The 72089-nt window shown below is 40.4% G+C and overlaps 1 long non-coding RNA gene across 2 annotated transcripts; it reads left to right on the plus strand.

The window, feature by feature from the left end:
- Positions 1-2530: 2530 nt before the first annotated feature.
- On the plus strand, positions 2531-27385 carry LOC109553261 (uncharacterized). 2 transcript variants are annotated; one of them, XR_002180004.2, is made up of 3 exons: positions 2531-3124; positions 24061-24404; positions 25840-27385. It is a non-coding gene; the product is annotated as an uncharacterized lncRNA (long non-coding RNA). The 2 variants fall into 2 exon arrangements; XR_011564429.1 differs by having other exon boundaries at positions 2533-3124; positions 24061-24152; positions 24267-27385.
- Positions 27386-72089: the final 44704 nt, after the last annotated feature.

Consider the following 72089-nt stretch of genomic DNA (forward strand, 5'->3'; position numbering starts at 1 on the left):
TTAGTCCTTCTCAGGATCATGAGAATGATAACAGGGCCTGGAGCTCCCTTTCATTTTTCCTCTGTTCCACTGTGTCCACAGGGAAGGTTACACAGGGAAGGTCATTGCTTCTGCTGTGGTCCCAGCCTCGCCTCTGGCCATTTATGTTACTCAGCTCCAGGTGGCCAGTCTGGACTTTACCCAAGGCCCACTGTCTGCACAGGCTTCCCTGGTGGCTCAGTGGTAAAGAATCCACCTGCCAATGCAGGAGACTCGGGTTCAATCCCTGGGTCAGGAAGATCCACTGGAGAAGGAAATGGCAGCCCACTCCAGTATTCTAGCCTGAAAAGACCCCCATGGAGAGAGGAGCCTGGTAGTCTACCGTCCCTGGGGTTGCAGAAGAGTTGGACGTGACTTAGTGACTAAACAACAGCAACAGTCTGCAGCTCCTACAGGTTGCAGGCAGCAGACATAACCTTAGAGGAGGGTTTCTTAGCCTCAACACCATTGCCATTTGGGGCCAGATAATTCTTTGTTTTGACGGGGGCTGTCCTTGTGTGTTGTAGGATGTCTGCCGTCATCACTGGCCTCTACCCATTACACTCTGCTAGCACCTCGAATTATAACAATAAGAATGTCTTCACACATTTCTGAGTGTCCTCTGGAGGGACACGAATGGCTTGCCTTATCTGAGAACCTCGGCTTTAAAGGTTTCTGCCTTTAATACACAGACCTTGGGAATTCAGCTCTCAGTCTAGATTGCACACTTACTAAGACCGTAAAGGACAATTGAAGATGAGAAAAGATTCTAATGCAGAAAACATTTCAGCTGATGACAAGATGGAGCTGTTCTTAGAACCCAAAAGGCCACCCCTTTGAGTCTTTAAAGGGGTCCTCTCCAGCTGATCACAGGGCAGCCTGCTTGCCCAGCTTGAGGACTGCTTTGTCACAGGGCTCCCCACCACCCACAAGTATGTTTGAGCGTTTCTTTGTTTCTGACAGACTAGTCTCGGTGGGGTCAGGAACTGAGAAAACTCCCTAGGTTGTGTCATAAATCTTCCCCGGCCCCCCAGGCTCTGATTCATTTGAGGGAAGTTGACCATCTGAATATGCTCCCTTCTGGGGAAACTCTACACTCTACCCATGCATGTGGGCTTGTTCCGTGTCCTTAACAGAAACTTACTTCAGAACATAAAAGCACAAAACTACACATCAAGCAGCGAGTGGGCAGCTTTTTCCTATCTCTTCCTTCTGAATGATATAAATAAGTGGTAACTGTTTAAAAAATTTGTGACATTTTCCAAAATTTTTCCCAATAGAGCAGTTAAATTACATGGTGACCAAGGTCTGTATGGGACGAAGGATGGGACTTTGAGAAGAGAGATTTCATGTCAGTAGATGGAAGACGATTCTGATGTTTGGAGTCACTCAAGGTGCAGTTGGAGGCAATGTTTCAAATCCCTTTGGATACTTCAACCAGAAGCTGAAAAGTATTGTCAAGGAAAACCCGTGATTGTTCAAATGATCCTTTGGATATATGACTCTGTGAAAGATAATGCAAACATCACAGAGTCCAACAAGTCAAAATTTCAAGACCTTACCCTCAAAAATGCCCTACTTTTTTGATTCAGCTGAGTAGCAGATGCTACTTGAATGATATTCAGATTCATTAACAAGTATGAAGAGACTGATTAGTGCCTTATTCTGTTGTGTGTGTGTGTGTGTGTGTGTGTGAGTGAGAGAGAGAGAGAGAATGAAGTACATTCATCAGGGGTAATTAACCAGTTTGGAATCATGATTAATTTAAAAAAATATTAGCATAACTATGAAAGTTGCTCAGTTGTGTCAGACTCTTGGCACCCCCATGGACAATACAGTCCATGGAATTCTCCAGGCTGGAATACTGGAGTGGGTAGCCAATTCCCTTCTCCAGGGGATCTTCCCAACCCAGGGATCTAACCTAGTTCGCCCACATTGCAGGCGGATTCTTTACCAGCTGAGCCACCAGGGAAGCTAGAATTACCACAGTGAGCTTATGGAAATTGACAGATCACAAAAATCCATGGCTATACAAAAAGAAGGATGTGCTTTAGTTTGGAGAACAGTAAAGCACACTTAATATTTTTCACCGACTGCCCTCTCCTCCAGGAAGGCTCCTGCACCCCACCAGTCAGGCCTCTGAGGATAGCATCCCTTCCGTCTGCCAGCAGGCTGCCAAGAGAGAGCAAAAGAAGAACTGAGTCACTAAGTCGTGCCTGACTCTTGCGACCCTATGGACTGTAGCCCGCTAGGCTCTTCTGTCCATGGGATTCTCCAGGCTAGAATAGTGGAGTGGGTTGCCATTCCCTTCTCCATGAGAGAGCAAAGGTGAGCCCTTAAGTCGCCTGCTTAGTGCGCACATCTCTTGCTTTAAATCCATAAGGAGGCTGTGAGGGTGAAAGATTCGAGTAAAGGAGAGGGGAAGTTGTGGTGGCGGGGTGCAGGCAGCTCAGAGCTTATAATGAAGGAGGGATAGGTATAGAAGACGAGGAAAGACAGCAGTAGGATTTCATTTATATTTGGTTTAGTTCTTAAGTTAATAGCCAAGAGGTAGAAGCGTTTACTACATTATTTTTCCAGCTTTTCCTGCTGCCTCACCTCGGGCTCCCCTTTGTTCAGCTCTAAGCCCAGGAATGAGCTTGGCTTACTGGAGCTCTATCTGCAAATCTTGGCAACAATGCACCATGGAAATCAGCCATAAAATGTTACTTTCTCTCCTTGCCCTGGGAGTCCTGTGAGTGGGTGGTTGGAAGTCACAAAGAGTGGCTGCATGAATGGTCTCCTCCCTATAAAATGCTATTGATACTTGTTTTCTGGACTAGTGGGAAACAACGTGTTTTTTTGGTTTTGTTGATGTCTCAGCCTGTAGAATATTTATATATTGAAATGTTAGATTTAGAAAGAGTGAATCTCCCTCCCGAAATAACTGCTCGCAAGATGACTGGCAAGAAGCACAGAAACTTCCCACAACAGATTAATAATCAGAAATTTGAAAGCCTTGAGAGGAAAAACGAAGATGCAGAATCATTTTTGTGTCCTTCTTTTTATCTACACTAGACCTTGGAACTCTTCATTTTGCCACTGATTGACAGCACCTAACAAAGAGGTAAGATTGCGCTTATACATAGTTCTGAGAACCCAGTTGAATGGTTCGGGCTCCAAACTCCACCTGTGTGCCTGAGTTATGGAATTCTTTGCAATGGATTTCTGCCTCAACAAACAACTGGATAATTGCTAAATGTCTCTAGATTTTTGGCTCATAAACAAACATGAATTTACTGTATTGGATTAACTAAAGTCAGAGGAAATAGTTAGCAGACAGTTGGCTTAAAAGGTGCTGTGGATAAAAAGACTGATTTGCAAGGTCTCTGGACTAAAGAAAATTTTTTCTCCCTGTGCTCATAAAAGTGAGGTTGGTCCTGAGGAAATATAAATTTGCCTAATAATTATCAAGAGCAAACTTGCATTAGCTTAGCCTGCAGTGACTGGAAGATTTTATATTTCAGGTAAGGGCTGCACCTCCTGTGAAGTCTGAACTTCTGGCAAAGGCCTGGAACCCTTCCCAGACATCACCAGAAACTCTGGTCATTCATTCAAAATACGTTACTGGATAGCCATACATTTTTGACTCTGATTTTTAAATTTTCAGCAGAGCTTGTGAGGTGTTTTGAAAATTCTCAGATATGATTGTTCTGAATGATTTTGCTCTTTTCTAAATAAAGAAAAGTTATCCTCAAAAAATGAAATCTAAATTTGGTAACTAAGGTGGGAATTCAAGCTACTTTTGGCCTGGGTTTACCGTGAGGTAATATGATCCATTGTTTCAGCCAGGATGCAGTAGACGAAACTAGATATTCTCTTGACCCAATTAGTTTCAAATTACTAGGGAGCAAGAATTGTATTACTGCATTTTTCATATATTTTTATTTCCCCCCAACTTTGTGACTGAGACCTAGAAGGTGTTCAGTAAATATGTCATAAATTAATTTCATCATGGCTCTAAAGGAAATTCTTAAGAGGCTTTCTAAAAATATTTTTAAAAATTTTAAGGATTGGTGTCAATAGTGGAATAAATTTAAGGCTGTACAAACTTCTATAAAACTTTTATGTACATTGTCTGTACATATAAAACAAACTTTCTAATTTCACTTATCTGCTAAGCTGGTCTTCATTTTTTGGTCACATCTTCTATAATGTATTTTAATAACAGAAACAAACACATTCTTTGGTATATTTAATCAGCTCCTTGGGAATCAGCAGCTCAAAACTGAATTCAAACTTGAGTCCTGTCACTCGCTAGTTGTAGAAACTTGGCCATGTTACTTACCCTTCCCAAATCTCAGTTTTCTCATTTGTAAAAAGGTGATATTAAATACTCTTTGGAATTAAGTTAAAGGAGGTAAATATATATATATTTATAAAAATCATCAAATACAGGTCTCAACATTTAGTAATAACCATATGAATCTTAGTTCCTTATCTTCAGTTCAGTTCGGTTCAGTCGCTCAGTCGTGTCCGACTCTTTGTGACCCCATGAACCACAGCACGCCAGGCCTCCCTTCCATCACCAACTCCTGGAGTTCACCCAAACCCATGTCTATCGAGTTGGTGATGCCATCCAACCATCTCATCCTCTGTTGTCCCCTTCTCCTCCTGCCCTCAATCTTTCCCAGCATCAGGGTCTTTTCCAATGAGTCAGCTCTTTGCATCAGGTGGCCAAAGTACTGGAGTTTCAGCTTCAACATCAGTCCTTCCAATGAACACCCAGGGCTGATCTCCTTTAGGATGGACTGATTGGATCTCCTTGCAGTCCAAGGGACTCTCAAGAGTCTTCTCCAATACCACAGTTCAAAAGCATCAATTCTTCGGTGCTTAGCTTGGGCAGACAGACTGAAACTAAAATCAGAGACAAATAGCCAATCTGATCACACGGACCACAGCCTTGTCTAATTCAGTGAAACTAAGCCATGCCGTGTGGGGCCACCCAAGATGACCAGGTCATGGTGGAGAGGTCTGACAGAATGTGGTCCACTGGAGAAGGGAATGGCAAACCACTTCAGTATTCTTGCCTTGAGAACCCCATGAACAGTATGAAAAGGCAAAAAGATAGGACACTGAAGGATGAACTCCCCAGTTCGGTAGGTGTCCAATATGCTACTGGAGATCAGTGGAGAAATAACTCCAGAAGGAATGAAGGGATGGAGCCAAAGCTCCTTATCTTACTTCATATCAAAATGCATTTTATAGACATGCTATTTTATTTCTGTGAAAACTGGTTATTAGAACAAATTCATCTCATCTCTTTATTATAACAGAACTAACTGTTCCTCCTTCTAACTGAAAGCAAAGTTACTATATGCAACTGAAAGTAATAAAGCTGTATTTGCCTTTCAAATAGCCATAATTTTGGCTTTTGTACGCATTTTAGTTTGGCCTCTATATGCCTAATATTTTCTGTGTAATTTCATGTCATTTGCTGCTACCATATTTTACTATGTAATTTATTCACCCCTAATTCTTCAGAATTGAGGAGGTTTTCTAAAATTAGAATGGAAACTCTCTGAGGTCTTCTGTTTGCTTGGTCAGTATCTTATTCATGAGCCGCTCCATGAAACATGACAGGATAATAATTCTGGCAGCAGCTGGCACCGCAGAGATAGAAGGCTGAGCTGAGCTCTGCAGTTTAAAATGTATATCCTGAGTTGTCAAGGTTGTTAGATTTAAAGTGTTTGACTTTGGAAAGAATTTGGACAGAATTTGATAGACAACTACTAACCCAGGCCTGGAACTCAATTCACCTCTGAAATGAGAAAGGTCCTGCTTCTTTTCTGGTCCCTCCCCCAGACCCTCTTCCTCAATCTCTTTGCTCCACATGGTCCAAGGAACAATCACTCCATGGACAGAAGGTGCATTGAGAATGTGTGCAGGGTGAGCTGACTCAGGAGAAATGCTCCCCCCCCTCAGTGGAGGGGTGCCTTCTATTGCATTTCAAGCTGGACTAGAAATCAATATGTCATTATAAACATATATGGTGCAGGGAGAGACAGGAAGTGGATACATACCCAGGATAAAGTAATTTGGAAGCATTAGTTACTTTGAAATGTGCCGCACACCGAGGAGACTTGAACATTTCACAGTGGATTTCTTTGCCTCAATCAATGTCCTTTTTTCCCTCACTTGAAGCAGTTTTATAGACAAGCATGGTTACTTGCTTGGGAAAAGTTCAAATTCCAGTAACATTTTCTGACTGCTTGTCTAGTACCCAACTTCTAATTGTGTACTTTTAACTGCAACCCGCATCATTTGCCTTGGGGAGAAACTTCTTGGTAAATTAAAAAAGGGGAAAAAAGGGAAATGTATGCTTCAGAGCATCCTGCAAGCAATGGTGTTTTGCACTCAATTGTTTTTCAGTAGCATAACTATCTGGAGAGTAAACCCTTTGATAATGTTCCTGTTTCTCCCTCAAAAAAAAAAATGCAAAAGTTAATATGACAAGCATGCAATGATACATTAAATTGAGAAAGGGGCCAGAGCAGGATTTATAAAATTCTCCTATAGCTTTTCATACTCCTCAGCCTTTTATAGATCTCCCTCAAAATATTTTTTCTCTTTCTATTAAACCCCTTTCAACCATCCCAACCCAACTCAACTCCCAAGCTTCCTTTTGGCACATAGCTATCTTGCTCCCTGTTCCCATGTAGAAAAGTCTTTTTTTTTCCTCTCCAAGATTTCTCCAATCTTTCATCTTCAAACCTGCCCCAAATTTAATGAACTGTGTTTTGAAAACTGCATGGCTATTCTGAACCTCTTTAAAAGTACTTTGGTGTATTTTCCAAAAATGAGGATACATTTATACTGATGTGGCTTCACCCTCTCCTTTGATTAAGGACTGGGGTTTAGTCTTTGTATGTGAATGGAGTCCAGCCAACTGGTCAATGTGGAGGTGGAATATACAATCCTGGCCTCATTAACATATTTCAACTAATTGATTGACCTGGTCTTAATCCAAGTTGGCTCCATTCTACATTCTAGTCCAAGTCCCACTTTTAATATATTTTTAAGGACTTAGTGGGTGATTATATTTAGGTACTTTATGGAAAATATATACTAAGAAGAAATGCAGATATTTGTTGAAACTACTTTTAAATGATGTGCATTAAGAATGCTTGTTGAAACACTGCCAACCTAAGGTTGCCAGTCCTTTGGCCCGAATAGTGAAACAAACATTAAAAACATGAATCTATGTAGTAAAGTTTAGCTTGAGCTCATACTTTCCAACCCTTTATCCTTGTTAGTTGGTACAGTTGCTTGCTATCTCAATTCTGTCAAATATGAGAAAGAGACTTTGGTTATCCAGATAGATCTAATACTAAATGCAAAATTTAAGACATGTTATGTTATTTTGTTTGCCTATTTTTACCAACTTTATAAGTCCATATATTTTAAAGAATTTCACTGCTTAGCAAAATAATGTCAGAGACAAATACTGTGTAATATCACTTATATGTGAAATCTAAAAAATAAAACAAACTAGGGGATATAACAAAGAAACAAACAGACTGACGGATCCAGAAAACAAAGTAGTGTTTGCCAGTGGGGAGAAAGATGAGGAGAGGGGCAAGACAGGAGCAGGGCATTAGGAAGTAAAATCAATCCATGTGAAAGTCGCTCAGTTGTGTCAGACTTTTTGTGACCCCATGGACTATTTAGTCCATGGAATTCTCCAGGGCAGAATCCTGGAGTGGGTAGCCAGTTCCCTCCTCCAGGGGATCTTCCCAACCCAGGAATCAAACCCAGGTCTCCTGCATTGCAGGTGGATTCTTTGCCACCTGAGCCACCAGGGAAGTCCAAGAATACAGAAGTGGGTAACCTGTCCCTTCTCCAGCAGATTTTCCTGACCCAGGAATCAAACTGGGGTCTCCTGCATTGCAGGCAGATTCTACACCAGCTGAGCTACCAGGGAAGCCCCCAAGCAGTAAAATACTATGTCTAAAATAAGTTACAAGGAGATACTATACAGCACAGGGATTATAGCCAAAATTTTATAGTAACTATAAATGGAGTATAACCTTTAAAAATTGTGAGTCACTATGTCATACACCTGAAACTTATATGAATTATAAATCAACTCTACCTTAATAAAAATGAAAATGACTACTTAGCAAATTTCCAAAGATTGGTTTTTAACTTCAGTTTACTCTTGTATCTTTATACTCACTTATTCATTCATTCATTATTTATTGGATAATTGCAATGTGGATGAAAATAGGCTAAGAATTGTGTGAAGACCTAGTGTTTCCACTAGATTGAGATATATGCAAATAGCTGTAACAGAATATGAACCATCTCACCATAAAGGCATGGAGGACTGTGAATATTCATATATGAAAAAAGGAAGCTAGTTGAGCAAGGATGACTCCATGGAATGGACTGCCTTGCCCATAATGTAAAGAAAAAGAGTTGAGGCATACCCAAAAGGAAGGAAAAGGAGGGAAACTATGTGAATAAGTCAAAGAGCAGAAGTCTCTGGTATGAATGGGACCCACTGGTTTGGTTGCAGAATAGTACAGAGAGAAGTGATCGGAGATAAAACTAAAAATGAGCACATGATTAATGAGTCTTGAAAGTCAGGTGAGATTTTCTTTAGGTGGAAATAAAGAACAATTTAAAATTTTGAAATTATTGGCTTTATTTGCTTTTTTACCATGAAAATAATCTATATTGTGATCAAAACAAAACCTTGACGCTGTTAGCCTCAAAAAGGCTCTTTAATCAGTTGAGGTAAAAAGTAAAGAGGTTCTGAATGAAGTAGCACAGGAAGGAAGAACAAATTAAAACAGGGTGTAATTGAAATTGTGAAGACAGCGTAGACAGCTTTCAGAGGCATAGGGTTCAAAAATGAGACAAGCTTCATTTTGTGTGTAGCGCAGCACAGAGAAAAAACAGAAATATGTCGAAGAAAATTAGTTTAAATGCTCTCTCATTCACGTAATTCTCCAATAGAGGTCTGTTCTTGGATTATTCAAATGTATTAAATTGCTTTCAAGTCAAAGGCCATTGACTCTGAAGTCTGATTGCTTCCATATGAAAACTGACCATCCACTGGAGCAAGAGATGTCCACCTGGTCCCCAGGGCAAACTTTGATAAAGGTCAGAGGCACTCATGTTTTCAGCTTCACAGCAACGATCAGTGTTGGCTTGTGGGCTTTACAGAGTTGGGTATTTTATAAATCACATTTATCCATGAACTCTACACACAAGTCATGTACTTGATGACAGCCTCAGCCTTCAAGAGGCTGACAGGTGAGGAGAGACCCTCTCTCCTCCATTTCCTCCATTTTACTTGACTTCCTTGCTACCGAATCAGTCCCTAATCCTTTACAATCTGATTTTCATCCTCAGCCTTTAGCTAAAACACCCACTTTAAGTTATGTCAATATAGTCACTACATTGAGTAGCTTCTACTGGATTCTCATTCATGTCCCTCCAATCTGTGGTATTTGAAATTACTGATCACCTTCCTGGCCTCACATGTACTTTCTCCCTAACTCAGCACCATCTGCCAGCATTTTAAGTGCAGACAGACACAGAACAAGCACACACTTCTGTTTTTCGTTTACTCTTTCACTTATCTCTGTGGTATTTTACTAGCTTTTCTAATGAGTATTTTCCTCTCCCATTCTTTCTCTGGCCTTCCAGAAATCTAGTTTTCTGCTAGATTTTTTTCAGTCTTTTTGTCTCTTTTTAACTAGTCTTTTCTTTGTTGACTTCATCTACCCTTACATCCTTATGCCTAGCTTTATTGAGATACAATTGTCATATAACATTATGTAAGTTTTAGGTGTATAATATGGTGATTTGATACATGTATATATTGTAAAATTATTAATACCAGAATGTTAGTTAACAAATCTATCAATGCATATAATTACCCTGTTTTCGTTGCTGTTTTTGTGGTGAGAACAAAGAGCTAATCTTTGTGTTTAAGCTAATCTGTGTGTTTAAGAGCTAATCTCTTAGCAACTTCCAAGTATACAATACAGTATTGTTAACTGTAGTCACCAGATTCAATTATTAAACATCTTACACAAACAAAGGGACACTCAGAGTTCTTGGCAATAGTAAGTGATGGGTGAATGACTATGAGAGGGAAGATTGAGAGAATAGGCAAGACCAGACCCTGGGAGAACTGTTAGAGTGAAAATGTAGACTATATCCTGTAGGCAAAGGAGACCAGTTAGAACTGTTTCAGCAGAGTGGTGACAGCCTTACATTTGTTTCTTTTAGAAGGACCACACTGTAGCATAGTGGAGAATATTCAAAGCCAGGATGACGAATGGTTTCCAACTGACCGTTCATTGGCACTGTGTTGAGGAGGATTCTGAGGCTATACTCAGGCTAAGCTGGAAGACCGCCATAATTCTGTACCCAGGTATGGCTGTTATTCCAGGGAAAACTTCCACAAAAAAATGTCTTTTTATCATTGCATCACTTCCTATATATATATATATATATATATATATAAAAGTATCTGACTTCTCCATTCAATGTCTATGAAATGCAAGGTGTATTGAGGACTTACTGGAAGTGGAAGTCTGGGGAAGATTCAGCTTCCAAGAGAAATAAGATTTTTCTCCGTTGTTAAAAGTGACTGTGGCTGTCAAGGGCACCATGGTGGAGAAATGCGGGTGATGTGTTCTGTATTTGCCATCAAAGAGCTGGGGAGTGAAGCCCCACCAGTAGAACGATGGGAGAAGCAGTTAGGAGGCTGCTGCTGAAACCCAAAATGGAAATGATGAGGTTCTGCATTAAGTGTATGTCAGTGGTACTGGAGAGAAGAGGAGGGATTTGGATGGCATTAAGGATGTAGTTGAAATCACTGACAGAACCATGGGACCACAGTCATTTCATTGGCAGATGGGAGAAGAGCTCATTAGGGAGAAGGAGGGTTCTACCTAGAGACCCGAGGAAAAGAGACCGTGGTATCCCCAAAGGCCAAGTCCAGTTCAGGAAGAATTAAAAGCAAACAAACAACAACAACAACAAAAAGAAACCACATTGCGGAGAGGTGAGGTTGGAAGTGGCTGAAAGTTGTCCGTGGAATTTAGCTGCTAGGATGATTGACGCTGTAAAGAACGCTTTCAGTCTACAAGTGGGAGAGGAAGCCACGTTAAGTGTTTTATTTCCTCACCTCCCACTCACCCTCTTCAAGAAGCTAAGCTGTAAAAGCGTGGAAAGTGAAGACACAGCACACTTCAGGTCATATCCCCTTTTTGTGGTGTTTTTGAGGGGGGAAAGGTTTGAGCATGTTTCTAAAGCACAGAGGTTGGAGAATAGAAGGAGAAAAGTGCCTGAACTCGGAGAGAAGCGATAGAATCTTGGAAAGGGAACTTGGGGTGAAAAATGTTGCCTGTCACATCAGTAAACAACAGATGTGGTGGCCTTTACCATCAGTCACTGTGGCCACCTGCCCTGTACTTTGCACCCTGGGAGGATTCAGGATGGAGACAAGCAGGATGCTGGCCCTCGACAGTTAAGGTACACATCAAAGGAATGCTTTTAATGAGCTCAGATGCTCGAATCTTCCCATACATAGGAAAGTGCTAAATTCATTACCTTGACATGTCTGGTTTTTCTTTAACGAACAGTCGTTTTTTGATATTCCGACTACCTAGTTTTTGTCCCCAAACCTCCCATGTATCCTGACTCCTCCCTTGCCTTTTTGGAGCAATCCCACAGAGCTTTCTCAGAGGCTGCCTCCTGGGCTTAAGTCCTTAGCAAGTGCACTGAATAGAACACGATTCTCAACTTTAGGTGGTGTTTTTCCCCAGTTGACAAAGAAAGGAAATGGAAAAGTGGGTATGGATGCAGATTCACCTGTAGATGTTGGGGAGGGAAGCTGAGGGAAGTCATATATTGTCGATTCATCTTGTTTGGTCAACTGGGTTCATTTCCTGAGGCAGAGATGGGGCACAGGACGTCAGGACAATTATGGTATCTGTACCGAATGTTATGGTGAATTAGGGGCAGGTGACTAGCAACAAGTGAAAGATCATCTGAGAATTCGTGAAACTGAACTGTTGTTTTTCTCTTAGTATAAAAAGCCCTGTATCTGGCTGTTTGGGACAATGCTAGAAAGAGAAGTCTGGTTCTTGGGCTTATTGCCTCTGTGGGGATGGAGCTGGGATGAAAGCCGGGGCATTGGGTGAGCTGATTATTTCTCAATGAATCCCTGAAGCAAGTCTTGGGAAAGTAGTCCGTGATGTTGGTTCTTCCAGCTTTACATAATTCTTAGAGCTCATCTAACTATCCTACCAGATCCCTGTAGAGCCTCCTTAGGAGGTGTCCTCCACTGGCTGAGTGGCATCCAGTCTGTATGACCAGCTTGGACCTTCTACCTCATTCTGTGAGGCTATATTTTTTCCTAGGTGCCTCTGGACTAAAAGCTTCAATCCTTAGGTTGATCCTGTGCTCATTGACCATGCACATCTTTCCCCAGGAAAAAATCCATGAGTTTCCTCCTAAACTGATTAATAACAGTGAGCAACTCTCCCCCCAGGACAGGAAGCCTATAGGCTATTTCTAATAACTGACTCGGCATGGTCTGTTTTAGATGTGATGAGACAGCCTGCTTGACTCTATAAGCAGTCCAGCCACAGCTGTGGTTTACAGATACCAAACGGCAGGGTGGTACCAGTGATTGTAAAGTTTGTGTTTGATAGCCTTGAAAAGTCACACCTAGGAATGATGACTTTTTTTTCTCTTATGGAATGGGGCTGGTTGATTCTTTAAGGAATAAGTCCCAAAGGGTTGGCATTTTAATTGTACTCACATACACGCGCACACATATGTGTGTGTATGCTGCTGCTGCTGCTAAGTCACTTCAGTCGTGTCCGACTCTGTGTGACCCCATAGACCGCAGCCACCAGGCTCCCCCGTCCCTGGGATTCTCCAGGCAAGAACACTGGAGTGGGTTGCCATTTCCTTCTCCAATGCATGGAAGTGAAAAGTGAAAGTGAAGTCACTCAGTCATGTCCGACTCTTTATGACCCCGTGGACTGCAGCCCACCAGGCTCCTCCGTCCATAGGATTTTCCAGGCAAGAGTACTGGAGTGGGGTGCCATCACCTTCTCTGATGTGTGTGTATAAACTCATACAATACATAATTAAAATTTTGGAAAACTTGTTAGCTCTTGTCTTCAGAGGTAAGGGAGCCAGATTTAGGCTGATGAGAGGGTGGTCTAAGCCACATCAATACTGTCAGCCTCACAGGGGTCACTGCCTATTGACGACCATGGATGGATTATGTTGCTAAATTTGATTTGATGAAGACTTGATTCAGTGTAGATCCACATGCTGTTATCAATGATTATGAAATTCCAAATATCCTGAAAATCAAAAGTGGTTTTGTAAATACGGGCAAATTCATTTGTTGGCCAAACTTGACTTTAGTAGATGTGATTTTATCAAGTTTTGATTTTCTCACCTAATGTGTTCTCCTGCAGAGATACTAGTTTTGTGGTTACAGGACGCTCTATTCCCATACCCTGATCACCGACTTCCACATTATATGTGCGTGTGTGCTCAGTCTCTGAGTCATGTCTGACTATTTGAGACCTCGTGGACTGTAGTCCACCAGGCTCACTGTCCAAGGGATTTCCCAAGCAAGAATACTGGAGTGGGTTGCCCTTTTCTTCTCCTGGGGATCTTCCCGATCCATCGATCGAACCCAAGTCTACTGTGTCTTCCTGAATTGGAAGGTGGACTCTTTTCCACCGTGCCGCTTGGGAAGCCCTCCGTGTTATATGTACTGTGTAACTTATGAAATCTGAACAATTCTGGATAGTAACATACTTTCATCCCCAAGGATTTCAGATCAGGTATTGAGAGGCAATGCTTATGTCTATCCTGTCATAATGTGACTGCTATTGCCCACATATTTAGTGACATTTTGATGGTCTTTTCATCTTTATTTCCTGTAACTCAGTGATTTGCAAAAGTTGCACATCAGAATCACCTAGAGAACTTAAAAGACTACTGAAGTCCGTCTCCTACCCTGAGACATTCTGATTTAATTAAGGTGGGGTATGACCTTGATGTCGGCATTAAAAACTGTTCAGGTGATTCCAATGTGCAGTGAAGTTTGGCACCTAGTGCTGAGTTATTTCTGAGGACATGAATGTCAGTGGAGCAAGGCCTGGACATCCTATGATGCTTCGTGACACTTGAGTTAAATTGGACTGAGTAGACACAATTTGTATTAGAGCTCCAGCAGATGTTTTGCTGCGTGATGGGTTTTGTTTTTGTTTAGTGGTTCAGATAATAAAGAATTCACCTGCAATGCAGGAGATCTGAATCTGATCCCTGGGTTGGGAAGATCCCCTGGAGAAGGGAATGGCTACCCACTCCAGTATTCTTGCCTGGAGAATCCCATGGACAGAGGAACCTGGTGGGCTACAGTCCATGGGTTGCAAAGAGTTGGAGACGACTGAGTGACTGACACTTTTACTTTCTTTGGTACTGGAGTCACAACATCATCATGTTATATCACTGCAGCACGAAGACCCATGGTTTTCCAACCTCAGTATACACTGGATACTAGTTGTTTGAAAAAACCAGCATGATAGAGTTACTTACACAGAGCCTCCAAATAATCTTCTGACAGACAACTGATATTTAATTATGTAACAACAGATTTTTGTCCTCAAAATTAAATGATCGTTATGAAAGGACCATGTTTTAAAAAATGTTTCCCCATTAGTGTCCTGGCTATTTACCAATAAAGAATATATTCTTTTCTAATATATCCTAAGGCCAACTGCCCTCATTCTGGGTTGTGAGCCCTTACAAATAAGAAAAAAGAAATAAATGGAAGAATTCCAGAAAACATGGGGGTTAGTTGGATTTCCAGTTGGTTCTTAGGTATTTCTCTGACTTATTCACTTGTACAAATTTAATGATTTTAGAGTTATTAAGTTATGTTACCTATGCCAACTTGATAAGGATAAGGGTAGATTTATTTGATTAAAAGAAGTGTCTAGAACAGATTGGGCTTCATGAATGAAAGGAACTACATTTGCAGAGTTAAAAATAGGAATATAAAAGCACACAGATTTTACATTGTGAGAACGGAGAACATTTTAAATGGTTTTCAACTGATGCGGAAGGCAAATTCTCCTCGTTGGTGATTGAGTTATAATGTCACAAATTCACTTTCGTCTAGGGAAAATATGTTTTTATTGTTAAAGAAGGCAAATGAATTAATGATAAGCTTTGTCAGCAGGGAGCCTGTGGCAGTCATTTTCCCCCCGAGGGAAAAATGACTAAAAAGTGTACATTTAGTATTTGTCACAACTTCAAAGAAAACAACTAGCTTTCACCACTGACTATGCTAGTTCTGTTACCGAGAGCTTCAAAACCAGAATTTGTTTTTATAGGCAGGTGCTGTTTTTCTCAGTATTCTACATTGCTAGCCATCCAAATAGCAATTAAGACCCAGCCAGCTTCAGAACTTGTGAAGCCAAAAGTGAGAATCGCTCCTTTAGTAAGTCAGTGTTCTCCAAGAGGTGTTTTTTAAAAAAACTTGTTTTGCTTACCTGGAAACTGGAATTCTGACTGCCATTGTCAATTGGAGGCAACCAAGGATAGAGAAAATCTTCTACTGACTAAGAAGGATCTTTTATTGCGGATATCATTATAAGTGGACAAGGATTATTTAAGAATGACCTGTTCATCCTGTGGAGTGAACTATTAATTATAAAGTAAACTAAAGGCTAAACATAAATTTACAGCTGCGAATGGTATGCTTGTGTTTCCAGTGTTAGTATCCAATCCTGCCTCACTTAGAGAGAAATGGAATTTATGCTCTGGGATTATTTGGACACTCCTTTGTTTTATTTATGTATGTTTATAATTTTTAAAGATGAAGTATAGTTGATTTACAATGCTGTGTTAATTTCTTCTGTACAGCAATGTGATTCCGTTGTACATACATCGACATTCTTTTTGAGACTCCTTTCCTTTATGGCTTATGCCAGAATACTGAATCTAGTTCCCTGGGCTATGCTGTGGGACCCTGTTGTTTTTGAGCCTCCTTTGTTTTAAATCATCCTCACCTCCTTGGGCTCTCTGCTGGTTCTCCTCTGTGCCCTAAACTTGCCTGTGCTGAAATAATCTTTTTCTTGTATGGAGGGTTCTGGACCATTTTCACAGAGGTCTTTCTCTGCAGTTACTCCTAATGCACACAACATCAACTACTTCTGTATCTATAGCTACTGCTGTTTCTAAAGATCCAGGCAATGCTGATAGCTGAAGCTTTTTCCTCTGTGTGCCCAATCTGCTATCCTGGGGATGACTTCTTTCTCTCCATTGTGTGCTATGCTTCTAAGGGCTTGTCCATCATGCCCCCCCCCCCCCCCGACCCCATCTGCCATGGTCTGGACTACAATGGCCTGCAAACATTTTTACTTCTCACATTACTGAGGGAGACGTTTGAGGCGGGGGTAGGGGGAAGATTGGAAGCTGCTTGTCTCTGTTGAATATTTTTTGATAATGCTGTCTTACTGTCCACAGTATAGCACTCTCAAATATAATCCCACCCTCCATGTTTCTCCACGCTGGCACATGACAAACCCAGTAGAATCAAATCTTAGCAGTTCAGGACTTGAGATTTGTTGAAATAAAAATTTCACTCTGCCTCTGAGTGAAGAAGAATAGTACAGAGAACAGATGCTGAAGGTGGAAAAACCTCAGTATCCAGGTGTGATTATGCAGTGGTGGTGATGCACTCCCACTGCTCTTCGTTCAGGAAATCTTGATAACGTCTTTTTCCGGACCAGTTCCTGGGAGTTAAAGGTGACCACGATTCTCTCCCTGTGTCTCCCTCAGAGTTCCATACTCAAATTTGATCACAGCTCACACTGCAGTGGCATATGCTTTCTTGTGGCTCAGTGGTGAAGAATCCGCCTGCTGATGCAGGAGACGAAGGAGTCTCGGGTTCAGTCCCTGGGCTGGGATGATCCCCTGGGGGAGCAAATGGAACCCGCTCTGGTATTCTTGCCTGGAAAATCTCATGAACAGAGGAGCCTTGTGGGCTATAGTCCATGGCGTCTCAAAGAGTTGGACGTGACCGAGCGACTGAGCACACCCGAAAGCATGCATTCTTGTGTTCAGTTCAGTTCAGTCCAGTCGCTCAGTCGTCTCCAACTCTTTGCGGACTCCATGGACTGCAGCATACCAGGTTTCCCTGTCTATCACCAACTCCCGGAGCTTGCTCAAACTCATGTCCTTCGAGTCAGTGATGCCATCCAACCATCTCATCCTCTGCCATCCCCTTCTCCTCCTGCCTTCAATCTTTCCCAGCATCAGGGTCTTTTTCCAAGGAATCAGTTCTTTGCATCAGGTGGCCAAAGTATTGGAGTTTTAGCTTCAGCACCAGTCCTTCCAATGAATATTCAGGACTGATTTCCTTTAGGAATGACTGGTTTGATCTCCTTGCAGTCCAAGGGACTCTCAAGAATCTTCTCCAACACCACAGTTCAAGAGCATCAATTCTTCCGTGCTCAGCTTTCTTTATCATCCAACTGTCACATCCATACATGACTACTGGAAAAACCATAACTTTAAGTAGATGGACCTTTGTTGGTAAAGTAATGTCTCTGCTTTTGAATATGCTATCTAGATTGGTCATGACTTTTCTTCCAAGGAGTAAGCATATTTTAATTTCATGGCAGCAGCCACCATCTGCAGTGATTTTGGAGCCCCCCAAAATAAAGTCTTTCATTGTTTCCATTGTTTCCCCATCTATTTGCAATGAAGTGATGGGACTGGATACCATGATCTTAGTTTTCTGAATGTTGAGTTTTAAGCCAGCTTTTTCACTCTCCTCTTTCACTGTCATCAAGAGACTCTTTAGTTCTTCGCTTTCTGTCATAAGGGTGGTGTCAACTACGAATCTGAGGTTATTGATATTTCTCCTGGCAATCTTGATTGCAGCTTGTGCTTCATCCAGCCTGGCATTTGGCATGATGTACTCTGCATATAAGCTAAATAAGCAGGATGACAATATACCGCCTTGACGTAGTCATATAGCCTTCCTGTGTAGTCATATCAAATTCTCTTCTCTGGAGAGTTTCATAATCAAGGGTGTCTATCACTTGGCCATGGTGCAGCTTCCTAGAACCTAAAATCCCCATATATTTAATGGGGTTACCATTTCCAAAATATTGGGCCCCAGGTCCCAGGAAAACAATGACACCAAATCATTCATCCAAGGGAAATTGGTTTCCTCTGTTACTTTGGGAGCCATTTTTAATAAGAAAGAAATCTGACCAGGCAGGCAGTTTGGCAGTACGCTTTGTCTTAAAAGTAATCAACGGAAATAGAGAAAACATGGAAACATTGTATAAACCCCAAGGCGGTGCATGGTGGTCACATAATAGATGCTGAATTAAACTGGTGAATGGAAACCTGAGTGGAGCTGTGTTCACTGCAGAGAGCTCTCACATAGAAAGCAGAGCAGGTTAATTGATAATAAGTATTTCCTTCTAGATGTTCTTAATCTTATTGAGCTGATCATATTGAGCTGTTTACTCACACCCTCCTGAACATTTAAACCTCTCTGGCTAGATTATATAGTTGTAAGACCAGACCCATGAATGGTCAGTGTTATTACTGTTTGTTTGTAGCAGTATTTCACTCCATGTCTCACCAGACTGTGGAAACATCCAAGAGAGATCTTGGCAATAGAGCTAGAAATTGGTAATAAAAGATAGGAATGCTGGTGTCCAGGCTCATTATAACCCGAGATCTCACTGCAGGCTCTCCTCAGAGCTGGGGGAAATGTATGTGTGAAATAGACTTTGCAGTGGTGTCTATTTGATTCTAATTCTTGTCAGCTATGTAATAATGCCCTCCATTCTGAACGTTGTACAATAAAAGGCAGGAAAAATGAAAATTGAGGTTTTTATTTTACCTTGAGTTTTGTGTAATCTTAACAGTGGTAACTCTAAAACAAAGCATGTCCTTGGGATTTAATGACTAGATAGGCTTAATAGAGGATGAATAGACCAGATAATGATAAATACACCAGAATTGTAATGGATTAAATATTATCCTATAAAATTAGGAAATATCAAGCATTGATGTTCAGAACTGTATGTCTGACAGGAAGCTGATTCAACACATTAACTAATACATTACTGAAAACCCTATAGCAGGATGGGGATTACCAGGATTGTGGTGGAGTCAGAATACCTTATTAATTAATCCCTATTAATAGAGCAGCACAGATCTTAACCAGGAATGCCTTTTCCACCTCATCTCTTTCTACTATTCTACTCCACCAGAAGTTAAACAAAAGTTCTTTAAAAAGTTCAAACTTCTTTCATCAATCAGGAGGTCAGAAGCACAGAATCCCTGTTCCCTGCTCCTCTGTTAGTTTTCTAGGGTTGTTGTAACAAAATACTGCAGCCTACCTGCTTCAACAGCCTAGCATTTTTTCTCCCCCATCCTGGAGGTCAGAAGTCTGAGGTCAAGGTAACATCAGTCGGGCTGCTGTCTTCTGGGGGCTGTGATGGGAATCTGCTCCATTCCTCCTTCCAGCTTCCGGTGATTTTCTGGGAATCTTTGGAGTTCCTTGCCTTGAAGACACATTACCCTGACCTCTGCCTTCTGTTGACTTGGTCTTTTCTCTGTGTCTGTCTCTGTCCACACTGATCATTTTTATAAGGACACCAGTCATATTGGGTTCAGACCCCACTAATGACCTAATTTAACATTACTTGTAAAAGCCCTATTTTTTAAAATGTAAGATCACATTCTGAGATACTAGGCTTAGAATTTCAACACATTTTACTGGTTGGAACAAAGTTTAACCCATAACACCATGATTCCACCAATCTGGGTCTCCTATCTGATCTGACTGATGTTAGGTCATAGGCAGAGTATCAGTGTAAATCGCTAGATCCTCTGGATTTCTGGGGAAACAGGGATTTGGTGACAGTATATGCTTTCTCCTTTGCTCTCATCAGGTAAGACCATCCCCAGAAGATGTGGTGTCCAGGACAAAGCAGTAGCTGATGTCTTTCCTAGATGGTGCTTATACATGTATGTGGGCATATACAACAACACACACACACTCATCTAAGGAATCTGTGTAAAAACAAATATTGAAAGCAAACTTTAAAAAGAAATAGAAAGAAGCAGTGACTTACTACACATTCTGTAGAGTAGTCAGTTGCCACTCATCAACTGGGGGATCCGTTCCAAGACCCCACTGAATTTCTGAAACTGTGGACAGTACTGAACCCTATATATACTATGTTTCCTCTATACAGGTATGTATACTGTACATCCCTGTGATAAAGTTTAATGTATAAATCAATCACAGTAAGAGATTAACAACAGTAAGAATAAGAGAGCAGTTATAACGATATACTATAATAAACATTGTGTGAATGTGATCTCTTTCTTAAAATATCTTATGGTACAAAGTTAATGTATTTTCCATCCTCATTAAGCACTTACAAACACTGTGTCCACAACTTTTGCAGTTTGAGATGCAGCAGCAATACTATCCCTCTATAGTTTTGGGAATAGCAAAACTATTCCCTCTTCACAATTTCATGGATAGAAGATTTGTTCCTACCATAGAGCTTGGTAACAGCATTGTTTTTCTTTATCAAGTCAAGAACTTACAACTTCTTTTTGGCATATCTGCATTGCCAGCATCACTATTCTTGCACTTTGGGGCCATTTGTGATGTACAATAAGGGTTCCTTGAATCCAGCACTGTGATACTGCAATAGTCGATCCAGATCTGATAACCAGGTACTAAGCGAGTATTGAGCGGGACAAAGGGATAAGTCATGTCCTGGGTGGGACAAAGTGAGATGGCGTGAGATTTCTTCACTCTACTCAGAATGGCATGCCATTCAAAACTCATGGATTTTTTTTTTTTTTTTAATTTCTGGAACTTTCCACCTGATGTCTTTGGACTACAGTTGGTGGTGGGGAAAAGGAAATCAGGGAAAAGGGGGAACTACTGTATAAAAAAGAAAAATTCCTTGTCAGGAGGGCCTAGTTATTATATAAGTTGTATGTATACAGGCAGGTCTCATTTTATTGTGCTTTGCAGATTTTTTTTTTTTTTTTTTTTTTACAAATTGAAGGCTTGTGGGTATTTTGCAATAGCATTTGCTTATTTAGTGTCACTGTGTCACATTATATTTCCAACCTTTTTGTTATTATGTTGGTCATGATGACCTGTGATCAGTGATCTTTGATGTTACTATGATGACTCACAGAAAGCTCAGATGATTGGTTAGCATAGTTTAACAATAAAATATTTTAAAATTAAGGTATGCACATTGTTTTCTTTTGAACTGTGGTGTTGGAGAAGACTCTTGAGAGTCCCTTGGACTGCAAGGAGATCCAACCAGTCCATCCTAAAGGAGATCAGTCCTGGGTGTTCATTGGTAGGACTGATGTTAAAGTTGAAACTCCAATATTTTGGCCACCTGATGCGAAGAGCTGACTCATTGGAAAAGACTGCGATGCTGGGAAAGATTGAGGGCAGGAGAAAGGGACAACAGAGGATGAGATGGTTGGATGGCATCACCGACTCAATGGACATGGGTTTGGGTGGACTCCGGGAGTTGGTGATGGAAGGGAGGCCTGGCGTGCTGCGATTCATGGGGTCACAAAGAGTCAGACATGAATGAGCAACTGAACTAACTGACATTGTTTTCTGGACATAATGCTATTGTACACTTAATAGACGACAGTACAGTGTATTTTATGTACACTGAGAAACCGAAACAGTTGTGTGAATCGATTTATTGCCATATTTACTTTATGTCTGTGGCTTGGAGCCAAACCCATGATACTTCCAAGGTCTGCTTATAGCTGAAAGCCTGTGTCTTTTTGTACCCAAGCTGGTAGATTCATCTTCTTCTCCTCCATGGACTGTCTAGCCCTCATGACTTAGCCCAAGGTGCATCTTGAGAAAACCTCCAGTTTATTGGACCCACAAGGTAATTACTTGTGGTTATGATACGCTTCTTCAAGTTGACAATTTGGGGCAAAGTGCATCAATGCCTACAGCTCTGATGCAGTGATTAGAAAGGTGGGAAGAACAGCAGAGCAAACACTCAGTTATTTTTGCTGATTTGGTTTTCTTTCAAGTTCCAATAGAACAAATCTTTAAGGATACCAAAAATCTACTAATAAGCCGCCTATGTACCAATGGCAAGGAGTGTAATATGCATGGAAATTAAGTTTTTCCTGAGGTGGAAATTACATTTTCAAAGAAGAGCTGGTAATCCTTTATAAGGAATGATCCATGAGCTATGTTTTCAAAAGGTATGTTCCTTGAGATAGTTTTGCCCACGTTGTACACACAGAGGGAAGAAGCTTTTGAAGGTGTATCTTTGCCGTCATCGCTCTGTCTTGTAACAAGCCCTGCAGTCCTTGCCAGTAGGTGGGCTTCCTCTGCGTGGTACCTGCTTCGGCTTAGCAACATCCTCATCTCTTACAAGGATGCTGTTGAAAATGGCTGAACCTGAGGAGACACCTGGTGGAGACAGGAAGCATTCTTCTCTCATACTTTACACTTATTTCTTCTTTTCCAGTAATATTTCAGGTGATATGAGCTCAAGGTAATGTCACAGAATCTTTGAATTTTCTTCTTCGCAGTCTAGAGATGTGAAGCAAGTGTATAAGCAGTAAAAAAGATGCTACATGAATTTAATCTCCTTATAGTATAGCTTAGATTTTTATTTATTCACTCACCTGCTTATTCATAGGTGCATTAGGGAAGCAGAGGTCTTGGTCCTATGGGAAGCTCTTATATTGAACTATGGAGGCAGAACATACAGTCATCAATAGCAAGGATTAAAGATGTAATTGCAGGGGACTGAGACCACATGTAAATACAAAGTGCAGGTAAGCAGAGAAGAGGTGACTAGGAAAGGCCTCATAAATGGATGCAGGAGTAGAATTGGGGTGTTAAACAGGTAAATTTGACAACAAGGTCCAACTGTGTAGCACAGAAAACTATACTCAGTATCCTGTGATAAACCACAATGGTAAAGAATATGGAAAACAATATATATTATATATATTGCATATTTTATATATATAATATATATATGGGTGTGTGTGTGTGAAACACTTTGTTGTATAGCAGAGATGAACACATTGTAAATTGGCCACATTTCAGTAACATCTTTTAAGAAGTAGAAGATTTGGTTGAGCAGAGAGGGAGAAGTTGCCATTAGGCTGAGGGTGTATTTCTCTAAAGATAAGATGCATGAGTGGCAAGTGGGAAGGACTCTGACTTGTCTGTAGCAGAGAACATGTTAGGAAATAATGAGAGAGAAATCAGACTAGCTTGGCAAGGCATAGCTTACTCAAAGATAGTTTCTTAGCCTCATAAATGAAAAACCTTCTAGCCTCACATGGTATATGCAGTAGGCGATCTGACATAATGGAATGTCAGTGGTTTGGAGTCAAGACCTTTTGAGGCTGAGACGTAGAATTGGCATACCACTGCTTCCCTTTTGTTCGGTTGGCAAGTAATAAAGACAAAGTCAGACTCAAGGGGTGTAAATAATCTCCACTCCTTTAAAAAAAAAAAAATCTTTTGGCTACTCTACTTGCTCTGCTTGGCATGTGGGATCTTAGTTCCCCAACCAGGGATCAACCCTGCATTCCCTGCATTGGAAGCACAGAGTCTTAACCACCAGACCACTAGGGAAGTCCCATTCTCTACTCTGTTAGAGCAACATAAAGTCATGTATCAAAGTGGATTGCTACATGAGATGGTGTGAGAAATGTAGCTAATAATGCAGTGTACCACAAGTAATTCCGTTAAATTCCCAGCCGTACTGTCCTCATCTCTAAAGTAGAGTGGCAGTGCCTGTCCCTTCACCGCAAGCTAAATACAATAATTCATATATGTATAAATTTTTATTCAGCAGTAAAGCATGATGTGACGTAAAGGACAATTATTTTGCACCTGCTTCTATTCTTTCCCTTTAGCGAGAACAGGAAATCCTTGGAGCAGCCACCTTCCCCAGCCTCCAGTGGCATCCTCTTACTCTGGCCTGAGCTCTGTGTAGAACGTCTTCCCAGTAAGTGCTTCCCGAAGAAATGTGGGATGAAAGATTCTGCAGTGACTTTGGATGCATCCAGAAGAATGATTGGAAAAATGAAAGTCTTGCAAGTTGCTGATGCTTTCTTCCTAGATGTTCAGGTGATGCAGCAGATACGTTATCCATCAGAAAAGCTCTCTTGAACGCTTCTCTCCCTGGAGCGACAGTGTTCTTCCGCTGCCCACCTCCACACATTCTCGTCCCTTCTCCTTTATGCCAAAGCGGCAACAGGTATGACTGTGGGCTTGGGTTCCCGGTGTGGACAAGAGGAAGCGGACAAACTAGGACTGACGTTGAATGTTCCTCTTTTTAGCGTTAAGCTCTAGTTAAAAGCGAGTTAACCTCCCAGACACATTCAGAATGTTGTTCAGAGTTATTCATGCACATGTTCAGAGTTATTAATTCATTCAAAACATATTGACTCTCGAGGGCAAAAAGTATAGAACTCAGCATTATTTAGGATATAAGATAATATGTTACTTTCACATTTGAGCAGCTTCAACTCCAGGGCATGAAAGATCTTTCTTAGGAAAGCAGGTTAGGAGATGTCAGTGGTGTTTAGTCATCTGGATTAATTCAAGAGGGGAGGATGAGTTTTCCTGACTGTCTGCAGCAAGGCGTAAGTTCATAAATGACTGAGTTTAATCAAGGTTGGCTTTGAAAGGAACTTGGGCTGTTCTAGATAACAATTGGCTATTTCAGTGGGGACAGTAGTGAAGGGAACCGAGTTTCACATATCTGTGCTGTGAATTCCAGTTCCTAACTTCACAGCTAATTCTCCGATTCTGGGGGCAGAGATTTACACTGGGAGAGCCATGAATGTTAATATAATCTGAGATTTCAAAGATGAAAGATGTGACTAAGCTTATTCAGAATTGAAGTCTGTTCAAAACCCAGGCCGCATGGAAAAGTTAAGGCACTGAGAATAAAGAAGAAACAGCAACCAGAAAGAGTCACATTTTGCCCCTTTCCATGATTCTTTTCCACTCCTAGTGACCGAATCTGAAGGCATTTCCACATGAAGTTAAGCTTCAGAATGTGTTTGGTGTAAAATTGAGCTAAATTCCTTTAAAGGCAGAGGCACTATGCAGGGTGCTCAAGTGTCTTGATTGGATTAAAATACAAACTTCTGGAAACGAATCTATTTGGAATCCTTCATATGTATGTGATTTTTCTCTCTCCCAAATTCCCTTTTTTTCTTCACAAGGCAATGCCTTGCAGCTCCTTTTTCCAAGATAGAAAAAAAAATCAGTGATTACCGACAATGGTCCAGCACCCAAAACAACTCAGAAATAGCAAGTCAGTCTGTGTGTGTGACAGAAGAGGACAGTGTATGTGGTGATAGAAGGAGCTACCGTTTCGGGCTTCCTCAGGGCGGTTACGGGGTGTATGTGGTGATAGAAGGAGCTACCGTTTTGGGCTTCCTCGGGGCAGTTATGGGGTGTATGTGGTGATAGAAGGAGCTACCATTTCGGGCTTCCTCGGGGCGGTTACGGGGTGTATGTGGTGATAGAAGGAGCTACCGTTTCGGGCTTCCTCGGGGCGGTCACGGGGATCAGTGCAGACAGCACTATTGGAAAAGCTGAGGCACCAGTTTCACCAAGAATTATGAAGACCCTGGAACTTGTCTTCAGTTGACTTGCCTCCACTTACTCTTTTTGGCCAGATACGATATCTCCCTCATCTTTAGTCACTGCGTGGATCTCCTTGACTCTTACTACAGCATGGGGCAGGATCAGCCATCTGAGAGAAGAGGCAGTCACAGCAGGTGCCTGACGTGGAGTTCTTCCAGTATGGGTGGCAAGAAGCTTTCGTTTTATAGCAAACAGCAAAAAATAAAAGTCTAGACTTAGAAGTCAAACGGCTGTGTTTTATTATTTTAACTATCTTGAGATATGCTTGATAGACAAAAAGTTGTATGTATTTGATGTATACAACTCATTGAGTTTGGGGATAAATATGCATGCATGAAATTATCATTACAGTCTATGCCATAAACATATTCATCACCTTCAAAAGTATCCTTCCACCTTTAATAAATTCTTATTTGTGCATGTGTGAGAAGAACACTTAATATAAGATTTACCTTCTTAGCAAACTTTTAAGTATTCAATATGGTACTATTAACTGTAGTATCTGTGCTGTATAGTAGGTCTCTAGGATTAGTTCACCTTGCATAATTGAAACTCTGTAGCTGTGATTTATCTCTCCAGGGGATAGTGGAGGACAGAGGATCCTGGCGTGCTGCAGTCCATGGGGTTGCAAAGACAAAGTCATGCACTAAGACATGACTTAGTGACTGAACAACATCAACAAGCTGTGATTTATAATCCAGGCTTCCTAGCGTGGCCTTAGGCCAGTGAGATTGTCAGTTCTTGAGGTAAAATTCTCCTGGTTATGTAACAAGTGTCTTATGAATTGACATCAAAGAATAACAATGTGTCATTTTAACCACATCAGGCGTGTGGTTACATACAGGTATACATTGGAGAATGTTCTAGGTCTGGTGGAGATTAGAGGATCACTGAGGATAAGATACCTAAGGAAAATTAGGAGGAATTCTCTGGCAAATCCAGGAAAAGCTGCAGGAAGAGTAACCTACGACGGCTATGGGGAGAGGAAAGGAGAGGTGACTTTGCAAAAAAAAAAAAAAAGGAGAAATTATGGTTTCCCAGGGTCTTTAAGGTGGGCTGCCGTCTCTGGGGTCCCACAGAGTCGGACACGACTGAAGTGACTTAGCAGCAGCAGTGTCTTTAATATGAGGGAAATGAGAAAAACATGGGAGACAAAGGTAACGGAAGACGGGGAAATGGTGGCACATAAGGCAGACCTGCGGACATGGAGTTGGGGGAGGGAGAGCGTGCAGTGAACTGGGAGAGTGGCGCTGGTGTACACACACTACCATGTGTGAGACAGCCAGCTAGTGGGGAGCTTCTGGTATAGCGCAGGGAGCCCAGCCTGGCACTCTGTGATGGCCTAGATGAGCAGGATGCATGTGATACATGTATACATATCCATGATTCATGTTGTTGTACCGCGGAAACCAACATAACGTTGTAATTATACTCCAATTAAAAAATAAAAAAATAATAAATAAATAAATAAAAATTCCTTCCTAATAAAAAAACAATAATTCCATACCACTGTGGATGTATTTTCCATCATTACTGAAGTATTTTCCAAACAGATACACCCTGGGGTCATAAATTGGCTAAAACCCTAGATAGACCCAGTGAAGTATATCCTGGAGACTTTTGTTCTACTTCATCTTCCCTGACTCTTCTGAAGTCAGTTGCATTTTCACGTGGCTTTCTTTTTGTGCTCCCACCATGGCTGCCAGCAACTTTGGACTGCCACGCCTCCTCACTTACATGAGCCTTTCACCTAAGTATTCTCGGTGAAGGCCTCCAGGTTCATCTTAAGGACATAGGCCTAGATCACATGCCCAGTCCTGAACCAATCACTGGACCACGTGGGTGAAGGCTTTGAATAGCTTCAGGTAGGTGTGTTTTTCTCATATGCATCAACTGATGGGAGAACTGGTTTCCATGTGATCATGTGGATCAACAAAGGGGAAGCTTTAGGGAAGCTGGGAAGGGTTATGGATGCCAGGGAAGCAACAAGAAATTGCCTGTCGAAATATGATTAATTTACAAACTAGTTGAGTTACAAGCATGCAAGCTTTGGTGACCATCAGAACATCTACTCTATACTTTTCCCCTTGTTTTCCCTGAATACGGGATCAGATGGCAATTTATCCCACGCTGGGTTGAGGAGAAGGTAAAGAGGCAGCCTGGTCAGCCAGTCTGACCCCTCATTTCTGCTCTGTACACCCTGGCTGATTCTCAATAATCTGGATATTGAACTTAGAAATACTATCCTTGTCTTCATCTCTGTGTTCACAGTGCTTGGCACCAAATAGACCGTCATTCAACAAATGTTTGCAAAATGGAGATGACTGTCTGGCTGTACTAGACACACCGACTCTGATGTTTGCATTTAATTTTCCTGTCTCCTAGATCATTCTCACCTGGATAACTAAAGCCCTGCCCAGACACTCTGTGCCTAGACTCCCCTATCTACCGAATCTCACATAAGCCCTGGTTCCTGCTTCCGGGTCTCCCCACTTCTCTTTCCGGCTGTGGCCACCACATCAGTGCTGCCTGTATCAGGGTTCCTCCATGAGCATCCTAGGACTGCTGACTCTAGGAGTGGACACAGTGCAGAGGGTGGATCAATTGCGTTTCTGGAGAGGGATTGCAGAAAGCAGAAATGTTTGATTTAAAGAATCTTGACCTGTAGTTGGAAATCGCTGACCAGAAAAATTAACGAGATACAATGAAAAGTAAAAATAAGAAGTGTGTGGTGTAAGTCTGGACACTTCTCCCATCTAACTTCTAAATTCTATCCTCAGTGTTAGGGATGGCTTCTAGGAAAGCATTAAACATTTGCTCAATGAAATAGATGGGGTTATTAAATTGGTGGTTTAATTCAACAAAAGCAAGGTTGACCAGGTGCAAGCGGTTAGTTAAGACACAGAGCGTGAATGTTCCACTCAGAAAACAGGTCCAGACACTGGTCTCCAGAGACCGTATACAATGGGGGTAAACTCCAGGAAGGAATCTGAAGGAGCAGAGATGTGCAGATTGGATTTTGAGGTGGAACTTGGGACAAAAGATAGAAGAAACTGTGATAGAGTATGACCATAGAAATATCAAGATATCTTACATATTCCTTAGATATCAGTTTTTCCAGAACAGAGTGTCAAAACCAAAGAAACAAACTACTTCTTTCATCAGTGAGGTTTAGAAATGAGAGCCCTGGGTACCCTGTGAGGACGGTCTCCACTCATTTCAGAGAGGTTTGGGGTTGGATGCTCATTGCAGATGACTAGGGTGGGTCAGACTAGAATGGCTCGAATCACACTTTTATTTCAGCCCAGTCACCCATTCAGACAGTAACCATGACCCCCAGGGACTCAGCAGGGTGCTTTTCTGGACTGCACGGTGTTCCTGGTGCTGCCTTCACCCACTGCCCCCTCCCACTGCCCCTTCCCTGGATTGTTTTGTGTGCCACAAATCAGAGAACTGAGTTCTACATCCTGAGTCGGTCAGGATGCTACAGCTGTTTCCCATTCTCCTTCCAAATTCTCCCTCTTTTTCAGCCTGTAGGCAAAGGCCAAAGGGCAACATCAAAAGCAGCAACATCTCTGCTGTCTGATCGCTTCTTAGTCTCTGGCTTTTCTTGGACTTTTTACAACAGTTTGCATCCCGCCTCATTGCTTCTTTAGAATTTTGTTCAGGGAGCTGCTCTGCATTTGGAAGGAGCGTGGTACTTGGAACACACAGGGATTGAAACCACATCCGAAGGCACTGGCAGGCAGAGTCCTCATTTTTCAGTCCATTCCAAAAGCCTCTGCATTTCCTACTGACTCAGATGTTTATTTACCAACCCCCCATCCCACGTTTCCATATTTCCTCACAACTCTGCTCTACTGTCCCACCATTCGTGGTTCCGGATCTTCTTTTGGGGGGTCTCTTTTCTGAGGCATGTACCTCCTCCATTACCATCACGGTCACCCACATTATTGTCTAGATAAGAATGACCAAATCCAGGGAGATTAAGTGATTTTCTAGGGTTACACGACTAGTAAGTGGTAGAGTCTGATGAAGCCTCTTAATGCTAATTGTTCATACAAAACAAAAGGACAGTTATTGTTACAATAATCACTTAAATCCAGCACATATTGGTTACTTCAAGCAATACTCAAAATAACTTTCAAATCCACAGCTTGGCACTGTGCAGGAGACTGGTAGATATTTGTCACAATGATACAAAACAAGAGAGGGTTGATGATCTATTATCCTGAGCATTTGCCTTTCAGGGAAATTGTCACGAAGTCAGAAAATTACATAAACATTATGAGAATGTGACTCAAAGTATTTCCCCTTAAACTTAATAATGAAGCAATCAATTAGGCATCTCTGGATCCTCATTTGTTTTCTTGCTTCAAGGACAAAGTGAATAATACATCTTCAGGGAAATGTTCTCCATTAGGCCTGATTGACAAAAGTTTCCCAGTTAATGAGCTGGTCCCAGTATAAACATGTTCCGACATAAAGAAATGAATGTTAGTGAAAGGAGAGTCTCCTTGCCTGACCATTTTAACTATATGACAAATGTTAACAAAATGTTTTCGGATCCCGAGTTTAGTACTTGGAAGTTCAGACCCTCCTAATTTTTATTCCAGGAATGATAGTCACCTGCGAACTTGTAAGCTATCTTATTGGAGAGATCAGAAAGTGACCTCTTCAAACTGAATCAGTTTTATTCACGTTCAATACTGGAAAAATGGTTAAGATGAAGTAATGGCCCTGGGTAATCATGACATTTCACTCTACGCTGATTCCATCACATTTTTCAGATAAGGACTTATCTTTGGGAGCTTATCAGAATCACTTGAATCTTTTTCCCCCCTTCACTTGGGACTTTAAGTGTTCTCAGTGGATTGCACAATGCTGTTAATTAGCTGATTTTTAGTGATTCTTAAAGTTGTGACTTGAAAGATTACCATCTTTCAAGTAATGCTAGCATAATACTGCCATGAGTCTAACAGAAGAAAAATTAAGTCAAAACACTTTACTATGGCTTTTTCTAGAATACTGTTTTTTTTCCCCTCTTTGGCAAAGCTTTTCAAGTCCTTCGCTTCAAGCTGATCTTGGTAATTAAAAGAATGATTTTTAAAAAAACCTCTCGAAAAGGGATTCTGCATAATAAAATTCATTAAAATGCAATATTCACAAAATAAGATGTTTTATCATAACTATATGGAGAGGAAAATGGGAAGGAAATTAGGTGCTTCCTCCATATCCATTGCCCATGTGTTTACTGCAGTTTAATTGTGTAACTGAGAACTTGACACATTAACAAGCAGTTACCAGTTAGAGCTATTAACAAGTAGGACTATTAGCTCAATTTCTCTTTAGAGCCTTGAGAAAGGGAGGAAAGAATGAAAATAGGAAGGAAGAAAATTCCTACTTGCTAAGTTGTCCACTGGAATAGCAGCCATTTCATTTTCATGAAAGAAAACTAGTCCATTGACATGATATGGTACAAACCCATTTATCTCAGAAATAAGGATCATATCTAAGCATAGAAGAGGCTGTTGTAATCAAGCAAATGGAGTAGTCATTCGCATAACTCACTGGGAATTATGGAAATACAGCAACTGGATAACTAATGGACTATCCCCCAGGCTGGGCTGTTGTCATGGATACACAACCAAAGTGAGCCTAGCAGGAAGCCTGGTGGGAAACAGCCCTGGCTAAGCCAGGCTGCTGAAGCCCAAGTGCCACCTGTCTGTAACCAGCCCTGGGCGTTGGTCAGACAGATGAGAAATTCTCACTGTGACCTATTTCAGAAAAACCCTGGAAAAAAGTAATTGTGAGAGGAAGGAGGAATTAAGAAGAATTGTTATGTGCATTCCAAGATATCTGATTTATTAAAAAAAAAATGTTACAGGATAGATGGCAAGTTATGTAATGTAATGTGGTAATGTAAACCAAACACTTTCACAGTCCAATGATCATTTCTCCTAGTTAATATTAGCAATATTTTTTAACAAACAGATTGCTGCTTCAGTCTGAAAATGCCATTTGGATTCAAAAGAGAACCATTTAATCATGTCCTAGCTTGTAACATATCTTAAGTACTTTGCCTTAATAAATGAGATTTTTGTGTTGTCGTTTAATATTTTTTTGCTATTGACAGCTTGCCTTTCCAAATCAGCTAATATCATCTAAAGGATAAGAGATTCCATATGATCCTGCTTTTACCCACAGTCCATCTAATTCTCCTACTTTAGAGGCTTAGTAGATATTTTCTGACTTATTTGGGTTTAACTGCATGGGGCATTTTGGACATCTCTGTACAGTAGATTTCCCCTTTCGAGCACACACTTCTGATCTTCCTCTTGTCTCAGCCACCTTCAGGTTGAGGATCTGCCGGCTTCCCACCACTCACTGCTGTATGACTCAGGCCTGGTCTAGACCCTAACCTTGTGACTTGGTACCTGCTGCCTGTTCACGAATTTGCTGACAGTAATACTAACTCTGAGTCACCTGTTTTTCTTCCACTATCTGGATTCCTCCAATAAACATTCCTTCCTTTGGAATGGTTGTCTGGTTTTAAAGGTTTCTCAAATCAGGTTCACCTGCTGGGGGAATTTACCTGTTTTTGCCTCTTGTATGGTGCCAGGGTCTGGTTGAAGAACTGGCCTCACCCACACAGGCCTCCATCTGTTGGAAGTCATAGGGCCTGGCTTCACCTAGTACCACAGAGAAGATAAATGGCATATCCACTCATTCATGAAAAGGGGGTAGGATGAACATCTTTATAAGGGGGGATCATTCCTAAACTGCCTGCATTCCTGGGTACCCATTGACGCCTCTGCAGTGAGGAGACATCAGGAGTTTACTACACAAGGCAGCTGAAGCTACATTCAGGTGATTGGGTGGATCTGGGATTAACTCCATCCCCTTGCAAAACTTCGTCCAAGCCAGCCCAAATGTTCTCAGTTCACATGAAATGCTGCTTTTTGCAATACAGTGATATTTAACAGCAGGCTTTAAAATGCTCCATTTCATTTTAATTATTAACTGGTTGCCTCAAGGCATGTGATAAAAACCCATCCTGTAAAATTATCATTGATAAAATATTTCCAGATACAGTTCTTCATTAGAATCTCTGGGTGCACTCATGCATGCATGTTGTGTGTTGGGGGAGCTTCCAAAGACATGAACAAATTACTGAGTTAGGTTATCATGGTATCTGGTAAGGCCTCAGTTTAAAAACAGTGAGAAGTAGTCACTGTATTTACTCTTTATTTTTGGTAAATGTTTATATCTTTCACTGCAAAAGCGCTGAGGGACCGGGTCCTGGGATGTACAGACACCAGTGAGCAAGTCCTTATTACCCATGAGATGAATGGAAACTCCCTGGTGGCACTTGCCTGTCCCTCCGTCTCTAGCCTCCGAGACTTCTTCAGCCCTGCTCCACAGCCTTGCTCTTCATGCCCTTGCCTGCACTCCATGTCTTACACTTCCAAGCTTCTTGAGGTTCTTAGAAAGCCGCCTTTTAGCACGCGTTTGCCTTCATGTGGGTGGTTTTGCTTTTTCTCAGATTTCTCTTGTCATAACTTGCAGATATTTACCCTCAGTACTTAGCACACAGTTCTCCTCCTCTCTGAAATCTTCTTTTTACAACTCAGATCAGGTTAAGTGGAGAGCAAGAAGCATACGCTCTGAACCTGGCGTGTACACTAGCTGCGTGGACCCAGGCAGGCCACCTAACCTCCTCAGGCCTCTATCCTCAGTATCATGATCATTTATGTCATTCAGAGGACAGTCACAGTGGGGAGATACTAAGATGACCAAGAGCTCAGAAAGATTGCAGAGTCTTCAGTTTATTGATTATAATTTCACCCAACATGAGCTTTCCTTGTGGCTCAGATAGTAAAGAATCTGCCTACAACGAAGGAGACCCAGGTTTGCTATCTGGGTCTGGAAGATCCCCTGGAGAAGGGAATGGCAACCCACTCCACTATTCTTGCCTGGAGAATTCCATGGACAGAGGAACCTGGCGGGCTATATAGTCAATGGGATTGCAAAGAGTCGGACATGACTGAGCAACTAACACTTTCATCCAAGATCCTTGTTTTTTTTTTTTTTTTTGCATTTAGAACCACATACCTTTGTGGGCCCTGGGATGCAATTCACTTCTTAAACCACGAGGAATTACTCCCACAGAATCCTCCCTCTTGAAAGTGAACATTCACAAGGCTTGAGGGAGCACAGACCCCAGAGACTGGAGAAGAAGCTTATGTCTTATGTCCCTGGCCAGGGAGAATAGGAATTTGGCAAGAGCAAAATAGAAAGATGACAGATTTGGAGCTGTGAGCAGGAGTGCTGAGTGCCCATGGGGAATACGCAGTAGCATATTGCCTGTGTACACTTTCTGAAGCAGTCGCTGCCAGCCCGGGCAGACAAATCCTATTTATTGAAGAGCATTGTGTCAGTTTCCCTAAAGCCCCATCAGAAAGGGCAGCGTTGCTCTGAGTAAAGCTGTCGACTCGGGGAGAATGGTGGTCTGCAACCTTCAATCCACGTTCTTTTAGAACATGGAAAGACAAAACACAAAAGAGTCTTGCAGAATAACCTCTAGTAAAACGTGACTGAATTCTGCATTGAGTGGCTGAACGTGGGGTTTCTTATTGCAAGTTGGATGGATGCTGGGTACATGGGAACAAGGCTAGAGGAAAAGATGTGAGAGGTAACATTTTGTGATTAGGCAAACCTCTGTATTCAGCTTGGCAGGAGGTAATATTAAAACGGCTTGTGAATTTTACAAAGCATGCTGTAATATTTTTCATTAACGTTCCCTTTAGCTTTAATGGTAGGTAATAACTGCTGACAGATGACAGCCATTGTGGGTGCCTGCTAGTACAGCTTTTCCGTGGAAGACAGAATAAATGTGAGAACCCATTTCACTTGAAGGGGATACCTGGGGAGAATCAAATTGGTGGGCAAAACATGAACTCTAGAAGCTTGTCGTTCACTGCCCCCTTATATTTTGCTGTGAACATCGTAGGTTTTAGTAAATTGATGAAATAGGTTTCTGGAACTAGCATTCTTTCAGTCCTTTAGACTGCAAGATCAAACTAGTGAATCCTAAAGGAAACGACCCCTGAACATTCACTGGAAGGATTGATGCTGAAGCTGAAGCTCCAATACTCTGGCCATTGGAAAAGACCCTGATGCTGGGAAAGGTTGAGGGCAAGAAAAAGGGACAACAGAGGATAAGATGGTTGGATGGCATCACTGACTCAATGGACATGAGTTTGAGCAAACTCTGGGACATAGTAAAGGACAGGGAAGCCTGGTGTGCTGCAGTTCATGGAAATGAAAAGAGTTGAACACGACTTAGTAACTGAACACTCTTTCAATAATTGTGACATCCCTGTGATCACTAGGGACAAACAGAAGACAGAGACCCCAACTTGCAGCATCTCTTAAAGCAATTTGACATAATGGAACATGCTGGCATCTTTAGAACAGGAAAACTGACGGCTCAACCAGTTCCAGTGAATGTATCACAAAAATTAGTATCACCCACATCCTTTTCCATTAGTCTTATTATGGAAGACATTAGTCTTATTGTTCTTCCAGGTCATTTCTTTCCTCTGCCATCATGATAAACAAGGGCCACTAGAAAGTAAGAGCCAAGAGAGCAAGAACCTTGCCTGCCTTGCTTTCTACCTGGTGACCAGCAGAGTCCATGGCCCGTTAGTGACGCTTTGTAAATATCAGTTGGCTGAAAGAATACCCGACAGTCAACGATGTGGCCCTCTACGTAGACAGATGTGGGGGAGCAAGTCTGGAGAGATCTTCCTCTCAATTTGAAGGTATTTGACTTAGTTCTTCCATCCAGTGATGAAGTTTTTATTTTTAAAGATTTTTTTTTTGATGTTGACCATTTTTAAAGTCTTTATCAAATTTGTGGCAATATTGTTTCTGTTTTTTGTTTTGGTGTTTTGCCCACAAGGCATGTGGGATCTTCACTCCCTAACCAGGGGTCGAACCCTCACCCCCAGCATTGAAAGGTGACATTTTAACCACTGGACCCCCAGGGAGGTTCCCATTGATGAGGTTTTTTTTTTTGTTTTTTTTTTTTTCTGTCTTCTAGCCTGTTAGATCCATATTTTCATGGGAGATAATTCTCAGAATTATATGTGTCCTTCCCAAATGCATTTCCATATGTTCAATAAGCTGACCCAAACATATAGAAAAACCTACATGAAGATTTTGAAAGTGCTTATGTTTGGGGAAAAGGTTTTGAGATACCCACTAAAGAAACATGTGCCCTCGACACATTTCCATACATTTCCAGCCATTTGGCTCTTCCACATCCTATTTTAGAACAATGTCTTTTAACTTCCTGGAATATAATAAAAACAAAGAAAACAGCAACGATACTTTGATTTAAAATGAAAAATTTGTATCAGGCAAAGAAGATCTATTGGATGAATGCGTATCTGGAAATAAAGTAAAATTTGAGAAATCCAGTAGCCTTCAGTTCAGTTCAGTTCAGTCACTCAGTCGTGTCCGACTCTGGGATCCCATGAATCGCAGCACACCAGGCCTCCCTGTCCATCACCAACTCCCGGAGTTCACTCAGACTCACATCCATTGAGTCAGTGATGCCATCCAGCCATCTCATTCTCTGTCGTCCCCTTCTCCTCCTGCCCCCAATCCCTCCCAGCATCAGAGTCTTTTCCAATGAGTCAACTCTTCACATGAGGTGGCCAAAGTACTGGAGTTTCAGCTTTAGCATCATTCCTTCCAAAGAAATCCCAGGCCTGATCTCCTTCAGAATGAACTGATTGGATCTCCTTGCAGTCCAAGGGACTCTCAAGAGTCTTTTCCAACACCACAGTTCAAAAGCATCAGTTCTTCGGCGCTCAGCCTTCTTCACAGTCCAACTCTCACATCCATACATGACCACTGGAAAAACCATAGCCTTGACTAGATGGACCTTTGTTGGCAAAGTAATGTCTCTGCTTTTGAATATGCTATCTAGGTTGGTCATAACTTTTCTTCCAAGGAGTAAGCGTCTTTTAATTTCATGGCTGCAATCAACATCTGCAGTGATTTTGGAGCCCAAAAAATAAAGTCTGACACTGTTTCCACTGTTTCCCCATCTATTTCCCATGAAGTGATGGGACCAGGTGCCATGATCTTCATTTTCTGAGTGTTGAGCTTTAAGCCAACTTTTTCACTCTCCTCTTTCACTTTCATCAAGAGGCTTTTTAGTTCCTCTTCACTTTCTGCCATAAGGGTGGTGTCATCTGCATATCTGACGTTATTGATATTTCTCCCAGCAATCTTTATTCCAGCTTGTGCTTCTTCCAGCCCAGCGTTTCTCATGATGTACTCTGCATATAAATTAAATAATCAGGGTGACAATATACAGCCTTGACATACTCCTTTTCCTATTTGGAACCAGTCTGTTGTTCCATGTCCAGTTCAGATATTATTTGGTTTGAGTAGGAGTGTATAGGTTGCCAAACTTTAAAACCATTGCAGCACTCTGAGCTTCAGATTATGGATCAGACAGTGGTTAATTTCCAGCCATAAGTGTGATCAGAACAAGAGTAACTGATCCATCCTCCCAGTTTCTTTTCTTTGGTGTGGGGGCAAGAAGTAAACCCTCTGAAACTCAAGATGAACAGATGGGCTGCGCAAGGAGTGGGCAGGACAGAATTCATCCTCCAGGTTCCTGGGCCAGTTTATCTTTGCAGAGGCCTGGACTGAATATATGGTGCTGCCAGCCTGGGTCTCCCAGTGAGAGATATAATTTTTGTATTCTGAAACCATGATATTTTTCATCGTGAAAATTTGACAACAGACAGAATGTACCAGGGCCCTGAGACAAATGAAGGAAAATCATGTCTATGTACCTGATAGGTGACATTAGCCACAGACAGCAAAATGACTCCATCTGTAGCTCTCCTCGGTCTCCTGGAAATTCAGTCCTAATGGTTTGTGCTTTTTGGAGCAGCTCTTCAAATTAGAAGGAACAGGAAATAAGCAACTGAGCGTCCTTTGTTTCCCTCTCCTGTTTTCTGCCTTTGTTACAACTATGCTGACTTCTGTTTTCCAGTTGTGATAATGATGGAAAAAGCAGGAAATGATCCCTCAGACTGCAGACAAGCTGGGAATAAACTGAGGCCCCAAACTTTGTGATTCTTCCCTCTACTGGACAGCCTCTTAGAAAATGATTCTGATGAGAAGCATCAAGAAAGAAGGAGGTGGCTAGTGGTAAAAATCACAGCCTTCTATGTCATGTAACGGATGCTTGATCGAAGCAGGGATTCTTACACTCTATTGTGCGAAAGAATCATCCAGGGTGTTGTAAAAATGCAGATTCTGATTCAGCAGCTCTTGGGTAGGGGCCCAAGAGTCTATGGTTCACAGGCATCCTTTAATTAATTAGGGTCTAGAGACTCCTTCCGTCACTTACTTCTGACTGAGTTAGTGACTTAAACTCTGGGAACATCAAGTTTATTTATTTCTCAATTGGGGTTAATACTATTAGTAACATGCATAACTATCTCATAAGGATATTATAAGACATAAAGTAAGATCCATATGTTTAGTTTACATGTGTGTGTATATACACACACACATCATACCTTGTGATCATACAAATCATACATTGTGATGCTTCATATAAGTAGATTATTGATTCATCACCAGTCCACATGTATTCTTTTTAAAAAGTATTTTTTAATTTGGCTGCATGCGGTCTTAATTGCAGCTTATGAGCTTCTCTAGTTTCGGTGCACAGGCTTAGCTGCCCCCTGGAATGTGGTAACTTAGTTCCCCCACCAGCATTCTAACCCATGTCCCCTGCATTGGGAGGCAGATTCTTAACCACTGGACCATCAGGGAAGTCCCAGCATATATTCTTTATTACTGCCATTATTATGACAGAATGAATGGGAACCCTTTCCACCGCTAAGCTTTTATGATTTCTTTTTCTCTGTAAAACAGCCTCTACTATTCACATTCATAGGATTTCACCTGATTGAAAAATCCAGGAGGAAAGGGGAGGGTAAATAAGAGCCAGTGGGCACAAATAGACTTGCCCTGGCCACGAAGGCCATTGCTCTTCACGTGGGGAATCTCAAAATGCGAGGCTCTTGGGAAATCTTCACCTCAGTACTGTTCAGATTGCCATTTGATTGTTACTGCAAAGGAATGACTAGATAAGAAAGTCAGGAGATTTTAAAACTAGTTTGGAAGCAAAAGAAAGTGCAACAAAGCAGCACTCTCTTGGGAGAAGGGTATAATGAACTGAGATTTGTGCTTCCATGTGGCGCATGCACACACACACACACACACACACACAGAGTCAGGAACATAAACTTTAAAAAGGAGTATGTTTTTGAACAGCTAGCTTCAAGCCAAAACTGATAGTGAGTCACTGTTTTTAGAAATGGTCTCGTTGCAGACTTGGCTCATCCTATGAGTAGAGGAAGTCATTTGTCCCTGTGCTCAAAAGGAAGCCAGAGGTAGTATACAGTTTAAGAGAAAATATTTTTCCTTTAAGTGTGCTTCTTTCTGTAGAGCTTTATATAGGAAACTGTGACTAACTGTGTGGTCTGTTGCAATTAACCAGGGCAGGGCGTGGGCCAGTCTGTCTGTCTGTCACCAGTTGGATGGCAGCAGAATATAACTTTGAGATACACAGCCTTTTGAAGGCAACACAAGGTGAGAAGGTGCTTTACTTGCAGGTGAGAGGAACAGATTCTCGCTAATTTTCTAAAAAAGGGGGATCTGTAGGAAAGACAAGATGGGATATGTGAGATTGAAAGGGGGCCCCAGAATCAAGCTTCAAAGAGATAAGAACAAGGCGGCCTCAGGTGGTCTACTAGCAGTAGCTTGAGTAAGCGCCAAGATTTCCATCCTTCCCCTGAGAAATCAGTCCCTAATGAAAGTGTGATGAGCCACATCTTGAGTGAAGGAGCCTTGAGAAGAGGGAGTTTTGGACAAGAAGTCTTGAAGAACCACCCTCACGCCCACAGCAGGAGGGCAAGCTCCAGATTTAATACTCCAGGAGTTGTTAGGTGGTGCTGATGACCAACAAAACAAAGCAAACAAAATGCCGTTAAAGGGGGAAAGTCCAGTAGACAAATTGTAATTTCTTCCCTTCAACCCCCTATGTTGACTTTGTCTAGACCCCATGGTGGTATCTGATTTCTCTCTATGTAGACCAGAAGCTGGATCATTTAAGTCTTTAGGGTGGTGGCTTGGATACTTGGCCATGGCATAGAGATAGGCAGTCTTCTCTGCATGGTTGTAGGACACAAATCTTGGTGACATCTGCTAGAGGTGGCCTCTATATATGTGCTGGGTCAGAATTGGTTTGGCACTCTGGAACTGAAAACAACAAAAAGCTAAAAAAAAAAAAAACCTACATGGACTCAGTAAAAACAGGAGTCAAGATAAGAAGCTTAATTATTGATAGATAAAAAATAATGCTAAAGTAGAAGGAGGTGGGACTTCCCTGGTGGTCCAGTGGCTAAGACTCCATGCTTCTAACGCAGGGGACATGGATTCGATCCCTGCTTGGGGAACTAAGATACTTCATGCCACATGGCATGGTCAAAATAAAAAAATGTAGAATGGGGGGATAGGAAACAGGAGGGCAGCTCCCTGATCAACTTTGTGTCCAGTTCAAATGGTATGTTTGATCTTGAACTTTAAGACAAGTCTCAGAGGAATATACACACAGAACATGCTAATCTTTCCAATGACCAAAGATTAGTATGGACTCAAGCTCAAGAGCCATATTAGGATTTTACTGCAGGCTGATAAATTAAAGAAAGCAATTCAGGATCAATAGCAACTTGTGGAGATCAAGGACATCAAGGATATCCAGGAGAATAGGAGAGGTGGGGAAGGGTACCATCTTTTCTAATCACAGAACAAATCATCATGGCAAATCCATGTCTAATTTTGACTGTCATTTTTATTAAGGAAAATGTGACTTTTAGATCAGAAATCTCTGCACAGTGGTCACATGAAAATTCTGCTCTGGTAAAGGGTTTTGTTTCTATATGGACTTGATAATATTCAAGGGCCAGCACTTCAATTGCATTACAGGGATGACCAGCCCCTGTGGAAGAGCTGAAACAAAGCTACACAAATCATCAGGCATCCACGAGGAGAATCAGGTTCCGAAATCACAGTCACCCGTCCATGTTTCTGACTTGGTCTCTGATTTCTTGAGACTGGGCACCTGGTGTAGGGGTTTAGTAAAGGTTGCAGTGTTGTAGGCATGACTGTCAGTCTTTACTGCCCCTTCTTTTAATCAAATGTCTTTAGCATCTCACTGAAAACCTTTTATTTAAGCAAGCTGGATATAGGGTTGAAAGGAATTTATTATTTTCCGTTTCAAGGAGACAAAATACTTTTCCTTCAATTATCAGTTCTTTAAGAAAACGTCAATACTATTGGAAGCTGGGTAAGTACCGATAATAAAACAAACTTAAGCATAGACTTGTGGAGAAGGAAATGGCAACCCACTCCAGTGTTCTTGCCTGGAGAATCCCATGGATGGAGGAACCTGGTGGGCTGCAGTCCATGAGGTTGCAAAGAGTCGGACACGACTGAGCAACTTCACTTTCACCTTTCACTTTCCTGCATTGGAGAAGGAACTGGCAACCCACTCCAGTGTTCTTGCATGGAGAATCCCAGGGACGGGGGAGCCTGGTGGGCTTCCGTCTATGGGGTCGCACAGAGTCGGACATGACTAAAGCATCTTGGCAACAGCAGCAGCAGGCATAGACTTGAATGTGAGCAGACGACAGGAAAGGCCAACAAAGTTCCACAAACAGTGATAAGTTTTATACACTGTCATTCAGGAGAATATATTTGGAGATATAGAGAACAAGTTTGAACCCCTGAGGGTTACCTTAGCCTGTAAATCTGTGTCATGTTTTAGGATAAAAGCTTTAAGAATGGGGATTCTTCTGAATCCATGTGACTCTAGAACTAAATGGAAGCCACCTGTGTCAACCTGACAACGCTTACTCAGAAAGATTAGGCTCTAAAGCAATACAAAATATCACTGTTTGCTTCAAGAAATTTCTACAAATCAATTTATGGGAGCAAACAGTTTGCTCATATGGGTAAATAACTCTTCTATCAGGATAAATAAATTGTTCTCTTGGACAAACAGCTCACTTATCCAGCAAAGAATTTCCTTATCAAGATTGGCTTTAAGACTATCACCTCAAGTTGTCTGTTCACCAATCTTAAAGCATAGTGTAAAGACAAAAAAAAAATTGCCTTGAATGTAACACCCTTCAAATGTCTTCCGCTGAACTCCCTCTTCTAAGACACTGCCTAGGCGCTGCCAGGGCTGTGTCCTCCCTGACTGCAGTGGGCCAGATCAACTCAGGTTTGCTTCATCAGCGTGTTTCCTGGTGTTCTTTGGGGAGTCCAGAGTTGACTCGTCCCCTGTTCCTCCGTGCGCTGCTTACTGACACCGTCTTGGGAGACTTCTCTTCTCTGCAGAGAATCTCCAAGACAGCTAGACGAGGTAAAAGACCAATTATAGTGAACTGAGGATGGACTGGGGTGGCCTCATCCTGTTAGTCTTGTCAGCTCTCTTAGTGAAGAAAATCTGTCTCAAAGCAGAAAGAGAGAGAGAGATGGTTTCCTCAATTTATTTTCAAGGCAACTCAGACAAGTAATCCATTTAAATAATATGGGAACTTTACACAGAATAGAAATTTCTGTTTTCCTTTTTTTTTTTTTAATAATTGGCAGGAAAAGCCAAAGAGGCCCAGCACATTAGATTCCTAAATATTGAGCCTTGCCTACTGTAAATTCAGAGAGCCCAACCTGCCTGTTGGGCCAGCATGTCAGTGGAAAGTGTCAGTGCTACCCTGGCCCAGAGAGGACTGTGATCTCTGAGCCTGACACAAGCTTGAGGAACAGGCATTCCTGTTTCTGACACAGAAGTGAAAGCCAAGCACTGGAATAACTAAATTAGCTCATTCTGACACTATTGTTTTCAAGAGCTATGACCGTCATTGACATTTCCATGGCATTTAAAGGCACTCCACAAATACCTTATAAATACTACCTAATGCAAAGCCTGACCTTCCCCTTAAAATACAGCTACTTATGAGATTTATTTTCTTCTGCTCCACATTTTCGTTTTCTTTTGTGCTGTCCATGGATGGTTATTTATTTATACCACCTCTACTTCCACCAAAATGATTTGAGGCCGCTTACAATAGAAGTGAAAATAAAATGAGGCCCAACCGTGCATCCCATTAAGAGTAAAATACAGGTTGCCTACACTTTTCATAAAATTGTTAGTGTTATTTACTGCTTCTTATCCCTCCAGTTCAGTGTGCTCAGCACTTAATTGCAAAGCTTCCTTCTAAGAACATTCTGCAAGGTTGGAGGAAATCCTGAATCCAAATTTCCAAATCCAAGGAAGCAAAGCTTTTTTCCCTTCACTTGTCGATTTTCAGAGAACTTCGGTTCCATTGACAGTATCAGACTGTTCATGACCTTGATTCAAAATGTGTGTATCACACACACACACACACACACACACACACACACACACACACACAATCAACAGATCCATGCAATTTGCTTCTCCCCTATTTCCACTTGGAAAAGATCATTTACATTACGGTGTGGCAGACTTTTCTGGAAAGGACCAGAGAGTAAATATTTTTGGTTTTGCAGGCCATGTGGTCTCTGTTGCAACTACTCAATTCTGCTGTTGTAATGTAAAATCAGCCATAGAAAATATGTAGTGAATGGACATGACTGTTCCAATAAAACTTTACTTGCAAAAACAGGTTGGGGGCTGGCTTTGATTGATTGATCATAGTATACTGACTCTTTTTCTAATGCTTTCCATTACTCCAGTCTAGGTTTAGAGTAAAAAGTCAAGAAATGAGCAATAAGTATTTAAAGTGAACAGAAGACAGTTATTGGCTCTATTGCTCTTATTACCTTTCTTGCCCTGTTTTGTTTTTTCTGTTTGTTTGGTTGGTTTGTTTTTTGCTAGACTGTATTACCGCTATTTCTGTGTAGTGGAATGAATAGTAGCCCCAAAGAGCTGTCCCTGCTAATCCATGGAACCTGTGAATGTTATCTTGTTTGGAAAAAGGGCATTTCCAGATGTGCTTAAGTTAAGGGTATTGATACAGGGATATAATCCTGGAAGATCTGGATAGACTCTAAATTCCATCACAAGTGGCCTTAAAAGAAAGAAGCAGGACTCCTCTGGTGGTCCAGTGGCTAAGATTCCACATTCCCAGTGGAGGGGGCATGAATTCGATCTCTGGGCGGCATCCCACATGTCCTCACTGTATGGCCTAAAAGAATTTTTTTAAAAATTAAAGAGAGAAGCAGAGGGAGATTAGACATATACACATAGGAGATGGTGATGCAAAGATGGAGGCAGAAATTGGAGTGATGTGGCTATAAGCCAAGGAATGCCAGTAACTAGAAGAGGCAAGGAACAGATTTCCACTGATCCTCCAGAGAAAGGGCAGCACTGTGAAAGTGACTCAGTCCAGTGAAGCATGTTAAGATCTGGCCTCCCAGACCATGAGAGAATAAATTTCCATTGTTCTGAGCTATCCAATTTGTGGTGATGTATTATAGCATCTGTAGAAATGTAATGTACCTATATCTCCTTTCTCTGGACTGGAAAATTATTCTGTTTCTTTTCACTCAGCCCTTATCTTTAAAATGCTTATTTGACCTACCAGTGTATAATTATAACCAACATTTCTATTTTCTACTGAAAACAGGGAAATAAAAACACTCTAATTTCCAACATGCTGTTTCCAATTCCTTGTCACTGTTATCCACTATTTCTATTCTCTAAATTTATTCTTAATACTACAATAGTATTATTTTATTTTTTGCAATTAATGATTATTTACCTACATCAGTATATTTACCAATTTTACCAACTTATTTGCTTATTATTAGTTCTAGTTAAGCTTTGGGATTTAATTTTCTTTTTACCACATGCATTCTTTACAAGATCATTTAATGAAAGTCTATAGAGGAAAATTCTCTTACCCTTTGTTTTATAGAAAGAAAAAAGCAGTTTGAAATTTGTCTTTATTGTGCTGCATGCTGAGACACTTCAGTCATGTCCAACTCTTTGTGACCTCATGGACTCTGTAGCCTGTCAGGCTCCTCTGTCCATGGGATTCTCCAGGCAAGAATGCTGGAGTGGGTTGCCATTTCCTTCTCCAATGGATCTTCCCAACCCAGGGATTGAACCCACATCTCTTATGTCTCCTGCATTGGCAGGCAGGTTCTTTACCACTGGCACCACCTGGGAAAGCCCCAAATGACAGCATATTAAAAAGCAGAGACATTACTTTGCTGACAAAGGTCATAGAATCAAAACTATGGTTTTTTCCAATCATGTACGGATGTGAGAATTGGACCACAAGGAAAGCTGAGTGCTGAAGGATTGATGCTTTTGAACTGTGGCTTTGGAGAAGACTCTTGAGAGTCCCTTGGACTGCAAGGAGATCCAACCAGTCCATCCTAAAGGAAATCAGTCCTGAATATTCATTGGAAGGATTGATGCGGAAGCTGAAGCTCCAATCCTTTGGCCACCTGATGCCAAGAATGGACTCATTGGAAAAGACCTTGATGCTGGGAAAGATTGAGGGCAAGAGGACAAGGGGGTGGCAGAGGATGAGGTGCTTGGATGGCATCACTGACTCAAAGGACATATGTCTGCGCAAACTCTGAGAGAGAGTGAAGGACAGGGAAGCCTGGTGTGCTGCAGTCCATGGGGTCGCCAAGAATTGAACATGACTTAATGACTCAACAACAAATGATAGTTGAGCTGGATATAGACAATTGCAATACTACATTTCTATATAGACAGTTATTTCTTCTAGTACATTGAGGATATCATTTCATTATCTTCTTAGTTTTACTGTGCTGGGAAGAGATCTTCTGCTAGTCAAATGTGTTCTTTTGTAGGTAATCAGCTTTTCCCATTTGGTTGCTTTTATGTCCTTTTTTTATTGGAGAATGCAATGGCAACCCATTCCCATAATCTTGCCTGGAAAATCCCATGGACGGAGGAGCCTGGTAGGCTACAGTCCATGGGATCTCGAAGAGTCGGACATGACTGAGCGACTTCACTTTCACTTTGCACTTCCATGCACTGGAAAAGGAAATGGCAACCCACTCCAGTATTCTTGCCTGGAGAATCCCAGGGACAGAGGAGCCTGGTGGGGTGCCGTCTATGGAGTGGCACGGAGTTGGACACGACTGATGTGACTTGGCAGCAGCAGCATGCTCATTAGATTGGAGAAGGCAATGGCAACCCACTCCAGTATTCTTGCCTGGAGAATCCCATGGACAGAGGAGCCTTTGGGCTGCTGTCCATAGAGTCACACAGAGTCAGACACGACTGAAGCGACTTAGCATGCATGCATGTATGCATGTCCTTTTTTATTTTCTTTGCTCTTCTACATAGTTTTTGACTCAGAAATTCTTGAGTTTTATCAACCTGAAATTTTATGTGTATCTTCCATTCTTGAAAATTTTCAGTTTTTATTTCTTTAAATATTGTATTTCCTTCATTTTCTCTCTTTTTTAAATATCTAAAATCTTAAAGATGTATATGCCAAAATCCTTATTTTATCCTTCATGTCTCTTAATCTCAGTTTTATATTTTTAATTAATTTTTCCTCTGGGCTGAGTTATCAGCAATTTCCTCATTCTTCCCCCCTTCTGGTTAGCTAATACTCTGTCAAATCTTTTTTAAATTCATCTATTGAATCATTTCTTTTCTTTTCTTTTTTTTTTTAATTTTATTTTATTTTTAAACTTTACATAATTGTATTAGTTTTGCCAAATATCAAAATGAATCCATCACAGGTATACATGTGCTCCCCATCCTGAACCCTCCTCCCTCCTCCCTCCCCATACCATCCCTCTGGGTCGTCCCAGTGCACTAGCCCCAAGCATCCAGTATTGTGCATTGAACCTGGACTGGCATTTTCTTCTTTTGAAAGTCTCCCCTTTTTTCCCATAATGTCCTGTTTTCATTGTGATTTTAAATTTTTTCTCCTTGCCCTTTAATATTTTTAAATAAATGTATAGTCTCTTCTAAGTTGTTCTAGTATACCTTGTGATTTTTATGTGTCGAGTCACAGGCAAGGTAGGACATTTCTTCAAGAAAATAGAATGTCTTATTATGAGCTCATATTCAGTGGGAGTTGATTTTTTTGTGGGAGATCTGTGCGCTGGGACTTTTCAGGTTTCCAAGTGGAGTGCTGTGGCTTGAGTTTCTACCGCAGAGCAGAAATTTGCAGTTCTGAATTCAGTTTATATCTTAATTTGTCAGATTAGGATACCTGTAACATGAGGGGTATTAATTAAGGTTTTACATCTGTTCATGCTGCAGTGTTGGTGTTTTGATTTTCAAGAGAAATTTTTCTTACCTCTGAGAGGTCCTGGAAAATGATATGATTTCTTATTGTCCATGGCAGTGAGTGGAGTTTTTCTACCTCCTTGTCTTTGAGAAGATGAGTCTTCAAGAGACTTCAGTTGGTGCATTGTTCTCAGTTCCGGTTTTCTGTCTCATGCAGTCTCCAGGGAAAGCACTGTGTTTCTGAGATGGATGTTAAATCAGAGCTAAAGTGCTCAGGTCTAAAGCTAGGTCTATTACCCTCTAGATCACCACTGAGTCAGCCAGTAGAATACTGCCTTGGTTATGAATTCTCTATTTTTGAGAAAGTGATTTTTGCCATCTTTAAAACCTGACTGTATATGCCTCTGAATTTTTACAGATTCAGGATAACTATGTGTTTGGACCTATAACGGAGGTCCATGTTAATGTAAGTCTTCCACATTGCTGAAGATGTTTCTAAGAGAAAAGAAACATTAAAAAAGCCATGAACTAAAGAAGGTCTCTCAGCTAATGTTCAAACACAAGCTGTGAATCACAGGAAAGATACGGATAAGGTCTGGATGTCTACTGGAGTAGGTTGCCATTTCCTTCTCCAGGGGACCTTCCCCACCCAGGGATTGAAACCGTATCTCCTGCTTGGCAGGTGGATTCTTTACCACTTCACAACCTGGGAAGCCCATTTTACTTACCTTATTCTATAGCGATGTGGTTTTAGGACTCTTTTATTCCCATTAGACTGTAAGTCCCTTCAAAGCAGAGGTAATCTCTTTTTTTTTCTTTTTCATTTATGCCGCCAACGGGTAACACAGGGCCCAGTATAGAATATATATGTGCTCAATGCATGTTTATGTGTGTGGGTAAAATTGAGTTCAACAGATCCCAAATTCTGATAACTGTCCCCCTTAACATTTTTCTCGCGTTAACTAATTTTCGAATGTCAAATGATTGGTTCCTTTTCCACCTATTGGGTCAGAGGGCATACCTCATCTTTCCCTGAAGTGCAGCAAAATGGAGTTTGACTAGGTACTGATGTATGAAGTTCAGCCATTTAACCTTTACTTTGCGTGGGAAGCAGCACGCTAATTAGTAAGGATGCCCCCTACCCCCTGCCCCAGCCCGTGGTTCCAGCTGAATGTCTCTCCCTGTAGAGAGGCTGGAGGTGCTGTCCAGAATCTACTCTAATGGAGCCAGAACCACAGCCTCTCTGCCTTCCCCTCTCAGCCACAGCTTGAATCCATTGTGCTCTTTTCTGCTACTGAATTTGAAGGAAGGGCACTTTACAGACCAAACATGAGGAAATAGTTCCCAAAATATTGTTGCGGGGGGTGGGGGGTGCCTTTCCCCCTCTACTCCTCTTGAATTCTTGTGGCTAGATGAATCATAAAATGGACACAAAACAGGTTAACAGCAGAAAAAGAAACAAATCTTAATTTTTGCACATGGCAATCTCATAGAAGTAAGATCTAAGAAGTAGCCAAAGCAGGCAGCCTTTATACTTTTTAGACCAAAGGAAACAAACAAACAGACAAAAACCAATAGATTTTCAAGGAACTGACAGAACAGAGAAACTTAGGCTTTGTGTGCTCAGTTAGTGAAGAATCTAAACAGAATTTGGACTTGGGACAGTAAATGAAAGAATAACAAGCTTTATTTAAATAGGCTTCTTGGCCTGAATTCCATATCTTTGGTGGTAAGAGTGTCCTTCTACCTCTAAATACAGAAGGCATGAGAGATTTCTTTCCTGTCTTCAGGAAGATAGGAGGGAGGATCAGAGTGTCCCTCTTGTGTGGGCCATTTCTTAAATAACTTTAATTCAAAATAACCTATATGCCCTTGTGGCATATTTTGTGCAGCCCTCCCTGAGCCCCCAACAGCATCATATTGTGTGGGAGCAGCGGGGCTGAGATGGACCTCTGAACCACTTGACCTGGGTCTGCTTCCCAGCTCTGCCATGAAACTAGCCTTGAAGGACCTTTTCATCTCTGCAGACCCACTGCTGCCCCCTTCTGGTGAGGGGAATGGACAATCTCTAAAACTGAGACCAACCCGTACGTTGTTTGCTAGATGTGTGTAGTTTTCAAAAATGTGTTTGATGTAAAGACCCAGAAGGTCTCAAACTGCAAAATCAAATTATAGTGACTGAGTTTTTAATGCTAAAAAGGAGCTAATGGGAATAAAAGTCATTGACTTGGACTTTCAGGTCTATTAGGTTGCATGATGTAGAACCCAGATTTTTCCAAACGATGCATCCATCTCCTGCTGAGCTTGATGAGAATATCCCGGTAGTATTCCACAGCTGTGCACTAGAATCTCAGTTCCCCTGGCCTCCGAATCATGAGAGTCTGACACTGTTAACTAACCTGCTGCAGACTCTATTGAAAAATAGACTCTCTATTTGATGTTTGTAATTTTACTCATTTGCAAGAGCAGAAGCCAGTCACCATTCAAAGTTTTCAGCTTGCAGTCTCCTAAAGAGAAGCTTTACTTAGTTTCAAATTTTGAGATTGGCAAAGAGATTAATTATAATTTTTCTTACCTTACACAATCTATAGAAGGCTTAATACAACAACAGATCCCTTCTTAGATCATTATTCATAAAACCCTATGGTTTCATGGTGAGTGGGGAATCTCTTTTTATTAATATAGGGGAAAAAACAAACTTTCAATAGCATTCCACAGGCATGATTAAATACTCTTAAGAATGTGAACCGAGGTTATTTCTATCATCTTTGAAGGGGCGCAAAGGAAAGAAATAAGAAGACTTGAAGCTTGGAAGAAAACTGAAGATCAAATGCAAAATCAATCAGGGTGGAGGGACCAGAGGAAGTGGCTGGGGTGGATTTGATAAAGTCATTTTTTAGGTTGTGCTTAACAACTTCTCGGAATGTTCAAGATAGACCTGAAGAGACAAGAGACAAACTGTTTCATGATTATATATTTATGTTTGTGAATGTGTCCTACATATGTATCTTCTCTCTTCCTTTATCTTTTCCATGCTGTTTTGACATTTAACATCTTCCTGTGCAAACTATTTGCTTCTCTTTCTTGATTCATTGTCTTTCAATTACCCTTTCATTTTTCGGTTTTTGTCCTCATAGTCTACCAGCCACATTATATAGAATAGAAACTATATTTTAAAGCATTTATTTAATAAACTTTTACTTTACCATTTTATAATATGGGTTAATATCTTACAATATATATGTCAAATGGTAGAAATTTAGTAGCTAGCTTATATGTTTTTTTATTCTTTGTCAGTGACCCTACGTAAAATAGTTTCCTATTTCTATAAGAGAATTCATCTAGAATTCCATCCTTGCTAAGAAAATATCTTTCATGATCACTGGGCCTATATTTAATAGATCATAGAGTAGGAAGAAACATAAATAAATTTTGTTGTTGGCATGTCCTGCTGTATGGATGATATTTGTTTTCATAATCTCCTGCAACACTTGAAACTCTTTCACCAAAAAATGTATTGTGGAGAACTGAGGACAGATGGGGAGATTCTCCAGAATTTCTTGAAGACTGAGTTCATGGTACTATGCAGTGTTAGAGCTGGAAGTAAGTTTAAAGCTCATCTAGTCTACAGAGCCTTTCAATCAGGGGGCAGCCCTTCCTCCAGTCTTGCATTTGAAGTTACACCCAGAGAGACCAGTGTGGTGTTTGTCAAATACCACAGAGTACTGCTGCTGCTGCTAAGTCGCTTCAGTCGTGTCCGACTCTGTGTGACCCCATAGACGGCAGCCCACCAGGCTCCCCCGTCCCTGGGAGTCTCCAGGCAAGAACACTGGAGTGGGTTGCCATTTCCTTCTCCAATGCATGAAAGTGAAAAGTGAAAGTGAAGTCGCTCAGTCGTGTCCAACTCTTAGCGACCCCATGGACTGCAGCCCACCAGGCTCCTCCATCCATGGGATTTTCCAGGCAAGAGTACTGGAGTGGGGTGCCATTGCCTTCTCAGAGTACTAGTTGGTACCATTGTTGGAGCCTAAGCTTAAAACTGTTGAATTCCTTGATCAGAGATTGTTTCTATAACAGAGATCTTGGAATTCTCAGATATATGATTATAAATTGATTGACAAAATATTTTATTTTATTAACCATTTTTTAACAAAATCAATAATTGTCATGTACACACAAGAAGATAAGCATAGTAAGAAATGAATAATGAGGGAGAGGAATAAGAGGTACAAACTATTAGATATAAAATCAGCTACAAGGATGGAGAAGGAAATGGCAGCCCACTGCAGTGTTCTTGCCTGGCCACGGACGGAGAAGCCTGGGAGGCTGCAGTCCATGGGGTCGCACAGAGTTGGACACGACTGAAGCGACTTGGCAGCAGCGGCAGCAAGCTACAAGGATGTATCATATAACATGGGTAATAGAGCAAATATTTTATATTAACTATAAATGGAGGATGATTTTTAAAAATTGTGAATCACATTATTCTACATTGGTAACATTGTAGAGCAACTGCACTTCAATTTTAAAAAAAGAAATGAATAATATAACAAATGTAACATCCAGATAAAAAATGAAACTTGCCAACAACACTTCCCACTCTGTGATACAGCTATCTTAAATTTTTTATAACACATCATATATATTTATATAGAGAAAATGTGTATTATACATAAAATATTTATTTTAAATTACTATAAATATATAGAAAATATATCAAATATGTTACATATATAAGTACATAAACTATATATGAACACATCCTTAATGCAGTTAATGTAATAGTTATAGTTAATAGAAGAGTCTTACAAATTTTTAAACTTTATACAAATAGTATTTAATGCATGTATTCTTCTGGGACTTGCTTTTTTCATTCCTTTTTATATTCTTAAGATTTAACTATTGAAATGCATACATACTTATGTATATATTTCTAGCTCCTTATGTGTGTGCTAAATAATGTCACCTTGTATAGATATTTAACTGTTTATTTGTTCATCCTCTTGTTTGTGGACATCTGACTTGTCTCCAGTTTTTTGCTACTGTGCTCTGATGAACAACTGCAAGTTATTATCTCACATGTAGAGCTAGCAGTTCAGTTTTTGTTTTATGGAGTATGTGTGTGTTCATATTGTTTTCCTACAAGTGTATGAGTTTTTATTTTTTATTATTTTACAACTTTGCCAAGAATTTGTGTTGTCAAATTTAAAAACTCATGCTAGTCTTATAAATGATGCTTTTCTTGTTGTGATGCTTTAGTTTTTATTTCTCTGATTACTAGCAAACTGGCCATCCTAATATTCTTTAGCTGTTAAGTAGTAGAGCTAAGATTCCAGCACATGTCTGACTGGTTCTAAATGTTTATGTTTTTTCCTTCTTTACTGTATTATCTATTATTCATCTTGATGATGTACAGTACATTATTAAGCCTAAAATACTTTAGAAGTTATTAACCATTGAATAATAAATATTCAGTACACATACCTGCTTTGTGTACATGCATGCACGATGTTCGGGACAGGAGACAAAAATATGGGTTGATTTTATGTAAATTAGATTTATATCCAGGGGAAGAATTATCTCACAGCAATTGGGGGATCTGAAATGTGGCCTATATTACTCCATTACTAGTAGGGTAATAAATAATGGGTATTTATACTGTACTTATAGTCCTTAAGTTGGTCTGTTTTCCTAGATGATAGATCTTCTAGAGAAACAAGTGTCTAGTTCCAAGATCTCAGTTCTTTTCTCTTTACTATTATATCTTCAATAAAATGATTAAATGTATAAAATTGGTACAGAATTATACTTATGTAAGATTTCAGCTCAGTTCAGTTCAGTCGCTCAGTCGTGTCCAACTCTTTTGCAGCTCCATGGACTGCAGCACGCCAGGCCTCCCTGCCCATCACCAACTCCCAGGGTTTACTCAAGGTCATGCCCATTGAGTCGGTGATGCCATCCAATCATCTCATCCTCTGTCATCGCCTTCTCCTCCTGCCTTCAATCTTTCCCGGCATCACGGTCTTTTCAGATAAGTCAGATCTTCATATCAGGTGGCCAAAGTATTGGAGTTTCAGCTTCAACATCAGTCTTTCCAATGAATATTCAGGACTGATATCCTTTAGGATGGACTGATTGGATCTCCTTGAAGTCCAAGGGACTCTCAAGAGTCTTCTCCAATACCACAGTTCCAAGGCATTAATTCTTCAGTGTTCAGCTTTCTTTGTACTGTATCTTATATTCATTTATTTGAAAATGACAGCCATTCACAAGTTGTTCATACATATGAATATGCTTTGTATCTTGGTAAGATACTCCATATCCTAATACAGAATATAGGGGGAAATGTAAAACTGGTTAGGGGCACTCTTATGTGTCCTGAGTTCCTATATTGGGCAGGGTTCTCCAAGCAACAGAGCCTATAGGATCAATATAGATACAGATGTATAAAGGTACAGATATAAAGATAGGAGATAGATGATAGATAGGTATAGTGATAGATAGTTCTGCACATAGACAAGGAATTGGCTCATGTGATTATAGAGACTGAAATGTCCCAAGATCTGCCTTCAAATGCTTGAGGATCAGTATAGCTAAGGGTGTTAGTTTGATTCTGAAGGCAGAAAAACACTGATGTCCCCATTCAAAGCCCATCAGGCAAAGAGAACAAATTTTCTCTTTGCTCAGACTTCTATACTTTTCAGACTTGCCATGGATGGGATGAGGCCCTCTACATGGGGAAGGGAAGTCTGCTTTACTCAGCCTTTTGATCCAATTTTCAGTCTCATTCAGAATCACCCTCACAGACCCACCCTAAACAGTGTTTAATCAGATATCTCGGCACTTTGTAGTCCAATCCAGCTGACACATAAAATCAACCACTATGGTCCTTTTTATAAGGAAAAGTGTCATGGTTTGGGTAGCATAGGTGTTTAATACGTGGAAGAGAAGTGAAGGTAGTAGATACATGTGGAGAGTCTTAGGTTCAGCTTCCTGGGTTAAGCCTGACTGTCATTGCTATCCATATGATCTTGAGTGACTCATCTAAATGTTCTGCTACTTTATCCATGAAGCTGATGTAATAATAGGGATGGCTTCGTGAGGTTGCATGAATTAAGTTAGTTTATTCGTATCAAAGTCTTAAAAGAGAGCCTGCACATTCTATTTGTTGTTGGTCAGTTGCTCAGTTGTGTCCGAGCCTTTGCGACCCTACGGACTGCAGCACACCAGGCTTCCCTGTCCTTCGCTCTTGGAGCTTACTCAAACTCATGTCCATTGAGTTGGTGATGCCATCCAACCATCTCATCCTCTGTTGCCCCCGTCTCCTCTTGCCTTCAATCTTTCCCAATATCAGAGTCTTTTCCAATGAGTGGGCTCTTTGCCTCAGGTAACAACAGTATTGGGGCTTGAGCTTTAGCATCAGTCCTTCCGATGAATATTCAGGGTTCTAAATGCTTGACATTTAAATGCCACATTCTAAATGCTTGACAAATCTTAGTTATTTCTATTATTTATGCCCAAAGCTAGGGAACAAGACCTTTTTCCTTCTAGCCAGAAACACTAATGTTGGCATTTAGAAGCATATTTTAGACGAGAATAAGGCTGAGCAGTAAGGGTGACAATAAGCAGTGTAGTTATCTGCTTCCAGGAGAAGATGTAAACATATGTAGAGGAGGAGGACGGTGGCAAGGAGCACAAGCGGTCCACATTTTTAAAAGCAAATTTATTAAAAATTACCTGTAGTGATCCTGTGTCCTGGCCACATTCTTTTAAAGTGCCTTAAAACATCATTACATATTTATCCTCAGAATGTGCCATGGAGTGGGTGTTTATGTGTGCTGTAGAATGACATAAAACTGCGTTTACTCTGAAAGCCAATTTAGACTAATAGGAGAGGTTGATTTAAATTAGCAAAAAAATCTAAACTATAGACTACTTTAAGCAGCATTCATTTACATTAAGTTTATTTAACTGACTTCACATATTTGAAGTGATGAAGTATAGCTTAGTAAATAGCCCTCAGGGACCAGCTTTAAAGACTAGATAAGAACATTTTATTTTTACATAATTTGCTGTATATTTCAACTGTAATTAAGGTAGGTGCATAAATAGCGTTTGATTTCTTAAACATATTAAAAATCCTTCCTAAAATTTCCACCACGTTGTTAAGTAGGTTTTGCTGAGTAAAGGTAAATACAATGCTGATCGTTAGCAGAATTGTCACAAATACTGAATCGAGCTTGAGTTAGTGAGATGAAAATCCATTTGTATAGTCCTTTTCCTTAGGCCCTATCATGTCCTGAACACTTGAAACCTGAGATGAAATTCAGAGTCTCTATAGCTGCCTTAAGGTTCAAATTTCTGGACTTCCATAATTACATATTTTGGTGAAAATGTGTATATAATTTGTATGGAAGAGGTTATTAATTCTTTAACCACCTAGAAGGTCAATTATGAGAGAGCCAGAATCCAAGAGGGTACATCTAAGCATCCCGTTTTCATTTCTTTGGAAATTCCCAAAGCAGTGGCACCAGATGAGTAAGCATTGTGTACTGTGTTAGGCATTCACACCATTTCTCTGATATTGTCACTATTATCGGCTCCATTTAACTGATCAGGAAATTGAGTGTCTGAGCTGCTTTTAACAGCTAGTATGTCCTCAACACAGGATTTGAATTTCAATCTGCCTGACTCCACAGCCCTTTGGGCTGCATGATTCCATTTCCATACTAGGTCAGTTTCCATCAGCTGCTGCATCCTTCATGAGTGCATCCTGCAAATCTTGTCTGATAAATCCCAAGCCCCATTGTTATGGACTGAATGTTACCGATCCACTTCATATGTTGGAGCCCCAGCCCCTAATGTGATGATATTTGGAGGGACAGCATTTTCCATTTTCATGAAGTCATAGAGGTGGGGTCCCTGTGATGGGATTAGTATCCTATCACAGATTAGTCACTCTCTCGCCATGGAAGGCTAGAGTGGGAAGATCGTCATTTGAAAGCCAGGAAGAAAGCTTCACTAGGAAGTGAGTATGCTAGCACCTTGGTCATAAACTTCTAACCTCCAGGAACTGTGATAAATCAATGTCTGTTGTGGTATTTTGTTATAGCAGCTGAAGTTAGGTGATATATTCATTCTCCCAGAAATGGTTCCTATTGTTGTCAAATAATCATTTAGAAACGTAATTCTCATATTCTTATAGACTGAAAGTGAAAGTTGCTCAGTTGTGTTCGACTCTTTGTGATCCCATGGACTACATGGAATTCTCCAAACCAAAATACTGGAGTGGGTAGCCTTTCCTTTCTCCAGGGGATCTTCCCAACCCAGGAACTGAACCGAGGTCTCCTACATTGCAGGCTGATTCATTACCAACTGAGCTATCAGGGACTGAACGTGCATCAGAGATTTCATCCAATTATCCAACAATGACAAGCTGTTAACCTGTTTCAAAGAGCATTTTGAGAAACAGAGTATATAATCCACTAGATAAGGCATTTTAAAATAAATTTGCTGAATTAGAGACACAATTGGTTAAAATAAAGTGGTTAAAGTCCTGTGGCACAATAAAATCTGATGGGTAGTTTCTCTTCCAGACAGAAATCTATGAATTAACATGTAACTTCATAAAGTCTGAGCTCCAGGTAGTAAATAGCAAAGTCAAACAGGCGCATTCCCTGAAATGATTGTATAATCCATGTTAAACGACATCCCAATGGGACATTGAAAAGACATGCCAGCTACCTTTTTGCTTTAGTCCCAAGTTTAAAAGAATTTTCCTCCTAACATTCTGTTACTACTTACTCTCCTAGCACCTACTTTATCATAAGATTTATGACAGTTTATATCGCAGTTTACCTTTGTCATCTCATCCTGTTTTAACTTCAACCTCTTTGAAGGTGGGGGCAATGTCTCTCTTCTCTTCATGGTAGATCCAGCACTTGCGTGGCACAGGGCACAGTGCCTGTGATGGAACAAATGCTCGATGCATTTTCATGGAATAAATAAATGAATTTGAATTAGGTTTCACGTGTTCAGGAGTGGGCTGCTCAGGGGGTTTTCTGATGGACAGAAATCCCAGTGGCAGCAGAGCATCAGCCTTTGCTGTCAGCAGCAGTGACATTTTTCCTAAAACCCTGACATCCAACATTCCAAACCCCTATAGGCTGTTCTCCTGGGTTCACCTCATTTCTCAGGTATCAGCTTCCTTATATCTAGGACGAAATCCTCAGGTCCCTTGGCAGCTGGGAAGTTCGGTTTCATCCTCTCAATGTCGCTTCCATAGGACTTCTCACAGAAGAACTCGTAAGACTTTTTGAGTGTCATGTAGCTTTCTCGGGAAATTTATGCAACAACTCTGAGGACAGAATGAAAGGAACAAGCCTCATTCTGAGAACTAGTTCCTTCCTGATGTTTCCTCTTGCTGTGCCCCAAGACAAGGCTGTTACTCCAGGATGATGTATCCTACTTCCTAGGTTTCAGATGCTCAGCTTTTCTTGCCCTGTCTCATGAGTAGAACTTGCTGTTGTCGTTGGTCTACTGATGCTCCATAGGGCATCAGTGGTAAGCACAGCCCTCAAGAGGATGCTCCTATCAGAATCACCAAGGGCAAGGATGAGATTTGCAACTGTCTAGGCAAGCACAGATCTCCATTTATTCCAGCAGAGAACTTACCATCTAGCAATGTTCAAACTCTTGCAACATGAACTTCAAAACACTGTCTTGGTCCGATCTTTCCTGCTGGTTCCTTAGTCTCTGGTTTTCCCTCTTTCCTTCTCCCATTAAAGTGTTTTCTGCTGTGGCTTCCATTCTTCTTTGGGGGCTTAAAATGTCTATGTGTTGAAATTCCAAAATCACACGTTTGTCTTTTAATAAGAGACACTATTTATCTGCTAAGACTTAATGTAAGCCAAGCGGGCAACTGCAGGGTTGGGATTTTAGGCACTGAGTAATAAGCTCATGGTGTTAAAACTCATTTCTGTCACAGACTTCTCCTCTTGCTACCCATAGGATGGCTTTGTCATCCTAAACCATGTCTATCTCCTTACACTCAGTTCCATGAAAGATTTAATTAATGTAAAACATTTGCAGCTTCCAGACATACTCTGCTAGGTGATCATCCTTATGGAAAAGATAGTGTTAGTACCATGAAATGTATTCCTTAGAAGTCAGTATGATAAACGTCCAGCTCTTTCTTCATTTGCACATTGATGTTTTGGATGATATTTTCTGAGGGCTGAACTTGGTAAATTTTCTAGGATCTAATTTTGAGGATCTTATGCCTTTTTTGTTTCCTGAAAAATATACCACTGGACTTTTTTTTTTTTTTCTCTCTCTTTTTTCTTTTTGCCTCCCTTGAAGTCATCAGGAATTTTGTAGGTTTTTCCAGTGTCTCACTTAAGTAATTTTTCTTTTTTGGCTGCACGCAAGGCACATGGGATCTTAGTTCGCTGACCAAGGATCAAGCCCATGCCTCCTGCAGTGGACAGGCAGAGTCCTAACCACTGGACCACCAGGGAAGTCCCTTACGTTAGTCATTTTTCACTGGTCAGTGTTCAGGTGTACTTAGTATTATAGTCAAATCTTTTATGGCAGCACTGGTAAAATTGTCTAAAATATTCTCTTATCTTTAGCATCAGCATTTTTTCATTACTTCACCATAAATTAATTTTACATAGACAACTAAATGAACTAACAATCTATAAGGCATAAAGCCTGACACAATATTAATAAAAGCTGTGCAAAGTATTTTTATGGCTTGAGAAATTGATCTTTAAAAAAAAAATAGGAAAGCCAGTGGAGTATTTGTTAAATGATGGAGCATTTAAAGAAGGTTGTTATACATGTATCTAATAGGACTAGCTTAAATACCAACTGTATCTTTAGTATTGTCTATTTGCAACTTGGAAATAAATCTGCCAAAAGTTAATATTTTTAAATTATGGGAGATAGTGTTTAGATAGCATGTATTTTACCAATGTGTATTGTTCTGTGTGCTTGAAAGCTTCATAATTAAAAGTGAATCAAGTTGAAGAGTCACTTGTATAACAGAAGCCAGTTTGGGTGAACAAACATCCTTATACAAATTTTATGTGTGTGTAATGCATGGGAGGCTGTAGAAAGGCACACTTCTGATCATTAACCCCCTGGGTTGGGAGAGAAGAGTGTAGATGAGAGGAGAAAGAAAGCCTTCAGAATGGGAGAAAATAATAGCGAATGAAGCAACTGACAAACAACTAATCTCAAAAATATACAAGCAACTCCTACAGCTCAACTCCAGAAAAATAAATGACCCAATCAAAAAATGGGCCAAAGAACTAAATAGACATTTCTCCAAAGAAGACATACAGAGAGCTAACAAACACATGAAAAGATGCTCAACATCACTCATTATCAGAGAAATGCAAATCAAAACCACTATGAGGTACTATTTCACACCAGTCAGAATGGCTGTGATCCAAAAGTCTACAAATAATAAATGCTGGAGAGGGTGTGGAGAAAAGGGAACCCTCTTACACTGTTGGTGGGAATGCAAACTAGTACAGCCACTATGGAGAACAGTGTGGAGATTCCTTAAAAAACTGGAAATAGAACTGCCTTATGATCCAGCAATCCCACTGCTGGGCATACACACTGAGGAAACCAGAAGGGAAAGAGACACGTGTACCCCAATGTTCATCGAAGCACTGTTTATAATAGCCAGGACATGGAAGCAACCTAGATGTCCATCAGCAGATGAATGGATAAGAAAGCAGTGGTACATATACACAATGGAGTATTACTCAGCCATTAAAAAGAAAACATTTGAATCAGTTCTAATGAGGTGGATGAAACTGGAGCCTATTATACAGAGTGAAGTAAGCCAGAAGGAAAAACACCAATACAGTATAATAACGCATATATATGGAATTTAGAAAGATGGTAACAATAACCCTGTGTACGAGACAGCAAAAGAGACACTGATGTATAGAACAGTCTTATGGACTCTATGGGAGAGGGAGAGGGTGGGAAGATTTGGGAGAATGACATTGAAACATGTAAAATATCATGTATGAAACAAGATGCCAGTCCCGGTTCGATGCATGATACTGGATGCTTGGGGCTAGTGCACTGGGACGACCCAGAGGGATGGTATGGGGAGGGAGGAGGGAAGAGGGTTCAGGATGGGGAACACATGTATACCTGTGATGGATTCATTTTGATATTTGGCAAAACTAATACAATTATGTAAAGTTTAAAAATAAAATAAAATTAAAAAAAAATTAAAGATGAGAGACATAAAAAAAAGAATTTCATAATTTATACATATTTGCATATGTCGAGTACATTGTTTCACTGGTTGCAAAGAAAATGCCTAGGTTTAGTAATTAAAGAATTTAATGAAGACAGTTTGATGAAAAATGAGTATATAGTATGAAGAAGTAATTCACAACAGAACCAATATGGATAACATAATATTGGAAAAGAATGTTAATCCTCATAGTTGAAAAATTCATACTGAAATAAGAATAAATTGCATCCCATCACCCCCAACTGATTGGAGAAATTAAAAAAGGACATGGGAAAAAAGACATCACCAATAAAAACATAAATTGGCCTAACCTTTCCTGTCTAGAAATATATATATATACAAATAGTTTAAGGAAAACATTTAATAAGTCTTTAAAATGATTTATTAGGAAATTAGTCATCATGTGTGCAATACAAAAAAAAATGGAAGCAATCTTAATGTCTATAAATAGGAAATAAACCAAATCATTGCATCTAAGCAAAAATTTGATATGTAGCTATTAAAAATTACAATGAAAATAACAATGTGTTTATTTATGAAAAAGAATGACAGTGTTACATTGCTAAGTGGAAAAATAAGCCTAAAACTATTGGCTTGCAGAACTCTACTTTGTAAAAATATTAATCAAATCAATAAAATGTATGAGTGCTTACATTAATAAAAATTCTTAACAAAAAGTTAACTCTTAAATGTGTGTTAAATATTATATTTAGCTTAGTTTTTTTTGCATGTTCTACAGGTTCTTCACAATAAGAATATTTCTTTTATTATCGGAAAGTTTAATAAGTCCAAATTTCAATGAGTAATACAAATATCTATCCGAGTAAAGCAGACATAATTAGAGATCAATCAATTCATTATTATTGATATGAAAGATAAATTGGAAGAAAATTTTAAAAGTTGGGGGGGAAAATATAGAAAGTATGAGAGAAATGTAATCAAATATGCAGTGATTTTGGAGCCCAAGAAAATAAAGTCTGTCACTGTTTCCACTGTTTCCCCATCTTTTTGCTATGAGGTGATGGGACTGGATGCACTGATCTTAGTTTTTTGAATGTTGAGTTTTAAGCCAGCTTTTCACTCTCTTCTTTTGCCTTCATCAAGAGGCTCTTTAGTTCCTCTTCACTTTCTGCCGTAAAGGTGATTGTCATCTACATATCTGTGTAGATATTTTTCCTGGCAGTCTTGATTCCAGCTTATGCTTCATCCAGCCTGGCATTTTGCATCATGTACTCTGCATGTAAGTTAAATAAGCAGGTTGACAATATACAGCCTTGATGCCCTCCTTTCCAATATTGAACCAGTCTTTTCTTTGATGTACGGTTCTAACTGTTGCTTCTTGACTGGCATACAGGTTTCTCAGGAGGCAGGTAAGGTGGTCTGGTATTTCCATCTATTTAAGAATTTTCCACAGTTTGTTTTGATTCACGTAGTCAAAGAGTTTAGCACGGTCAATGAAGCAGAAGTAGATATTTTTCTGGAATTCCCTTTGTTGGCAATTTGGTTTCTGGTTTCCCTGGCTTTTCTAAATCCAGGTTGTATATCTGGAAGTTCTTGGTTCATGTTCTGTTGAAGCCTAGCTTGAAGGATTTTGAGCTTTACCTTGCTCAAATGTGAAATGAGCACAATTGTGTGGTAGCTTGAACATTCTTTGACATTGCCTTTCTTTGGGATTGGAGTGAAAACTGACCTTTTCCTGTCCTGTTGCCACTGCTGATTTCCCAATTTGCTGGTATATTGAGTGCAGCCCTTTAACAGCATCATCTTTTAGGAAATGAAATAGCTCAGCTGGAATTCCATAACCTACACTGGCTTGTTCCATATTAATGGAAATGTGTGTCATACACATTACACACACACACACACACACACACACACACACACATATATATACACACACACACATATACCTGTGTATAGCAATAAGCACATCTAACCCCTAAATTTGTTATTATTTAAATATCATTTTTCCAATAAAAATAGAACTAGTGCTCCTTGGAGAGTTGGCTGATTCCAGAGCTTGAACAGGGCGCATGTTCAAGCTTAAGAGCTTATATTATCCTCTTGCACAAAAAAGTAAGGAAGTGCTCAAAAAATAACTGATACATGTCAACAGGACATCAAAATAGGCCTGAAGAGACTCTCAGTGGACAAATGAGAGCAGTTTAAGCATCAAAATAAAGGATGGTAATAGATAACACATTGGTGAAATCAAGTGGGCCTTAGGAAGAATCACTACGAACAAAGCTAGTAGAGGTGATGGAATTCCAGTTGAGCTATTTCAAATCCTAAAAGATGATGCTTTGAAAGTGCTACACTCGATATGCCAGCAAATTTGGAAAACTCAGCAGTGGCCACAGGACTAGAAAAGGTCAGTTTTCACTCCAATCCCAAAGAAAGGCAGTGCTAAAGAATGCTCAAACTGCACAATTGCACTCATCTCACATGCTAGTAAAGTATTGCTCAAAATTCTCCAAGCCAGGCTTCAACAGTATGTGAACTATGAACTTCCAGATGTTCAAGCTGGATTTAGAAAAGGCAGAGGAACGAGAGATCAAATTGCCAACATCCGATGGATCATCAGAAAAGCAAGAGAGTTCCAGAAAAACATCTAGTTCTGCTTTATTGATTGCCAAAGCCTTTGACTGTGTGGATCATCACAAACTGTGGAAAATTCTTTACGAGACAGGAATACCAGACCACCTGGCCTGCCTCTTGAGAAATCTGCGTGCAGGTCAGGAAGCAACAGTTAGAACTGGAAATGGAACAAATGACTGGTTCCAAAGAAGGAAAGGAGTTCGTCAAGGCTGTATATTGTCACCCTGCTTATTTAGCTTATATGCAGGGTACATCATGAGAAACGCTGGACTGGAAGAAACACAGGCTGGAATCAAGATTGCCAGGGGAAATATCAATAACCTCAGACATGCAGATGACACCACCCTTATGGCAGAAAGTGAAGAAGAACTAAAGAGCCTCTTGATGAAAGTGAAAGAGGAGAGTAAAACAGTTGGCTTAAAGCTCAACATTCAGAAAACAAAGATCATAGCATCTGGTTCCATCATTTCATGGCAAATAGATGGGGAAACAGTAGAAACAGTGTCAGACTTTATTTTTTGGGACTGCAAAATCACTGCAGATGGTGACTGCAGCCAGGAAATTAAAAGATGTTTGCTCCTTGGGAGAAAGGTTATGACCAACCTAGATAGCATTTTAAAAAGCAGAGACGTTACTTTGCCAGTAAAGGTCCTTCTAGTCAAAGCTATGATTTTTCCAGTAGTCATATATGGATGTGAGATTTGGACGATAAAGGAAGCTGAGCGCCGAAGAATTGATGCCTTTGAACTGTGGTGTTGGAGAAGACTCTTGAGAGTCACCTGGACTGCAAGGAGCTCCCGCTAGTCCATCCTAAAGGAAATAATTTCTGAATATTCATTGGAAGGACTGATGCTAAAGCTGAAACATCAATACTTTGGCCACCTAATGTGAAGAACTGACTCACTAGAAAAGACCCTGATGCTGGGAAAGATTGAAGGCGGGAGGCGAAGGGGATGACAGAGGATGAGATGGTTGGATGGCATCACTGACTCAAGGGACATGAGTTTGAGTAAACTCCCAGAGTTGTGATAGACAGGGAGACCTGGCTTGCTGCAGTCTGTGGGGTCACAAAGAGTCGAACATGACTGAGCAACTGAGCTGAACTGAAAATAGAAAACTGTGAATTCATAAACTTTCAAAATGAAAAAACTGGAAGTTTTGTAAAGAGCAAAATATTTATATTGTATATATTCTCAAGGAACCTCTGGCCTAAATACTTATTATTCTATGTACATATGTGTATATGAATGTGTGCATGTGAACATTCATGTTGTAACTCTGTATGCACATATGCATATGATCAAATAGTTAAAAAGTTTTGGAAGAATACACAGAAAGCTACTGCAAATGGCCAGCTCTAAGGAGAAAGATTCTGAGAAAAATAGGGGATATGGTACATTGACTTATAATTCTTCTTGGTATTTGGATATTTTTACATGGTATGTACTTTAAAAATATGATGATGGTAATAAGGTAAAATTTTGGAAAAGTAGAAGAAGAATGGCAAAAGATTTACTCAATTGGAGGGAAATGATGAGAGATAATAACCAGTGACAGCTTTCGGCTCAATCATATGCCATCAAGGGCTGTGATGCTAGTTAACTCTGTAAGATTAGAAAGGATGTGGAGTGCAGGTGCCCAGAATGGGAAAGTGAAATGTAGAAAGATATAGGATTTTTAAAGTTCAGTATCTCATTTCACTCTTCACTTTAGCTTTTTATACAATAAGAAATTATTGCTCCCAGTGGAATGATAGATTTATACTTTACCCCCAGTGCTTCAGCAAACACTTAATCTTTACTTCTGCTCTCTCAGCTAGCTTTATTCTTTCAAGAAATAGAAAAGCCCATAATGTACATAAATCCGATCTGGACCTCCCTCCCAGGAAATTGTGGAGCCCAGTTAAGAAAGAAATTCCTTAAAATTATAGAACCAAATCAGCTGGGCAGGTTGCTCTGTTTGTTTCCATGGGAACGAGTGAGCCCTTCTTCCTGACCACTTTTCCTCATTTCTACTTCCCAGGCGCACACACTCGCTAATGAATTTCACACTGGGTACTTTTCCTGAACAAGGTAATATTTCTTCACAAAAAGAGCTCCTGGAGTTTCCTTACTTTTCTTTAAGCCAGTCATATTACTGAGTCACAAATCACCAGTGCCAATTAGACAGGAGGATTCAGCTACACTTTCCACTAGCATCCTGATGCATTTGTTTTAATGAGGACTTGAGGTTGTTACACAGTCACTGAAGACTCAGTAGCTAAAGTCAGGGTCCAACCTCCACGGTCCTTCATGAATCCCCAACTTAGAGCTGACAACAGTCTGGACAGTCTGGATTCAAACCAGTAATTAGGGATACTCTCAGGCAAAATAAATGGCCATTAATGCCATTAAGAATGTGAATTCTCAAAAGCTCAGGCAGAATTCAGTGTGCACCCAGAGGATCAGGCTTAAGCGAAGGTGGGTAAGGGGGGCAGTGGTACCCTGACAGCAGTGGGCATTTATTGAATATTCTCTACGTGTCAGAAACTCTTCCTGAGAAGAGGAGCTTCTTTTCCTAAATCTATCTTTCTCTCCTGCCACAGTCGTAATTTCAGTGCCTAAGTTTTTATGGGAAGATCCTGTAACTGTCAAATCAGAGTTACGGCTCCCAGACTTAACACATCTGTGTGTAATTGTTTGGTTTCTATTTGATGTGATTATAGAGAGGAAGTCAAAAGGCCAGAGAGTTAAAGCTGCTGTCAATACTGAATTAGGGCTGCACACCTCACATAGATTAATGTATAGCATGATTTCTAGGAAACACTGAAGCTCCTGCACACACATACACATTTCCATAAAATACAGACTTCATCTGCACCACCTGGCGGCTCGTTCCCATTGCCATTTTCAGTATATGGAGGTGGAACACACCCTCCACCTCACCTCTCTTCTGACCTGACTTTGAACCTGGATTTCACCTGTGTCTGACTCTAAACATCTCAACCACACTTTGTAGTACAAGCATGGGATCACCCAAAGAGTTTCAAGGAGATACTAAAATCTACTAGAAATCCATGTTAGCAGAGACCTGGAGCTTTTTGCAATATATACAAATATCAAATCATTATGTTGTTTACCTGAAACTAATATAGTGTTATATGTCAATTATACCTCAATTAAAAATTTTTTTAAATTAAAAAAAAATTTACTCTTCTTTCCTTGCCCACATTCTTTCACTTAGTGTATTAGGCTTCTTAGACACCGTAATATTCTGGATATGTATGGATGTGTTTATTTGCATAATGTACAGAAATGGCCTATTTTCCATAGTGAGTAAAAAGAATTCTAAATCTTAATATGTGCAATTACGTTGTCTGCAAATGTGACAGTTCTGGATACTTAGCACACTGCAAGACCAAGTTGTGACATTGTAATCATAATGGCCATAGTTATCCTAATTAGTACTTTTATTTGTGATTTGTGTCCAGCAGAAACTATCCCAGGAGAACATTAGTCAGTACACTTGACTCTTGTTCATGTGGACTGAGGGGCTGATTTATCACAGACTTTGATCTACAAGCTCCAATGGAGAAGTTGAGGAAAAGAAAGGGAAGAGAGTAGGAGAGAAAGGAAGGGACAGAGAGAGGGAGAGAGAGAGAGGGAGACAGAGGATAGGACAGGGAAGGAAGGGATGAGGAAAGACGTGGAGGAGGGAGAGAGGAGAGGGGAGGGGGGAGGAAGGAAAGAATAAATCGAAGAAAGAAGAGAAATGTTGGAGGGAAGTGAGAAGGAATACCAAAAGGCTAATACTGATAATTCACAGGAGCTTTTCATAAACAACTTACCTTCTCCATCTACATTTAGATATCTGGATAATTATGTTGTAAATATTTTAACACGAACCACAGGTGGTCCAATGTAATTTTAAGTGTTAGCATCTCGGACTCCTGTAAACTGATAAGAGAATAAGACGTCGCTACTTCTCTAGTACTGTGCATGTTAGATGCCAACTCAGTGATCGAGTTGTACCAACCAGACCAAGAGTGGGAATTCCTCACCCGTGCACACCGGTGCATTGGAGTGGTAACTAGTTGCTGTGAATCTGCAAAAGTTCCTTGTGTGGCCCTCTGAGGTTGGACAAAAACAGCGAGCATCAAAAAATGTCACGGGCTTACTTACATCTTCACATTTTCTGTTAATATTCCATCGCTACGAAAAGAGAAGATGGTATCAACAATATGTAATTTTCACCTTGAAAAATAAATTGGTCTCAGTAGCTCCCTGCCATCTGTCTACCATATGTGGAGGCTTTCTAATAAAAGAAAATCTCTCCTCTCACAATTATTCTTTGTTAACTTATTTTCTTTTACATAAAATTATTTTTATGACTATAGAACTAATACATATTTGAGGTTGAAAATCTTGAAAATTATAAACAAGAAAAGAAAATGAACACTGTCCATAATCCCAGCACTCAGTCAATTAAAAAACTTGTATGTAATAATATATCCCAGGACTTTTTAAGAAAAAGTTATTGGGAAATATTAATTACCTATGTCTGGGTTAATGATGTACGATTTAATCATCAATGATGAATTCATTTATGATTAAATGATAATTAAAAAGATAAAAATGAACACTTGTTCACTTTTGAACAATGTAAGTACTTGATCACTCAGATCAATGTAAGTACTTACCCATATAAAATAGTTTTATTGACTTATAGTAGACACCCAGACAGAGAAGGCAATGGCACCCCACTCCAGTACTCTTGCCTGGAAAATCCCATGGACGGAGCCTGGTGAGCTGCAATCCATGGGGTCACTAAGAGTTGGACACGACTGAGCGACTTCACTTTCACTTTTCACTTTAATGCATTGGAGAAGGAAATGGCAACCCACTCCAGTGTTCTTGCCTGGAGAATCCCAGGGACGGGGGAGCCTGGTGGGCTGCCATCTCTGGGGTCCCACAGAGTCGGACATGACTGAAGCGACTCAGCAGCAGCAGCAGCAGACACCCAGAAGAGAGCACTAATCATAGGTGTTTAGCTTTAGGTATTTTTCATGAAATGAGCTTAAGTGTGTGTACTGATCAAGAATTAAAAGAGCCCTAGAATATAGATACTTCTGCTCCTATCTTCCTCCAGTTATGACCCTCACCTACTATTCTGACTTCTAATATCAGAAATTACTTTTGTGGGACTTCCTTGGGGATCCAGTTGTTAAGACTCTATGCTTCCACTATGGGAGAAGTGGGTTTGATTCCTGGTTTGGGAAGTTTGAATACTGCCAAAAAAGAAAATACAACTTATTAAAAAAAAAGAAATTAAGTTTGTTTTAGGACATCATATAAGTGAAATTATACAGGTTTCTTCTTTGGAATCTGGCTTTATTCCATTGGCATTATAATTACAGGATATCCATTGCTTTCTTCTATGTGTATTTTTTGTGTGTATTAAGATATTATACATAACTTTAGTTCCAATATAATTCATGTTTTAAAATCATTTATTTAAAAAATAATTTTGAAGTTGCTTGAGCTGACCCATAAGAAACAGTGAGCTGTTAATTTAGAAATCAGGTATTAAGATCTTCAAGGATGCCCTTCCCTGATAAAGGCAAATGTAATGCACTCAGCTTTGTGTTTTTTGGTCTTCCTTGCTTGGGTCTTATTGTTACAAACTTTGTTTATCTCTTTAAATTACAGTGAAGAGAAGAGTTATTTTTAACATTAAGTCCTTGTCAAGAGTTCAGTGGAGACAGGAGAGTAATAAAGAAGTCCATCCTATATCATCATATTTTAGGGCCAGTAGAGAACTTAGGCATTAAGTCTAACCTCTCTGGGCTAGAGGCTTAGACAAAGTAAATAACTTACTGATGTCGTGCAGCTAGTTATTGGCAAAGTCCTTGCCCAGTATTCTCTGTAATACGCCTTGATATATCACAGTTTTAGTTGGGTAGATTGTGGAACACTTGCTAAGAAAAATATAACAGCCTTACATTTGGCAGTTTCTCCACACTTCTTATTTAGCTTAATGGTCATCTTTCTTCTACTCTGTATGAAAGGATGAGTGGTCCAAGGTTGAATTAAATTTTATAGAATCGTGCCATGTTGAACTCTAAGGTCACAGTTTTTATATAACTCAGCACATTTTTCAGATGAGGAAAATGAGACTCAAAGTTAAATTCTAGTTGGGCAAACCTGGCACTAGAAACCAGATGTTTTTGTTCCTCTTTCAGGATTTTTCTTTTCATGCTAGTCATTGCTCATCTATTAGGGTTGGAAGCAAATTCCAGGTTACTCACTTCCTCTTAGCTACTGTTCTTGGCACATGATGGAGTGTAGAGGTTACTAGTAGAGGTTACTCCCCTTCTCACTGGTTTCAGGACCCCAGCCTTGAGCTCAAGCTGTATATATACCACTTCCCAGCAAGATTAGACACTTATGGTAAACTGAAGGCTGAAAACTTACCAGGAGCTTGTTTACAGGGTGTTTCTGGAACACGATTCAGGGAATACACACATGTCTAAGAGGGAACAGTTTTTAGAGAATAGAACAAGTTCTGTCAAAGACATTTTTCCTACAGCATTGGGCTCCAAAGACATAGTCTGCTAATCTGTAAAGCAGCTTGTCCAACAGTAGCCCAAGGAGTCTTCTAAAGAACTCAACGAGCCGGGCAAGCACAAGCCATGCTCATCCCCCGTCTTTCTTACTAGCTTCCTACCATAGAATTTGAGGATGCCAGATATGCTTGCCCTCTTTCTTAAAGAGATAGCATTGGAAGCAAAGTCTAGCTACATTTTCTTTTATAAAAAGAAAAGTGTATCTGAGGAGTGACCAGCCCCTATGCCTTTCTTTCTTCTTGAGATGCATTAAGGTATAATTTAGATGGGTGCACAATGCAGGGCATGCAGTATTCATTTTGCTTACTTTAAAGTTATTCATGATTATCCCTGATTAACATCATAGAATAATGTGAAACTTGGTGCTCGCACAGCCGGGTTGTGACCAACAGAGAAGACACCATCTACTGGCTGAAGAAGAGCTAAAGGATAGAATGAGCCAGACTTCACGCTAAGGACTCTAGTGAAAGTGAAGTCGCTCAGTCATGTCCGACTCTGCGACCCCATGGACTGTGGACTACCAGGCTCCTCTGTCCATGGGATTCTCCAGGCAAGAATACTGGAGTGGATTGCCATTTCCTTCTCCAGTAAATGTCTGTATTATTTACTTTATTATTTGTTGATTAGTCTATTTCAGCTGATACCGCACTGCCTTATTCTTAATGAAATGTGTTGACTGAGGCCTTCCCTGGTGGCTCAGCTGGTAAAGAATCTGCAATGTGGGAGACCTGGGTTTGATCCCTGGGTTGGGAAGATCCCCTGGAGAAGGGAATGGTAACAGAAAGTAGAGAAGGATGCTTCATGCTTCTTTTGGTACAGAGCATCACTGCAGTGCCTTGAGGATTCCAGGTGACACTTGGAAAGATTTTGGATTTGTGAGCTTGGGAGTTAGTACACTTAGGGCTGATGTAGCTCAGTTCTGGTGGATGATGCATACAGTGGGAGTGGAAGGTGCCCTTAAGAATTTTCAATGAGACATCATCCAGGGATCCCAGGGCAGGACAGGACTAATACTACAGAATCAATATTTAAGAACTCCTATAGACTGAAAGACTTCCAGAAATAACTGAATAAAATCTAGAAGAGCACCAGATGTCCTTCACAGGCAAGCAAAAGCTACAGCCATTGAAACATGTGGTTCATCTTGTAAGACCTGGAGAAATTCAGGTTGTACAATTACTTTTGGTGATTTACTTGTTTTGCAGTTAACCAATGGTAATATAGATCACTTGGAAATTTTGCTTTGACTCTAGAAGTTCTTCAGTTCAGTTCAGTTGCTCAGTCATGTCCAACTTTTTGCGACCCCATGGACTGTAGCCTGCCAGGCTTCCCTGTCCATAATACATGCTTTTCGTGACTTTTAATTTAAGATTCCTCATTTTAATTTTTTTTTTATTATTTATTTGTTTGACTGTACTGTTGGGTCTTAACTGTGGCATGCAGAATCTTTGATCTTCATTTGGGCATGAAGGGTTTTTAAACTGCAACATGCAGGCTCCTTCAGTTGCAGCAGGAATCTAGTTCTGTGACCAGGGATTGAACCAGGGCCCCCTGCACTAGGAGCACAGAGTCTTAGCCACTGGACCACCAGGGAAAACTCTAAATTTCTCATTTTAGAAATAACAAAACAAGGTCAGAGGATTGGATTGGTTTGTCTCTAAATTTCTTTGGGCTATAACATTCTCTATCAATACAGTTCTGCCCCAGTGTAAATGAGTTATCCCCTCACTTGGGCCAGCCACAGGGGAACCAAGGCATGCTAAACAGCGAGAGACCAAGACTTGACAGTTTAGCTTAGAATCATCCTGACAAATCACACTCCTGGTTGAATAGAACTTTAGAATTGAACAGAGTTTCTTTTCCCTAAACACACATTGAAATGGCTAATCAGCAAAATAAACGGGTTTTACCAAATGTTCAGAGATTGTAAATTGTAGTTAGCACTCATCAACAAATTAAAGCATTTCTGTGGGACCTTCCTCCCAGCATCTTTTCTCCTCCTGGCAAAGATAAATTCTTGCAATGAGGTTTCTCTGATGCTTTACATTTATTATGCATCTTTATGTAGGGGTTAATTTCAGTAGGTTGATGTTGAGGTCATTATTTATAAGATGGTGACTCCAATCCCAACAGAGGCATCTGTAGGAAATTTGGCTAATGGTAGACTAGCTCAGGCTGAAACAGAATCCAGTTTTTCATTTAAAAATCAAAAGAAAAAATAGCCTGTCAGTCATACCAGATTCAGTAGTTAAATTTGTAGACTTATTCAATGGTGTACCAGTAAGAAATATGATCAAATTCAATTCTATTTGTAAATGTACTGGTAGTTTTATTTTAAAAAGCAAGATACTATGCTAATCCCTACAGGGGCTACTGAAACTGAGTTAAACATTGTTTAAGA

This window comes from Bos indicus, chromosome 27, assembly GCF_029378745.1.
Source record: "Bos indicus isolate NIAB-ARS_2022 breed Sahiwal x Tharparkar chromosome 27, NIAB-ARS_B.indTharparkar_mat_pri_1.0, whole genome shotgun sequence".
NCBI classification, from domain to species: domain Eukaryota; kingdom Metazoa; phylum Chordata; class Mammalia; order Artiodactyla; family Bovidae; genus Bos; species Bos indicus.